General features: G+C 44.3%; 1 protein-coding gene across 2 annotated transcripts; it reads left to right on the top strand.

Moving 5' to 3' along the window:
• Positions 1–13,815: 13,815 nt before the first annotated feature.
• On the top strand, positions 13,816–61,240 carry VAPB (VAMP associated protein B and C). 2 transcript variants are annotated; one of them, XM_070472466.1, is made up of 6 exons: positions 13,840–14,154; positions 38,465–38,617; positions 51,171–51,274; positions 54,757–54,837; positions 56,684–56,860; positions 59,720–61,240. In XM_070472466.1, exons 1-6 carry the CDS (start codon positions 14,097–14,099, stop codon positions 59,876–59,878), a joined length of 732 nt encoding a protein of 243 aa, XP_070328567.1. In that variant the 5' UTR covers positions 13,840–14,096; the 3' UTR covers positions 59,879–61,240. The 2 variants fall into 2 exon arrangements, with proteins under 2 accessions (XP_070328568.1, XP_070328567.1); XM_070472467.1 differs by lacking the exons at positions 51,171–51,274; positions 54,757–54,837; positions 56,684–56,860 and having other exon boundaries at positions 13,816–14,154.
• The last annotated feature ends 10,254 nt before the right edge of the window (positions 61,241–71,494 follow it).

Genomic DNA, 71,494 nt, shown 5'->3' with positions numbered 1-71,494 from the left:
AACCCCACTTCCTCAAGTCCTTCAGGTGTTCTGCAAGCTCCCTCCTCCCTGCCACAGTGAGTAATAACCCCACCTCATTCCTCTTCAGGGGCTTCCCAGGTGCCTCTGCAGTAAAGAATCCACCTATAATGCAGGAAACACAGGAGACACAGGTTCAATCCCTGGGTCAGGAACATTCTCTGCAGGAGGAAATGGCAAGCCACTCCAGTATTCTTGCCTGGAAAATTCAATGGACAGAGGAGCCGTGGTGGGCTACAGTCTATGGAGTCACACGGGGTCAGGCATGACTGAGCATGCATGCATGCATTCCTCTACAGGTGTGTCCTCGGAGCATTAGCTGGAGGGCATTGCCCACAGCTTAGGAACCTGCCAGAGGTCACACACCTAGCACTTAGAGCTGCTCAATTGGGGTCTGGCCCAGGTAGCAGGCTCCACTGCCCCAGGTAGGATCACACCTTTCCCAGCGTGAAATGATGGTGTTTATGGCAACCAGTCAGATTTCCTGAGAACACTGCATTTGCTTTACATATTGCAGTTACTTGTTTTCTTTTTTTCCGCCAGATAAAAACTCAGAGTCGTGACAGTCACTTGAGAACCCATGGCCCTAAGCATTCCTGGGAGTGAGTGCAGGAACATGAAAATGGAGAAGCCAAACCTTAAACACCCGTGCACCTCTGCCTCACCCCTTCCTTCCCTTGACCCTCCCCTTGGGGCCCCTGCTCCTCTGGCTTTGTCACCACGTTCCAGGGTGGTCAGGCTGCAGGGACTCATTCTCCTCTCCTGAGCCTGGCGTCCAGGGCTGCAGCACAGTTTCTGTACTCAGAGGGCCCTGGGGGGTGTCCAGTGGCTCAGAAAGACAGGAGGGATGGGGGACTCGAAGCTGCATTCACAGAGCAAGCAGTTTTTAATCAGATCAATGAAAACTGTCACATTTTCTATTGATGCCTTCCTTCACTAGTTGCTTTTTTTTCTTAATGTACTAATGTTATTTATTTGGGGTGTCTTGGGGAGAGGGCCAGAAAGATGATGAGGAAGGTCTAACACCCCCAGCCCCCTGCCACCCCCTGGCAAGGCCTCCGGAGGGAAAGCTGCATACTCAATGAAAAATCACTAGGGCTTAGAGACTAACGAGCTTTGCACATTTTACGCGCGCGCACACACACGAACACACACACACAAATAGATGCACCCTCTTCCCCTCTGCCACAGAACCCCAGACACATTGGAAATTATCTGTGGGGCGGCTATCATCTCTCCCCATAAGGAGACCAGGCTTACTCCCGTCCTCATCAAACATTTATCAGGTAGCTCCGCTCCTCGCAGGGCCCCGGGGGAGCAGCGAGGTAAATATGCCTTCCTAACCCCTAAGGAGCTTGGAATCTAATTATCTGCTAGAGATCCTTTGGGGATCTGTTAATAAATCAATACGAATGATTTGTAATTAGAATATCAATTATTTGTATGCAAATGTGGCCTTCTGGGTGCTTGGGGACATGGCCTAAGGATGGAAAAGACTTTCTCCCCCACCTCCCTTCAGATTTTTAATTACATTATTTTATTCATTCATCAAACATGTAACGAGCACCTTTTATGTGCCAGGCACAGAGATGGGGACCACGAATCCATCTCCTCCCTGATCGCTCCCAGTTAGGAATGAGAAACCAAGGGAGATGGGGATGGCGGGGCGAGCTTGCTTATGGGGTCAAAGGGAGAAAAACATTGGTTTCCTTCTTCTGCACCTCCCAACAATCACCCCATTCCCTGAAAGCCTCAACTAAGCAGAAAGCCCCTCCTGAGTCTTCCTGCCTGAGCCTGGAGTGCCTACTTCTTTGGATAAGGGTTAGGCCACACAACTGCACCCCTGTTTGCAAAGATGTGGGGCAGCTCTGAGTATGACCCCCACCTCCATCCAGGCCAGTTTGGAGGTGCTCGGTCTACATGAGTTTTAACAAGTCCTATGTATGAGCTGGGCTTCCCTGGTGGCTCAGTGGTAAAGAACCCACCTGCCAATGCAGGAGACATGGGTTCAATCCCTGGGTCAGAAAGATCCCCTGGAGAAGGAAATGACAACTTACTCTAGTATTCTTGCATGGGAAATCCCATGGAGAGAGGAACCTGGTGGGCTACAGTTCATGGGGTTGCAAAAGATTTGGACATAACTTAGCAACTAAACAGCAGCGTTGTATGAGCTCATTCTGAAACTTCAATGCCGGGTGACCCCGGATCTTCCTCTCTCTCTCCCTTGCACCCTGCCTCCCTCCATTCCCTCCTTCTTTCCTCCACTCACCCCTCTAAGGACCACTTCAAGCCTTTGCTAGAAGCTCAAATCAGGGATGGATCATCCCTGAAACTCGTGTCTTTAGTTGGGGGACAGGCCACAGATAAATAAGTGATTGCATGTCGCCAAAGTGCTGGGAAGGAAAAGCCTGACTGACGAGCTGGCGTCCCGGAAGTCTCACGGAACAGCCTTCTAGGGCAGGTATCCACCTTTGCGCCTGCCATGGTTTCTTCATACCGCCCCCCGGAGGTTCCTTTCCTCCTGTATGCACCTGTCTCCACGTGTGCCCAGGACTTAGCAAGGTGCCTGACATACAGCAGATGGTCAGGAAGTGGTCGGATGATAGTGGTAATGTCAGGAGGCCCTGGGAAGACCACTGCAGGAGCAGGAACAGCCAGCGCAGAGGCCTGGGGAAGGGCCACTGGGATTCTGCGGCCACCGCCAACCCTCACCACGACCCCTGCTCTGAGACATGCACCCCTCCCCTACTCCGTGGTCCCCTTCATCCTCCATCTCCGATTTCTCACTCCTCCTGGGTGAGTGTCTGAACCTCCCTGTGCCTCGGTTTTCTCAGCCTCAAGCCGGAGGAAGTGTCCCCTATCATCGTTGTGAGAACATAGAGAAACACACATGCTTCTCAGGATGGTGCCAGGCACGTGGCACTTGGTTCTCAAAGGCTACAGTTGTTGTTGACATCAATCTGTCCCCCAGTCAGCTTCCAGGTCATCTCTGTGGAAAACAAACTGATTAAATGCAATGTGGTATCCTGGACTGGATCCGGGAAAAGAAAAAGGACATTTGTGGAAACATTGGTGACATTCAAAAACAGTCTGGAGTTTACAGTGATAATGTTCCAATGTTGCCACAGCAGTTGTGTAAAAGGATAACGTGGGGAAAACTGGGTAAGAAGTAGAAGAAACCCTCTAGATCACTTTTGTAACTCCTCTGTAAGTCTAAAATTGTTGCAAGATTAAGAGTTCATTTTAAAATAATACATTTTATTTTTTGTTTTACACATTTTATTTATTTTTAAGGCTTATTGAAAGCAGGAGAAGATGAAAGGTTTGGATGGCATCACCAACTCGATGGCCATGAGTTCGAGCAAGTTCCAGGAGTTGGTGATGGATAGGGAAGCCTGGCGTGCTGCAGTCCATGGGGTTGCAAAGAGTCGGACATGACTGAGGGAGTGAACTGACTGAACTGACTATTTGAATGGTTTTGTTTATTTATTTACTTTGTTTTTTATTGAACTATAGTAGACTTACAATGTTGTGTTACTTTCAGATGTACAGAAAAGGGATTCAGTTATATACATATATGTATACAGAGATATATGTGTATATATACATATATATATTCTTTTTCAGATTCTTTTTCCTCATAGGTTATTACTGAGTACAGTTCCCTGTGTTATATAGTAGGTCTTTATTAGTTATCTATTTTATGTATAGTAATCAATAACCTCAGATATGCAGATGACACCACCCTTATGGCAGAAAGCAAAGAAGAACTTAAGAGCCTCTTGATGAAAGTGAAAGAGGAGAGAGTGAAGAAGTTGACTTAAAGCTCAACATTCAGAAAACTAAGATCATGGCATCCAGTACCATCACTTCATGGCAAATAGATGGAGAAACAGTGGAAAGAGTGAGAGACTTTATTTTGGTGGCTCCAAAATCACTGCAGATGGTGACTGCAGCTATGAAATTAAAAGATGCTTACTCCTTGGAAGAAAAGTTATGACCAACCCAGACAGCATATTAAAAAGCAGAGACATTACTTTGCCAACAAAGGTCTGTCTAGTCAAGGCTATGGTTTTTCCAGTAGTCATGTATGGATGTGAGAGGTGGACTATAAAGAAAGCTGAGCGCCGAAGAATTGATGCTTTTGAACTGTGGTGTTGGAGAAGACTCTTGAGAGTCCCTTGGACTGCAAGGAGATCCAACCAATCCATCCTAAAGGAAATCAGTCCTGAATATTCATTGGAAGGACTGATGTTGAAGCTGAAACTCCAACACTTTGGCCACCTGATGTGAAGAGCTAACTCATTGGAAAAGACCCTGATGCTGGGAAAAATTGAAGGCGGGAGGAGAAGGGGATGACAGAGGATGAGATGCTTGGATGGCATCATTGACTAAATGGGCATGAGTTTGAGTAAACTCCGGGAGTTGGTGATGAACAGGGAGGCCTGGCGTGCTGCAGTCCATGGGGTGGCAAAGAGTCAGACACGACTGAGCGACTGAACTGAACTGAACTGAATGTCTATATGCTGGGGCTTCCCTGGTGACTCAGTGGTAAAGAATCTGCTTGCCAGTGCAGGAGATTGGGGTCTGATCCTTGAGTCGGGAAGGTCCCCTGGAGAAGGAAACAGCAACCCACTCCAGTATTCTTGCCTGGGAAATCCCATGGACAGAGGAGCCTGGCAGGCTACAGTCCATGGGGTCAGCAAAAATTGGACACAATTTAGCAACTAAACAACAACAATGTGTATATGTTAATCCCAAACTCCTAATTTATCCCTCCCCTCTTGCCCCTTTGGTAACCATAAATTTGTTTTCTATGTCTGTGGATCTTTTTCTGAAAAAGAATACATTTGATATGTATAGCTGAATCACTTTGCTGTACACCTGAAACATTGTCAATCAACTATCCTTCAATTTAAAAATAAGTAAACACAATACATTTTAAAAAACCAAAATTAAAAAATTTAACAAAGCAAACTAATAGAACACACACACACACACACACCACAAAGAACCACTGTGTTTGATGATGTTACTCATTTGAATAGGATGTCCTCTAGGACAACCAAGGGCATCCAACCATGACAGCTAGACTGTATAGCACAACAGAAGGCCCATCACCCCTGGGCCATCCTGGTACACTTCTCAGTGCCTTGGTCTCCTCATCTGTAAAGTGGGGCTAAATGATCCTCTTGACATGGGAGGATTAAACTAGATAACATTAACAAAGCCCTTGGTGCAGTATCTGGCCCACAGTTATACACTTGATATGATGGAATTAGAGGTCCAAGGGAGATTAAGATCCAAGATGCTATATTGCCGGCTTTGAAGATGAAGGAAGGGGCATGGAGCCAAAGTTTCTGGCCAAGCTCCAGGAGCTAGAAAAGGCAAGGAGCCTGCAGACCATGGAACACAGATGGATTTTAGCCTCGTAAGAGCCAATTTCGGACTTTCAACCTCCAGAAATTTTGTGGGTCATTCATTTGTTACAGCACCATAGGAAATGAAAATATATGCTAATCTACTGCCTGACAAAGAGCAAAAGCTAAACAAATGTGAGAAAATATTTTAAGTTTTAAAATTTTTACATACTTATTTTTTGGCTGTGCTGTGTGATGTTGGATCTTAGTTCCCCGACTGGGGATCGAACCCATGCTCCTTGCTTTGGAAGCTTAGCATCTTAACCACTGGATTTCCAGAGAGGTCCCCTGAGAAAGTATTATTCTTCCTTGCCTTTCCCCCAGATCAGCCCGAACAGGCATGTACCCTGGGGCCTTTGCATTTGCTTTCCCTCCACTTGGAGAACTGTTCCTTCTCTTTTCTGTCTGGCGAGATCTTTCTTACTATTTTTCCAAGATTATTCTCTAATACCATATGAGTTTTTAGGTTTTCTTCCAGCCCCCAGAGTAAAGTTCATTGTCTCTTAGTAGCTTTCTTTTTTAAATATTTATTTATTTGTTTGGCTGTGCCAGGTCTTATTTGGCAGCATGCAAGCTTTTAGTTGCTGCATGTAGGATCCTAGTTCCCTGATCCTAGATTGAACCAGGGCCCTCTGCATTGGGAGTGCAGAGTCTTGGCCATTAGACAATCAGGGAAGTCTCTCTTAGTAGCTTTCTTCTCATCTATTTTAGTGTTTGTCACAAATTGTAACAATTTTGGTGTGGTTTTTTTTGGTTGTTTTCTTTTAACTCCCCTCACCAGAGAGTAAGGTCCTTTGGAGCCAAGGTTAAATCCATCCACTGTGGGATGCTGATGCAGCAGGTCCTTAGGAAATGCCACTTGGATGAGTGAATGAATGAGAGAGAGAATGAATGAGTGAGTGAGTGATGCCAGGGAGAATGGGTGGGATTTGGACAACCAGGAACATTTCTGAAGCAAGAAAAGGGGTGAGATACCACTTTCACAAAGCCACTCATTTTTTATTTTCTCTTTTTTTAATTTTAATTTTTTAAAATTTATTTTAATTGGAGGCTAATTACTTTACAATATTGTAGTGGTTTTTGCCATACATTCACATGAATCAGCCATGGGTGTACATGTGTTCCCCATCCTGACCCTCCCTCCCACCTCCCTCCCCATCCCATCCCTCAGGGTCATCCCAGTGCACCAGCCCTGAGCACCCTGTCTCATGCATCCAACCTGGACTGGCGATCTATTTCACATATGATAATATACATGTTTCAATGCTAGTCTCTCAAATCATCCCACCCTCACCTTCTCCCACAGAGTCCAAAAATCTGTTCTTTACCTCTGTGTCTCTCTCTTTTTTTTTTTTTTCCATTTATTTTTATTAGTTGGAGGCTAATTACTTTACAATATTGTAGCGGTTTTTGTCATACATTGACATGAATCAGCCATGGATTTACATGTGTTCCCCATCCTGATCCCCCCTCCCACCTCCCTCTCTACCTGATCCCTCTGGGTCTTCCCAGTGCACAAGGCCTGAGCACTTGTCTCATGCATCCAACCTGGGCTGGTGATCTGTTTCACCTGTTTATAATAGCCAGGACATGGAAGCAACCTAGATGCCCATCAGCAGACAAATGGATAAGGAAGCTGTGGTACATATACACCATGGAATATTACTCAGCCATTAAAAGGAATTCATTTGAATTAGTTCTAATGAGATGGATAAAACTGGAGCCCATTATACAGAGTGAAGTAAGCCAGAAAGATAAAGAACATTACAGCATACTAACACATATATATCGAATTTAGAAAGATGGTAATGATAACCCTATATGCAAAACAGAAAAAGAGACACAGATGTACAGAACAGACTTTTGGACTCTGTGGGAGAAGGTGAGGGTGGGATGTTTTGAGAGAACAGCGTGCAAACATGTATATTACCTCTGTGTCTCTTTTGCTGTCTTGCGTATAGAGTCATTGTTACCATCTTTCTAAATTCCATATATATGCGTTAATATACTGTATTGGTGTTTTTCTTTCTGACTCACTTTGCTCTGTATAATAGGCTCCAGTTTCTTCCACCACATTAGAACTGATTCGAATGCATTCTTTTAATAGCTGAATAATATTCCATTGTGTATATGTACCACAGCTCTCTTATCCATTCATTGTGGTTCAGCATCCTGCATCCTGGTTATCACAGAATTTGAATGCCAGAGAGTAACAATAACTGGTTGCACTGCAGAGAATGCCAGTTTAGAAGGTTGAAAATCCAATAAAAACATTTGAAACAGACTTTTAAATTTAAAATAGATTTGGAGTTACAAAAATGTTGAAGGAGGAGGGTGGTGCTCCTCTGCGAACACTCACACACTGACCTTGAAGAGTGACACATCCCAACTCCACAGGGAGAGGATGATGGGAGCTCCTTGTTTAGAATCGTCTTCCCCGTGTGCTTCTTCCCTTGTCTGGTGTGAATCTGCGTCCTTTGCCTATAGTAAACCATAACCATGAGTATAGCGATTCCACGAGTTCTGTGAGTCCTCTTATTGAATTGTCACAGTGGAAGGTGGTTATAGGAGCGTCTCTTCTTCTGATCTGGAGGGTGGTTATAGGAGCGCCTTTTCTTCTTAATGAGTTCCCTGATCAGAGGTTGAACCAGGGCCCTCTGCACTGGAGAGCAGAGTCCTAGCTGTTGATGTTGGAAATGAGGGCGCCCTCAGGGGCTGGGGGCACCTAAACTCCCTGCCTAGCTCTGGCTGCTCTCCTTCTGTTGCGCCGCAGGAGCCCAGGCAACTGCAATGCCCTCGAGGGAGACCGACGATGGGAACTGTCAGCGTCCGACGCACCGGACTTTGGAGTGACCAGCTAGTGGTGATAGGTGATGGCAACACCAGGCCTCAAAGAATTCCCCCAAATAAGTTGAAAGATCATAAAACACACAAGGAAACAGGACACCCTGAGCCAGCAGGAACTGTAATTCGAAAAGGCACACCCTTCAGCAACTGAGCAGGCTGGAAACAGAAGTGTGTCTTCAGTGTTTAGAGAAGTCAGAGAGGGTGTGGGCGTCAGGAGTCCGTTTCCCCTGGTCTGTAAATCAACCCTCTGCTGTCTGCTCTGAGGTGCGGGGGCTGCGTCTCCCTCTACTTCTTTCTCCTCAGGTACTTTCCTCAGTTGAGGCAACTGAGGGAGACCCGAGGACTAAGAAGGCTTCTGGCTCCTCCTGTCTGCTCTCAGTGTCACCTGAGAAGTGAAGCCACCCTTCACCTTGGCAGCAGTCCGCAGCTTTCTGGAGGGTTAGCCCAGAGGCAGCCTCGTTGCCTCAGGGGCCTGGCAGCCTCAGGGGCCTGGGCACTGGCCAGTCTGCCCTCCTTCCTCAGAAATCTGCTCCTGTCTGGGACATCTGTGGTGGTCCAGTGGCTGAGACTCTGAACTCCCAATGCAGGGGGGCCTGGCTTCGATCCCTCAGTCAGGCAACTAGATCCCACATGCAGCATTTAAGATCTCACGTGCTACAAGTAAGACCCAGCACGGCCAAATAAGTAAATATTTTTTTAAAAAGGAAGAAGAATTCTGCTCCTACCTGAATGAAGTCCTTTTCTGAGCTCCTGGGTCCTAATGACCCGATATCTGGCCTGTGTCCCCTGCTCCCCTACCCACAAGACACCTTGGTGTCTTCATCTTCTTGCTTTTACAGTTCCCCATTACCCCATTAACCATTTTTTTATGCGAAGTTATCTTTGTCAAAATAACTGGTGTAATTTCTGCTTTCCTGGCTGGACCTGGACTGGTAGAAGACTTAGTACCAAGAGTAATCCTAGGAGATGGACCCTCAAAGACAGGATGCAGAGTCTGAGTAGTCCATATCCTCATGCCTGACTGAGGTGTCTACGGGGCGTGGAACAGAGGCAGGGGCATGCTGGGCTCAGACTAGCTCGCAGGAACCAATGATGCACTTCTCTTTAAATTCCCTGTTCAGCAATGACCTCTGGGTTGCTTAAAATTAGTCATGGTGTGAGTGTTTGCACCACAGAAATCTGCAAAAACTATAGCTCAGAGTTACTTTTACCCCAGAGAGTCAGTTTAGCATTGAGCACGGGTTATAAGTAATCTACAAGTGTATGCAGTGGCACTGCTACTACTTGCTTTTACATCTGCCTCCAAGGGTGACGTAGCACCCACAACCACAAGGAGAGTCCCGTGGCCACTGCCCTGATGTCACAGTGATGACCCCGGGACTGTGGGGTAGTAGTTGTGTCTGAGTTCCCTGGAGCTCTTATGGAAAGAAAATGACAAGCTCTCTAAACATTCAGTTAAGTCCCAGTGGGAAAGCCAGAGGGATTCCATGGAGTCCTAAAATAATCCTTTCTTTCTTGCAGCTATAGGTTTTTGATCTTGCTGAAAACCATACCCCAAATTGGTTCTTCCCAGGTGGCACAAGTGGTAAAGAATCTGCCTGCCAGTGCACGAGATATAAGAGACTTGTGTTTGATCCATGAGTTGGGAAGATCCCCTGGAGGAAGGCAGGGCAATGCACTCCAGTATTCTTGCCTGGAGAATCCCATGGACAGAAGAGCCTGGCAGGTTACAGTCCACGGGGTCACAAAGAGTTGGACACAATTGAAGTGACTTAGCATGCAGGCTTACCCCAAACTTAACTGGTTAGGTTGCAGAATTACAACATAAAGAGAATCCATTGATTTTCCAGAATCTCAAGAAGTCCATTCAGATGTTTATCTGGCTGAGAGATGACCAGAAGCACAGATGTACACTGACCTGTCGGTAGTGGGCGGCTAGGAACAGATAGAGCAGAATCAAATTTCATGGGAAGGAGGTGTGGGAAGGGGCTAGGGGATGCCACCTGGGATGGGCACAATGTGAAGGCGTTCACAGTGTCCCTTGTGAATGCCCACCAAGGGCATCCGTGACTCAGTAATAATCCAGTGGACAGGGTGACTCATTCTGGGCCCCTCTACCATTGCTTACATGCTGAGTTTATTTTAAAGTGCATGTGGAGGCAGGTGTAGAAGCTCTGCATGGGCCCAAGAACATGGACTTACCCCCATCAGGATGACCTGGCCACTGCCACTGCCTAAAGTGACAACAATGGAGACCAACATCAAAATCCCTCAATGGGGTTGGGTGTGGCTGGAACCAATGTTAGAGACCTGCCCGTGTGATCCTTAGTTATGTAAACTCAGCGACCAGGGAAGCCCAAATAGAATGGAGAGGCTTAAAAAAATAACTGAAATGAAAAACTCCTGGAATAGGTTTATCTGCAGCCTCAGGGACAATTACGGACTGAAAGATCTGAAGACATATCCACAATATGGGATACAGAGATGAGAGATGAAGCCCTGACAGAGAGGCAAGGAGACAGGGAGAATGGTGTGAGAAGGTCTAATGAATGGGTTTTATTTGTAACTCACTACACAGTTTTATGTATCGGTATGTTGTTAATAAACACAACGAAACAAAATTTTCATGAAAATATACAATGCACTCTGATATTTTCTGTTCCTTTTCTCTCTCAGTGCTGGTAACAACCTACTAAATTGATTTTATAAGTCACCTTTGGGAAACAACCTACAGCTTGAAAAATCTAGGTTGAATAAACTACTAGTCAGATATCTAGGAGAAAAAGAGTGGGAGGATGGAGCTAAGGTAACATTTAAAAGAGATAACTATTAGGACTTCTCTGGCGATCCACTGGCTAAAACTCCATAGGAGCAGGGGACCTGGGTTTGATCCCTGGTCAGGGAACTAGATCCCACATGTGTGCTATAACTAAGCCCCAATGCAGCCAAATAAATAAATATTTTTTTTTTTTTTTAAAGAGAGGGTGTTGTTTATTGGGTATGGAGCTGCAATATGAAAGAGTTCTGGAGATGGATAGTGGTCATGGTTGCATAACAGTGTAAGTATATTCAATATTATTGAACTGTACACTTACAATGATTAAGATGGTAAATCATATGTGTATTTTACAACAAATTTTTAAAAATTTCAAAATGCTGAGAATTTTCCAGAATGATGAAAGATTCCAGTCAACAATTTGAGAAACTCTTGAGTATTCAAACAGGATAAATGTTACAGACTGAAGGACTGATGCTGAAGCTAAAACTCCAATACTTTGGCCACCTGATGCGAAGAGCTGACTCATTGGAAAAGACCCTGATGCTGGGAAAGATTGAGGGCAGGAGGAGAAGGGGACAACAGAAGATGAGATGGTTGGATGGCATCACTGACTCAATGGATATGGGTTTGTGTGGACTCTGGGAGTTGGTGATGGACAGGGAGGCCGGGCGTGCTGTAGTCCATGGGGTCGCAAAGACTCAGACACAACTGAGCAACTGAACTGAACTGAACTGAGCATTTGTATCCTCCGCAAAATCCATACGCCAAAATCCAATTCCTGAATGATAGTATTAGGAGATGGGGTCTTTGGGGGTGATAAGCTCACGTGTGGGGAAACCTCATGAATAGGATTAGTGCCCTTATAAAAATGACTCCAGAGAGCAGGAAAACAGCTGACTATGAACCAGAAAGTGGGCTCTTGCCTGGCACAGAATGTACTGGTGCTTCGATCTTGAATTTTCCAGGTCCCAGGACTGTGAGAAATAAATGCTGTTATCTAAGCCATCCAGTCTATATGGTATTTTGCTAAAGCAGCTTGAATGAGCTAAGACAAATAAATTAGAAGATACATTGTGATAAAACTGCAGAACCCCATGACAATGGGAAGAAACAGAACATTTCTGAAGGAATAATGAAGAGATTGTCATCTGAAACCTCAGCAGTAACAATGGGAGCTGGAAGTCAGTGGTGGCATCCTACAGCTCTGAGAGAAAACCATTGTCCCTCTAGTAAACCAGGCAAAATATCTTGCAAGACCAGGAGAAAAATAAAGTCAATTTTAGAAGAACAAAATCCAATAGTATTTGCGGCAACAAACTTCCTGAAATAGAATGTAAAGATTTAGGAATGAGGAAAGTGATACTGATTGTAAATTGTGAGAGGCAGGAAGAAAAGATGAGCAAAGAAATTGGTAACTGTGTGGTTGAGTCCAAATTAATATTGACTGTATAAAATAACTTAGTAATGGTTCACAGGGTGAAAAAGGAAAAGATTAAACTTAAAATATACTATAATTAAGGCATATAATTTAGAGGATGGGCTATTAAAGTACACTTAAGTCCTTTTATTTTCAGGGAGCAAAGTAATCACTGAAACAGCATAGAGTATATAAGAGGAAGAAAAGTGGAATGAGAAAAAAATTAGCTCTAAAGATGCAAAAAGGAAAGGAAAAAGAAAAAACAAATGTGACCAACAGAAGGCACAAAATAAGATGGTAGAAATATATTCATATATATAAAAAATATAAATGGACCAAATGCTGTAGTTAAAAGACAAAGATTATCTTTAAAAAACCCCTTTTTTTTAAATTATGAAAAATTTCAAATTGGAAAGTGCAAAGAATAGTACAAAGAATCCCTACATGTCTGTCATGTAGAGTCAATGTTAGCTATTTGCTGTTTTCATTTATATATGAAAAGGGGACTATTAATAACACATATTTCAGGTAGTACACACTACATAATGAAGTAAAATTTAAATGTCAATAATGAGATAATGAGGTAGAGTGTTCGCTTTAAAAGCAAACAGATATAGGTTCTCAGTAATTTTTAAAAGTGTATTTGTTTGTGTAGGTGGTTATTTATTCAAAGGCTGTCTCATCTATGGCCTCTAGTGAGAAGGAGGAATCAGGTCAATTTTTCTGATCATTGTATTTCTAAATATTTGTTGCATTTAGCAGTACAGGATTCAGCACAGTGCTTGTTACATAGTAAACATTTAAAGTAGAGTAGCTTTTATTTATTATAATCGATGCTGTTCTTATATGAAGCGTTCAGCAGAGTGGCACAAAATAAGCAAGCAATAATTGGTAGCTTACTAAATTTATATTTATTGCTTACCACACGTCACCGTGCCTAACACACATCATTCACTCACAAACATCATGTTTATAATAAGAATAAATCGTACTTTCATTATTATTCAGAATCTCTAAGTGCCTGGAACATTAGCAACGAGAAGTGGAAGTTGATTTTTATTAATTATTGACTAAAGCACTTAACACAAAGTCTGCCTCCCATGGGCCCTGCCTAAATAAATAATCTTCAGGATGATAGTCTTCAATTCTGGGTGTCCCGGACCCGCCCCTCCCCCGGACCTGCGCTACGCCCCGCCCCTGCCGCCCGGCAGCCCCGCCCCCTGCCGCCCGGCAGCCCCGCCCCCGCGGCCACCGCCGCGCCTGCGCACTGCTCGGCAGGGGCTCGCGCGCTCTGCTCCCCGCCGCCCCCGAGCGCGCGCCGGGTTAAGGCGGCCGGCCTGCTGCGTGTGTGCGTGCGTGCGTCGGCGCGTCGGTGCGTGCGTGCGTGCCGTACGCTCGCTGGGCACCGCGGCCTCACCCTCGCCCTCCGCCCCTGCGCCTGCACCGCGTAGGCCGTCCCCCGCCCCCCCCCGCGCGCAACCCATAGGCGACCCCCGCCCGCGTCCCGGCAGGCCCCCCCCCTTTCCAAATTTAAAGGGGGCGCAGCATTCACGCGTTCCGCCCCAGGTGACCTCTCAGGGGTCTCCCCGCCCGAGCTGCCCCGCCGCCGAGGAACATGGCGAAGGTGGAGCAGGTCCTGAGCCTCGAGCCGCAGCACGAGCTCAAATTCCGAGGTAAGCCCGGAGGCCCGCCATCTTCGGCCGCGGGCCGGGCCCGCCGCCCCGCGCTCCCTCCCGCGCTCCGGAGGGCCCGGCGGCGCGGCGGTGACGTCGGCCCCCCGGCCGCGGCCCCCGCCCCGCCCCCGTCCGACGGCGAGCCCGCCCGCGCCCCCTCCCCGGCCCCGAGGGTCCGGTGCTGGAGTCCAGGGCCTGCTCCTCCACAGCCTCCCGCGCCTCGCCCACCAGACACTCGCACAGTTGCCGTTGTGACCCTTCCTGTCCTGTCTGCGGCCTCCGCCCAGAGTGTGGGCCCCGGTGACCGCCTGTCCCCGGAAGGCTCAGGACCTAGGTCAGAGGTCGCCTCCCCGGGAGGCCCGCTCCGACCCGCCACCCCGCCCGGGACATCTGCGGCCGCCCCCTGTCGCATCACTCCTCCTGGCAGCTCGGCAACTTAGGCAACTTAGCCCTGAGTGCGAGGACCACTTTACGCACTTGTGTACTGTGTCTCCTCCACATTGGGAGGGAAGCTCCATGAGGACATGACCTGGTCACGTCTCTGCTTTATCCCCCACACACCTTAGGCCCTGATAAGTACCTGTTGAGTAAGTGAATGAAAGGAACCTCCTCAGACATTCCAACGGGACGGGACGGAACTTTCCTTCTGCCTTTCTTGTGCCCGTGGCTCACGCCTGTGCAGCCGTGGTTGGCAGGGGGAGCGGGGAGGGCTGTCAGATCTTCCTCCTCCCCATCCAGAAGAGCCTGGAAGTGGAGTCCTAGGAAGCCCAGGGAGCCGCCTATATGTTTGTGGCGAGCCCAAGCCCCTTGTAATGTGTGCCTTCATCTTTAGTTATTATTCCCTACTTTCTCCACCAGAATACACTGCTAAGGGACAAGAAGGTCTGTATCTGATTTGAGCATTCCTTGTTTCCAAATGTACTGAGTGACTGTGTAGCAGACATTTGATTGGCACTTGAGAGAGGTGAATGGACAAGACAGACAAGACCCTTGCTTTCTTAAAGATTACGTTCTAGTGAAGGGTGGCAAGCCAGTACACCAGAGTATTTCAGGAGGGACTAACACAGGCTGGCATGATGCAAGCATGGTTTCCATTGAACAGCCAGGTCACTGCAGTGTCACCAACACTTGGCCCACAGTAGCTCCTCAGTAGATGTTTGTGGCATTGAGATGCCTGCTGGCTACACACACCCCACTTTAAATGTAAGGCAGGAGGTTGTGTGGGTAATTTACCCAGAGTCACCCAGCTGGCAAATGGCACATTGGAACCCAGACTACAGAGCTCACGCTCTTTTAACAGTTAGGCTTTCTTGATCCCTGGGCAGTCTTCCACTGTGGTGGCTTGTCACTTTGCCTCCCAGGTTAACAATCTCAGGTTGTCACATTTGGAAGTGACTCCAGATGTATAAACAGTGGAAGATTTTCCAGTTCAAACAAACACAGACCACAAAACCGTGACGTGGATTATAATTCCATGGCAGTAGTTTAAGCTCAGGCCTTCTGGAGGAGCCAGGCTGAGAAAGGAATCTGGTAACTCAAGTGAATGTGGAAGGTGATGGTTTCCACTTCAGTTGTCTGAATTCTCTACCCTGGAAGCCTGGCTTAACTCCTCCCGGAAGTTGGCACGTCCATTCTTTGAGTTCACAGGCATTTACCCAGTGCCTGCTCCATGTGACAGGTAACAGGAGAAGACGAGTCACATCACATAGATGCCCCCATTCTCCCTCAACCCCCCACCCCAGAACTTAGATCTTGGGAAGAGAGCTGACAACAGAATCAGCCAGCACAGTGCCGTGATACAAGGCAATCCAGATTGCTCCAAGATGAACACCCGAAGAAGGTGTCATTTGACCTGAGTTCAAAGGTCAGATGGAAGTGGGTGAAAGGGAAAGGAGTGGGGAGTGTGTCAGTTGGAGGAAATTGCAGGTACAGAGGCACAAAGGCTGAGACTATTGGGTTCCTTTGGGATGCCATTAGTATATCTGAATGACTAGGGCACAGAGTCTTTGTTGGGGTCATGAGGCAACAGAGTCTATGAGGCAGGCTGGTTGACAGGAGTCCTATCTTCCAAGGCCTCTGTGAACAGACACAGCCTGTGTCCAAGTTCACGTTGTGTTGTGTCTCCTCAGCTAGTTCTCCCTGATTAACCCCACCTCTCCCTGCAACCTTAATCACACACTTGTACATACACTCTCCTCAGTTCTTGTCCCAGTTCTTTTACTTAGTGATGTTTGAGCTTAGGCTGGCCACTTTGCTCGCCAAAACCTGGGATTACTCTTTTCTCCATGGGAGTGGTGCTCCTATCTACTGTGCTTCCTGTATAAAGTTTGGTTGAGACTATGGCTGGTCAGCTGCTTCGTAAATGTGCAGTATTGTACAGAGATTGGTTGTATTTTACACAGCTGGTTTCATCATTTCAATTTCTTTACCTGAATGGTGTGGCAAAGAGGAGTGATCTCTCAGCCTAGGGTTGGCCAGAGTAATGATGGCCAAAGTCGCTGGGTATGTGATACCAGGAAAGTCCTGGTATCAGATTGTTGAGGGCTGTTGGCTTGTGGCTTCAGAAAAGGCGTATGCAGTCTTCAATAAACCACTTTCATGATTTGTTTGTGGGTTTGTTTTAAACCGAGCGCTAAAATCATGAAATGAGGTTCAATACCCAGTTTTGCTGTATAGAGAGCATTCATTTCAGGATGAGAACTGGCTCATTTAACTGGTATCTTCCAGATTACTTGGAATGATGATTCTGACTTCAGACAGTTCACTTAGATGAATCAAACTTGTAAGCTAACTTTACATAAGATATAATTAACATGTCTGTCATCTAGAGGATAAAAACCAGTCATCTTTTAAGTGTAGCCTAAGATGGTATAGGGTTGTACATGTTGGATTGTTTTTCATCTTGGACATTTTGTGTGATTACGTTGAAGTTAAGGATGTTACAGAAGAGAAGAGGACACTGCCTTGCAGGACCTTGTTCAGTCTTACAGAAAGCGCTGAGCTGCATTGTGGCTAAGTGTCAGAAGGAGAAGGCCTCCCGGCCTCCCAGAAGAAGCACGATGCCGTGATGCTTGCCATGGTGGAATAGTAGGATCTCTTTGGATTAGAGTCACCCTTCTGAAAGAGTTAAAGGCTTTTAAAACCTGTGAAAAGTGTGCTTTACATTGTTACTCTTTCTGTTGCTCTTCCTTCAAGGCCAAATCCTTGACTTTCTCTCTGAGGTTCCAGTTGTGCCAAATCCTTGACTTTCTCTCTCTGAGGTTCCAGTTGTTGCCCAGCTCAGTGAGGGTTTTCTGAAAGAGTCAACTTTTAGGGTGTTTCGTATCTCTCTTCTTTCTCCTCTCCCTTCCCTTCTATTGATTCCGTCCATAGTTAAGTAGTATGTTGTATATTTTCTTGGTCGTTGCCCAGGACTCTTCCTCTTTCTTCACACCCTAGAGTCCTCCTCCATCTCATGATACTGTCACATGAGAAGGGTCTGTTGACTGTCCTCAGGAGCTGGTTAGTTAAGGTTTAAATCCACTGTGGATCCATTTACCTTTGCTTGGTTCTGTGACTGAACCAGTGACCTTCAGGAAACCTCAGGCAGTCCTCTTGTTGATCAGTATGGATAACAGGTGGGTAGCACCCCTGGATTGTTGTGGTTGGTTACCACTTTGGGGAGGACAGAGGAGCTTGGGTCAATGGGTTGGGGACCTCTCTTTGTCTGAGGAAAGTGCTTAGAATCTACAGTTCACCCTCTTTAGTTAACTTGTAGCTGAAGATTGTTTAGGAAGCTAAAAAATAGAAAACCTTGTAGATATAGTCTGTTCTATGCAGTAATTATCTTTCAGATGCTAATTACAGCATTAATTCTTTAGTTTTAGCTTAGCCCTGATTTCCTTAACATTTCATGATCACATAGAGCAGACTGTGTTTTACAGCACAACAAAATGTCAGCAGTGTGCTTAAGATTCTTTATGGTTGTGGTTTAAATCCATCCTGAATAGATTATGTTCGTTTATTTAATTATTAACCAGCTTGCTCATTAGAAGCAAGTGGCATTAAACTTACCAACCTTTAGTCAAACTGAAGTCTTCATAGATTGTGTTATTAACTCCTAAATTTTTGTTCCTGGGAGAAAAATGTGAACTAGAAGTTAACTTACTTTTACTCACTTATTCTTTTCTTTACAGTTAACTCTTTGAGGAAAAAATGGATAGTTCTTGGCTGTGTGCTTATATTTGGAAAATGGTGATAGTTCCTTGTTGTGTGTGGTTGTAATGTGAACACCGTTATCTTTATAATTACCTGGTAGGCCTGCATCCAAGTGTGGACTTATTAATAAAATAATTAGTCTGAATTGATGCTTATTAAAGAAATGAACTCTTAAACATTATTAACACTATCTTTTATTTATTAAAATTATATAGCATCTTTCCTTCCAGTGCTGAAGGCAAAATATGAGAACTTTGACCCAGCAATATTACCACTAAGTAGCTGAAAATTAGGGGAGGAATCAGGGGAATAAACTATATTGGTTATGCTCACACATGACCCTTAGGCTTGATTTTTAGAACCCGAAACTTGAGTTTTTACATAAGGAATTATTTATGAGATTGCTTCATAGATCTCCCATTTGTATTTGAAAAATTTGCCGTCTGAAGGATGACCATGATTTGAAACAAATGAGTACAGCTTTCAGCACAAGAGGAACAAAAAGAGTGCTGAGTTCCGTTAGTCAAGACAAGGTTGCCATTGAATGTCTTTAGTAAAATAAAAGCCTTCTGCAGTTATTTTGCACTAGGAATGTGTTAAAAACAAAGTTGCTTTATGGTTTGTGGGCTTGTGCCCTCATTTTCTGTCATTTTAGGCCCCTCTCAGGCTGTCATCAGCATAGCATATCCAGGATTGCTTTGGCCCTTGCCTGCTGGATGGGCTCATTCTTTGAAGTTTTTACCTGACAGACTTAGGCTGTTGGCTTTCCAAAAACATGAGTTGTTTAAAGAGCTTCATTATGCAAGCAAAATTACTGAACTCAACAGTGATTTTAAGATTATTTTTTAAAATGCCAGTGTGTCAAAATAGTTTCGCTAGAATATCTGTTTTTCAAAATGTTAAACTGTTGTTTTAACAAAAGCTGTTGATATCTAGAAACAATGCCTTAATGTGCTTTTGGATCCCCCCTCTCCCCCCTCCCCCAGCCCCCTGCCCCTGGCGTGGGGAAAAAAAAAAATCCTTGAGAAAATGGCATCATCCCATGGGAAAAATCTTGTAGTGCTTTCTTTTAATATTTTAACATTGATGGCACAAAATTCTAATAAAGGTATAGAAATACTTTCCTAGAGTTTTCCTTCATCCTTTCAGAAGGGTTATTATTACTTTTTGACTAGTAGGTTAGCATTTCTTTTCATCTGTCAAGTAATGTCTTCAATCAGGCTTCTTCTGGTTGTGTGTGTATGTGTGTGTGCCTGCACATGTGTGCGCAGGCCTGTGTGGGCACACCTTCCAACAGATAACTGATGTGCTTGAATTAGTATACAGTTGCCATTTCAATGAGCTCCTTCAGCCTTAACCTGTCTGGGAGGGGGTTGGGAAAATACATGTTTTGGAGGAGAGTGAGGTTGAGGCTGTTGCGTGTTTTGGATTGTGCCTTTTGTGTGTGTGTCAGTCACTGAGTCGTTTCTGACTCTTTGTCTGACCCCGTGGACTGTAGCCCACCAGGCTTCTCCTTTCCATGGAGTTCCGCAGGCAAGAATACTGGAATGGGTAGCAGTTCCCTTCTTCAGGGTAGCTTCCCCACTCAGAGATCGAACCCAGGTCTCCTGCATTGCAGGCAGATTCTTTACTGTCTGAACCACTTTTAAGACAGTGTAATGGCCCCCTGGGCCATTTACCTAGGTTTAAATTGCTTATAACCTTTAGGAACCAAGTTCCTTGGGCTGTCTTTAAAGGATGCTCAGAGAGTGGAGAGGAGCAGAAAACTAAACTGGCTGAGCTTGGAGCAGAGGGCATGTTTGTAAGGGGCTAAGTGCTAGACTTACCACCACCAGTCCCCCGCAGTTACTTGGGTCCAGAATTTAAAGCAGTGGCTGTAGTGATGCTTCCATCCGTTATGCAATATGAAAGGAACGGGAAGGGAAGAATGAACATTTCTAGAAGAGAAATACTTGATTTCCAGAAGGTGGTCCACAAAGTCTGGGGACAATGGTAGAGGCTTTAGGTTCTTCATCTTGTTGTTTAATCTATAGCACAGTCCTGTGATATGAGTTACTCAGTGGTCAGGAGGTCTGCCCCTGGATGGGGCCACGGGGTAAAAAGTGCAGGGATTTAGCCCAGGTGTGTAGCGGCAAAGCCCATCTCTTTCACATCAACTCTGGAAAGAACTCGTGAACAGGGTTTCGTTTTGTGGGGAGGGAGGCAGAGAATTTTTAACCATTACAGGTGTCTTAGTAGCTGTCAGGATAATTTTTTAAGAATATTAGTTAATTAAGAGTTACTATTTGTGGAATTTTTAGGAGAGATTTCTTACAATATTTGTTTTATAAAGTTCATACAGATGACTCCAAAGCATTCTTTGATTTACCTTGTGAATTTGCTTTTTTTGGTGACAGAAACCGTTGGTGTTTAATGATTCTGTATGTTTAGAACACACTAACTTTCAAGTAATCTGCAAGTCTGCTGTGGAAGATAGGGTGAAACTTGTGTGAGGTAGAGATATCACAGGTTTTTGCAGATCTGTAAAGTGGGAATTTAGAGTTCAAAGGGGTGTTTATTAGGAATAGGAATGTCTCTGGAGGGGGAGGTGGCAACCCACTCCAGTATTCTTGCCTGGGAAATCCCATGGACAAAGGAGCCTGGCAGGCTGCAGTCCACGGAGTTGCAAAAGAGTCGGACACGACTTAGTGACTAAACAATACCATAACAGATTTATGTTTTACTATACTATAAAAGTATGTATGATATTATGCACATAATAAAAAAAGATAAGAATGTCTGAAATGTGACGTTCATTGGTACTACCGTAAAGCTTACAAGTGGGGCTAAGATGATTAGCGATTTCTCAAATGCTGCAAGAGACTGACTCACAGTGAATGTTAGAAGGTGTTCTTCCATTCTGTAGGGGGTGTACTTTGGGAAGTCTTCCTTCCCCGAATGATGACAGCCACTCATAGGAATCATGAGATGTGCAGGGGTGTGGTGATTGTGTGCATAGTAGACAGTTGTCCAGTTGGAAATATTTGGAGCTGCTTCTTTTTCCACAGCTCAGGCTTTGAGGTGTTCTTCACGGACAGATGAGCCCCTCTTGTCTGATGGAATATAACGTGGTTGTGATTCAGGGTTGGTCTGGTTGCCACATCCCGAAAAAGCTTCCTGTGGGCCAAACCCTGGGCTGGGGGCTGGAGAGGCGTCCTGGCCCTGAAGTGTCCCGTCTTCTATAAGTGCTCATTTATTATTAAAACAGGACTAGGAAGTAGATAGTTATGATTCTCAGGTTCGTAACCTGAATTAGATGTGCCTTTGAACCAAGATCTGTCTGACTGCAGAGCCCCTGTTCTTTATCATCACATTGACTGTGCTGCTCCTCTTAAAAAGTTAGTGGGAGTGTCGCTCAGGAGGAAGGTCCAGGACTTTCTTATTTATTACATTGTTAGGAAGATGAAAGGAGGACTGGAAATAGGACAGGGGGAACTGAGAAAGAGCTCTGAAAGACAAATGAAATATAAAAATGAAGGAAAAGTGCTTAATTGTCATTGTAATCTAGTAATGGCTTCCTTGTCACTGCTTCCGTGAAGTGCAGTGTTGTTCTGGACTGTTAGAGTGACTGATTAGAAAATAAATAATTGTACTAATTCTGTTTCCCCTAAGAAGTTTTCATCCTAACTCAGTGACGTCTGATTGTGTCATTTCTTTATTAATGTTGAAAATTACGTGCTAATACGATCACCGTACCTTCCCTTCCACCATCACTCCTCCCATGTCCTCTGTTGCCTCAGTACTTGTCATCACAAACAGTGCAGGCTAATTGGGTACTGTTTTGCCTTTTAGTTACATCACTCAACATTTATAGTATAGTGGGGAAAAGGGAAGGAAAGGACCGGTACCTAGGTCAGTTTTCTGTGCTTCTCCACTGTCTCAGCACTCTCCAGCCTTTAGAGTCCTAAATGTTCCAGGCCCCATCACCAGCACTTCACATCTAGGAAGACAGCCAGGATTATCATCCTCTGCGTTTCAGAGATGAGAGAAGCTGGACTGGCACTTGGCGGAATGCAGAACTTGCACCTCCGGCTTTCAGCCCCTGAAGCTTGTGTGCTTTATATTACAAAGGGTGGCTTGTGTTCCTGCCCTCGCTGTCACTCCCCACCCAGCTTTGATCCCCTTTCCTGTTGGATGTGGAAGCTTGACCCCGAGGCCACTTGGAGTTCCTTCCAGCTCCAGTCTTGAGAACATGCTATTAAAATTTATTTTAGTTGAAGAAGAAAGATGGAAAGCCCCCTGAGGGCAGAAGCTGGGATTTGTATTTCTCTTAGTACCGACCAGTACTTTGCACTAGTGGGCTGTCAAATCTTTAATTAATGAGCCTTCTTGTTTCTGTTGAAAAGGTCACTGTATTCTAGTAACTTTTCTTGAGTATTCTTGGATATTCTTACCCAGCTCCAGTGTTTTCTGCATCACCTTAAACTGTACAAACCAGGTACCATGTGCATATTTATGTCATCTGCTCCTTGTGCTTTATTTATGATGGCTTTGTCTTTCATGCTGTAGACTGCAGGCCCCTATAGGTTTTGTTTCTGTAGTTTTCCCCAGTGGTAACTATAGGATATGTTCTTGTCTTCTGCTATTTAATAGTAACCCCAAAGAAGGGATACAGCCCTGGACTGGGTCATCTTTTCACTGTTTGGCTTGACCATTTGAAATAGACGCATACATAAGAATAAAAAGAAGGATTTGCTGAAAAACCAAAGGTTTGTCCTTGTGGAGGCTTATTTGATTTCTCATTCTCTTGGTTGAATTGATTTGTTGGCATATTAATGTATCTTGATGGACTGCTCTGAAAATCCAAATTCGTGCTTTTTGACCTTTTAAAAGTCAGACACTGCTTTACTAATTGAACGAAGCAAAGTCCTGAATCACTCCTTGGAGAATCCAGTCATTCAGAACGTCTCATGTAGTTTGGGCACAGGAGGGTGACAGTTTACGGTGCCTGCCTGGTTAACCTCTCATCTTGTCCAGAGAATAACAGAGGTGAAAAAGACATGAGAGGTCATCTGGAGCAGTCCAGAGAAAACTCAGTCAGTTTTCCTGGGTCTCTTTATTTTATTCCTTAAAAAAAAAAAAATTTTTTTTTTTTTTTTAACGAATTATGCCTTCGGTGCCCTTCATAATAATATTTCTTTTTTTTTTTTCTTTTACATGCCCAACTCTAGGCATACATGCCCAAGTTTGGCAATTAGTCCTCTTCAGTAAACATCTCAATATTTCCCTGTCCACTTTCAGACAGGAGTTAACTGCGTTCTCAGGTGGGCTTGCTCTCCTCGCTCTTTCCTTCCAGAAGGAGTGTATATGCTACCTAGCTTCACTCCTGAGTCATCGCCTGGGAACTTCACTGCCTCGTTACTACATCTGTCATTTTATTTTATTATTTACCTCACATGTACAGTACCCTCTGGAGCATTTGACATCTGTGGCATTGTGGGACTGGACGCTCTTCCCTTCACCTCCTCACGCAGCACCTTTCGGCTTCCCTCTCGGCTTTGGCCGTTCTCATCTGCTCCTTAGGGAGTCCTGTGGATGATGCTGAGGGGCACAGGCTTTCCTTCCCCCGCTCTTCTTGTTCCTCTTCTCCCTTTCTCTCAGCGTCCCCACCCAGTCTCCTTTCTCCCTGTCTCTCTGCCAGTTCCCTTGGCTTCTTCCAGCATTTAGAATGATCCCAGGACTGACCCAAGCCCAGATGGGGGCTGCAGCTACTTTACATGCCACACGCCCCAAAATGTCTTCTTCCCTACTCCCTTTTCCTTTTTTCTTTGGACCTCCTTTTCTCACGTTCTGGAATGGTATCCACATGCACACAGTTGAGCAGCTCACACTCCGAAAGCCCGTTACTCAGGTCTGTCCTTACTTTCTCATCCCCTCCGTGACTGCCTCCTTTTCCCGTGGATGACTGTAATTGCTTATTACCTGGTCTTCCTGTCCGAGTCCTTATGCTTGTCTCTGTACTGATGGCACTTTCAGATGGGCCAATCTCAGTTTCTCTCTTAATTTCATAAAAATCTTAAATTTTTGTTCACCCATTGCCAAAAGAATAAAGTTTGCATTCTCTAACAACACCTGGGAAGTGGTTTGTGCCCTTGATCTCCCCAGCATCACCTGCCTCATACCTGTGCTCTGGCCTTTGGTTCCCCCAGCCCCAGAGCTCTTGCGTTCACCTCTCCCTTTGTCCCACCGCTCCCTCCTCCGCGTCTTTGAGGTCGTTTTCCTGACGCTGTCCACACACGCCATGCCTGTGCCCTGTGCCCCTGCACTTGGCACAGTCAGCTGCGTTTGGTTCCTTGCTTTCCTTCCCCATTAACCAGCAAGACTTTTGCCCGTTTAGATGGTTTTCTTTACCCCTGATCCCAGTGCTCAGCATGATGCACGGCGCTTGGCACGTTCCAGGGAGTTAATGTCCAGGTCTGAGAGTGTTGAGAAAGGTGAAGAGGGGGAAAAGAAAAGACCGCCTTCTGTGGAAAGGAACGGTGGAACTTGTCAACAAGGCCTGCTGTGTGCAGCTGACTTTCAGTATTAAGATATTCTACCAAGGGTTGGTCACTTCTTTCTCTTCTACAAACGTGTGCTTCCACCATCCTCCCCTCTGTTTCAGAGACTCGGCACCACCTCTCACGCAGCATGCTTCACTGCATTCCTTTTCCATCCCTGTGGTGTCTTGCTCCGTTAGTCAGCCTCCTCCTGGTGCCTCAGATTTCCGTTCTACTTGATGCTTTCCCAGTGCCTACAAACATGCTTAAGTTTCCCCTTCCTGAAAAGAAACTACCTTCCTCCAGATCATCCCCCGCTTAAGCAAATACCCAGTCTTATGTCACAACTAAATTTTTGGAAGCAGTGAATCCCAGTGACTGGTTTACATCTAGTTTCCTTTCAGTTCTCATACCTTACCTTCCACTGAAACCCTTCTCAATTCACCCATTTTCTCTTTGTGACTTTCGCCTTTGACTTTTCTGGTGAACTCCCTAGCCCTTGATCATGGTTACTGGATGTTGACGTTTCCCAAGCTTCTGTCCTGTCTTCTCCATTTAAACACTCTTTGTATGTTATCTCATTCACAGTCCTTTCAACTCTCACTGCTACACAGAAAACTGCCAACTCTGTATCTCCAAGCATATCTTGGTCTCCAGGCTTTCTGCCTACTGGACATTCCTGCCTATCAGTTGTCATGAAAATACATCAGAACTCACTGTATTCCACACTGCGTTCCTGACTTAGGCTCTCAAATGTGCCTTCCCTGTCTTGGGAATGGCCCCTGAACCCACGTGGGTAAGCCAGGACTCCTAAACCAGTCTTTCACTGCCCTCTCTTCCCATGCCACTCGCCTCTCAATCACTGTCCTCAGAAGTGTCTCCTGTACCCCTTTGCTTCCACTTCTCCCCACTGCCATATCCTGAGTGTAGGATTATTGCCCCATGTCCCCCCTCTGGCTCTAATATACTCTCTCCTTCCCTGACCCTTCAGGCCACTCTGCGTACACTTGTCGGAGTTATTTTTCTAAACTTGAAAATGTTTGTTGGCTCCCTCAACCCTGTAGGTTAGTGTTCAGAATTCTTAGGCCAGCATCACAGGCTTTCAGATTGGGCCATACTTTTTTAATTTTTAAAGCCGTCTCAGCTTTTATTCTCCGTTTTAAACACCTGGAATGTTCAAACACTCAGACACACACAGGCTTGTGTGAGTACATCTCCTCTTACATCTGGGTCCCCCGGGATGCTGGCAGAGGCAGTGGGTGCTGTTTAGAGCCCATGAAGAGAAGAGGGAAGCCTGTTTTCCTTCATCATACCTACATTCCTAGAATCACTTTAATTTTCTTCCTTTCATTTTCTCCTGTAGAGCTTATTGCCAGGACTGTATAGGTATGAGGTTTTACAGCTTATTTTTAAACTATAAGGTTTTAAAAAGCATAAGCAGACGTGATCACCCCTCCCCCCATCTCTCCTTTCATTCCCTTCCCTGAGACCCTTCTGCTGTAGCTACGTGGTCTCCTTTTGTAAGACCCCCGTGTGCTTTGATCACACCACAGCGTGCTTACACCAGCACTTTTCCTTCAACTCGGAAAGTGTGTTCCTTCATCTTTTCAAACCCTGGGGTTTCCCCTCAGTGTTCAGCTCCCCGCCCTCCACACCCTCCTGTGTTTACACAACACTTGATATATTAACTTCCACATGGTGTTCTGCGCAGTGAGAGGTCGTGTACAACACAGCAGTTGAGAGTGTGAATTCTGGGGCCAGATTGCCTGGATGTGACTCCTGGATCTACCACCTGAAAATCTAGGATAATGTCTCCATGCCTCGAATTCTTCTGGGTATGTTAGAAGGATTAAGTGAATTGATGCATATAAAGTGCTTAGAATAGACCTGTTAAGTGTTAACTAACGTCACTATAGTTTGATAATTTTTTTTTCCAAGATACATCATTCCAGAGCCTCGGTCCCAGATGCTTGCTCTTTAGTTCTGGTTGGGTCCTGGGACAGCTCTCCAAGTGTATTGACTCTGTTTCTTCAGGGTTCTGTGCAGGAGAGTAGTGTCGTCTCTGAACTTGAGGGCCTAGCACAGTACCTGGACTGTGCAGTCATCAGTTACTTACTGAATGCCTGCACTGTGCTGAATTTTGTTCTGGATGCTTGAGAGACAGATGAAAGAACTGACAAGACCTTTGCCTTATGGAGCTCATCTTCTAGTGGGGGAGATGGGCACTAAATAAGAGAATGGGAAATATGTAGAATATGCTTTGAGATAATGGTAGGTGCTAAATGGGGTTGAGAGGATGGTGGATGAAGTTTAAAGGGGTTTGGAAGTGGGTTCTGTTATAGAGGGCAATTGGAGAAGGCCAAGTTTTTGAGAAGACAATACAGTATTGGAACTGAGACCTGTGTAAAGTGAGTGTGCAAGCTGTGCACACATTTTGGGGGGAGAACATTCAAGAGAGAGGAAAGGACAAGTGCAAGGCCCTAGGGTGGCGATAAGCTTGGTATGTTCAAGGAGCAGCAGAGACATTGTGCCTGCAGAGGAGCGGTGGGCTCAGAGGGGAGGGAGGCGCCTTCCCGGTAGACAGGCCATGGGAGGGACTTGGGATTTTGTTCTGAGCTGGAAAGCCATGGAGGATTCTGAGCAGGAGTCTTTTTAAAAGACCATGGCTGATGTGGGGAAAGTAGGCTGTTTAGATGTGTGGTTGGTGGTGTATGTGGAAGCCATGAGGCTGCTACACTTACCCATTATCCTTCCACCCTCCACACAGTTATTTGATAATCTCTCCACCCATACATCATCCATCAGTTGTGCTTGACCCAGGCCAGCAGATGGTGGCTTGGACCAGCGTGGTGGCAGTGAAGAGAATGGAGTGAAAAGTGCTCAGATCCCAAATGTCTTTTGAAGGTGGAGCTGGCTGAAGGATTAAATGTGGAACAGGAGGGGAAGAGAGAAAAGTAAGGTAACTGCTTTTGGCCCAAGCTTTTTGGTGAATGGCAGTGTGTTTGGGTGAGGGGAAGGGGTCTCTGCTGTTTGGCCATGATAAACTTAAGATGCTTATTACAGCCACAAGTGGACAACGGGGGAGAGGGTCAGGATATAAATTTGGTCATCATTGGCGTATTGTTAGAACACAGTATAGGAAGGAATAATTTTTTCCAACTGAGAGATTAGGTAAGCCTTTTCAAAAGAGAACGCATTTGAGCAAAACTTTGAAGAATGAATATGATTTCCAAAGGCAGAGAAGGAGGAAAATAGAAGATATTTTTCATCCAAGTCTCATAGCCTTTTTCCCTGGCCTCTTGTTGAATTTGTTTAAGAAGCTGCTGACCTGGTTGATAATCTGTTTTCACTGGTATAGCCACTTAGATTCTCTGTTGAAAAGGAAACCAAAGTAGATTACATACTAACTGATAAACCGCATTCTGCTATTTCTCATTGTTCACAAATTGAAAATTCATGTTGGACCATGGAGGTGCAGAATGCTAAGTGTGTGTTTGCTCTGAATTGGGATGTGTTGATTTTGGTGTGGCGGCTGTTTGTATGCTGTCTGTCATCTCCATTAAAGGTTGAACATTTTGGGGAAGTTTTTACTTCTGCTGATACTGATTCTCAGCACTCGACTTGAACTGTTAATTTATAACTCCGTCAAGTTACAGCCACAACCATGACCGTGAGAAATTGGGACCCCCTTGCTCTCTAATCACGCATGTCTCTCTCATTTGGGCATAATTCTGTCCTGATTCTTCCTGCTTTGTGTGAAAAAAATGTCATGTTTTTCCCCTATTATTTAAGTAGAATTTTAATTCAGTAGAGTATTGCTTACCTTTTTGTTTATTTTCATGATCTCTCTAAATTACAAATTTTGATCTTCTAAATAGAGAAAAATTACTAGATGTTTTGTTAGTGGGACAGAAGATTCTGTATTGAAAAAAATTGAGTCTAAGATCTTTTTGGAACTGATACAAAATTCACACTAGACAGGTGTGCCATCACCTTAAAATAATCTTCACTGGTGTACCATAATCTGTCTTAGTACTGTGTATTGATGGAATGTACAAAACTTCAGCTTTTATATAAACAGTCTGCCATTTTTCTGTTTAGAAAAGAGGTGTTGCATTAATGAAAGTAGTCATAGAATTTATCTCTAGGTGTGTAAAGGCTTCTAGTATTATTTCTAGGTGCATAAAGGCTTTATTGTAGTTTTCAAGGTTTTTACAATAGATTTTGTAAGAATTTGGGGTTTGGGTTTTTGTCTTGAATTAATGAGACCACTGCTACTCTAAACATGTTTTAAATAATTACCTTGATTTTTATAAAAATAGCATAAGAATGGCTATTGCTGTGTGTGTGTGTGTGTGTGTGTGTGTGTGTGTGTGTGTGTGTAGGTTTTCAAGAAACTCCACAGTTCAGGATTCTAATATTTTTATATATACAGAGCATTCTAGGCAAGAAGAAAATTCTCTCAGAACATTGTCTGGATCTTACATAAGCTATAGCTCTTTTCATGTGGAAAAAATACAATTACAGAAAAATACAGATCATGTAATAAACACCTAAATACAAAATAACTAAATGTTAATAATTTTTAGACTTGTTTTGAAGTTTTTCTTTAAAGAATAAGCTTCACCAAGAATTTGAAGACATGTCTGCCCTCCACATCTGCCCATTCATGCTCCTTTCTTCTTTACTTTTCAGAGGAATTTTGTGAACTATTTCCTTTTTTTTTTTCCCCCGTTTTACCTAATGTGGTATTATGGTGTTTGTATCACTTAACATGTTTTTAAGACCATCTGTTGTTAAAATACAGATCTTCATTCTTTTCACTTGTTGTGTAGAATTCCTTCATAAGAATTTGACACATTTGTTCTTAATAAGAGTTCTTTATATGTCCTGAATAATTGCTTGTCTGTTAACATAAGCTCCAAGTATCCTTCCACTTCTTAGGCGGTTGTTCCTTGCTGTCCAGCTTTTTATCTTTCGCAGGGAGCTTTCCTGAGTTTGTTCTTAGGCTTCCATAGTACTTTCATCCACTGAGTTCTTACACTACAGTAGGGTGCCTTATGGTGTAGTTTCCCACCCATGGAGTTGATGGGAGACTGAATTTTATTTCTTTTTGCTCCAGAGGAGCTAGGAAACTAGTGAGTTGAATAAGCAGCCTTAAAGGTTGGTGTAGTCTTTTTCAATCAAACCAACGTCTAGTGTGCCTTTGATGGCATCATTAGTGAATATTCTTGGGTTTTGATTTCTCTTGCTGTAATAATGGGCGTGATGCTTCTCAACAGCTGGCTCTTTCCCAGGGATATCAGGTGGGTTGGTTGCTCTATTAATTTAGAACACTTTGCATTCTAAGATTTCTTTAGAAAAGTTACATGTGTGTGTAGGGTTCTTTTTATTTGTAGTGCTTTCAGAATCAGAGATACATAATAAGGCTTTCTGCTGAAATATTGGAATCCAGTGTCTGCCAGTAAAGGCACATTAATTGCAAAGCTTTATTTTTGTTTGTAAAACATTGAATTAATGTGTGAGTTAAGAATTAAATCAAGAAAATAGATTTAAAAAAAAAATCTCCCAGTGTTGTTACTTTTGAATTCATGGTTATTTAGGAGTTTACCCTCTTTGAATATCTGTTACTATGAAATCTATTTTTCATTTTTTAGAGGGACAACTTTAAACAAAATTATCATAGAATAATAGTGACAGAAGCCTTATTGACACAAGTGAACATTTTTATTAATAGTACCTTCAACCTGTGTATGGTCAGCACAAATATATCATGGTTTCAGAGCGAAGTTATGGGTGAGGCATTCTTTTACAGGAAACATGTCAGAATCAGGGTTGGGTTGCCTCTGAGGAAAGCTGGTATTCAGTCGTGCTGAATACCTTACACTTAGTAAGCCCTTCACTATGTGTGCTGTATGCACTGTTCTAGGCTTAGGACACCCAGTGCTGAATTTTGTGGAGGTTCTCTCCAGGTGGGAAGCAGTCAGGAAGGGAACACGTGAACTGTCAGTTGATTCTGAGTCCTGTGCAGAGGATGAAAAGGGTACCAGTCATGCAGAGGGAGCAGTAGCTAGCTCTGCGTTGGCTCACCCAGAGCTTGGTGGTGCGTCCAGGAGGGAGCATGCAGGAAGAGTGAAAGCCTTGTTTAAAACAGATGCAAGTGTGGCATGGTCATTCACTCATCTTTCAGCATATTTATTGAGCATCCATGCTACTTCTGGAAATGCTCTGGAAACCTGTGGTCAGGAGTGAACAAGAAAAGTCTCTCTGTTCAGGCAGTTTACATTCTGAAAGCAGAAGCCTAACATAAACAAGAAGAATAATGAGAATGCTGGTGCACTGCAGGTAGGTTGGGAAGGCAGGAAGCAGTAGGACACCTTTAATGAAAACAGACTGTCAAAGGATCAATTTTGAAGACATCTGTAAGATATCCAACTAGTTTTTACTTTAGACTGTCCACTTCCCCCATTTTAATATATTTCCCCATACACAGAGTCTGTTGTATTGAAACCTCAAGCATAATTTCATTGTCTTAACAAAATCCATCATGAGTCCTAGGCTTCTGGAGACAGATTATTACCTTCCCAGAAGGTAATCTTTTCAGAGTTGAAGTGAAATATGGTAACATGTTTTTTGGAAGGGTTGAAGAAAGGAGAGATGATGTACCTAAATTGTGTTTGCAAGAGTATAAAATAAAAAAGCTCTTTTTATGCAGTGTGAAAAAAACTGGTGTGGAACTAATAACTCTTAAGTTTATATCTGGAAAGCTGAGACCTGATAGATAATATATCAAATTGGTATATAACTTCCTTGGTAACACACAGTTTGAGTTTCAAAGTATTGTAACTACATCAGGAGACATATTACATAGGAAGAATATTTATTTGCAACACCAGAATTTTCATGAACTCCAGAAAAGGAAAAGCAAAACACAGCATCTTTGTTCATTTATCTTTATCCAATTATATCTACATAATGTCTATTAAAATCAGTGATACTTAATATCTGAGATGTTGAGGGTGCTTCTTTGTTTTTTTTGGCAGGGTGGAAAGCTTTATTTTTTAAGATCAATTTTAGGTTCACAGCAAACTGGAGCACAGAGTTGCGCCTGGCCCCACACACGCACAGCCTTCTCCGCTGTCAGCATCCAGCACCAGAGTGGTACATTTGTTACAACTGATAGACCTGCACTGACATGTCCTTGTCGCCCAGAGTCCACGGTCTTAAGTCCGGGTTCAGCCTTGGTGTTGTCCATCCCGTGGGCTTTGACAAATGTGTAATAACACTTATCCACCATTGTAGTATCATACAGAACAGTTTCACTGCTCTGACAACCTTCTGTACTCAGTCTACTTATCCCTCCATTCCTTCATAAGCCCTGGAAACTGCTATCTCCATAGTTTTGCCTTTTCCAGAATGTTATATAATTGAAATTATGTAGGGTATAGTTTTCAGATTGGCTTCTTTAACTGAGTAATGTGCATTTAAGACTCATCTGTGTCTGAATTTTTATGGTGTGATAGCTCATCTTAGTGTGAAATGATACTCCATGGTCTGTATGTCCCACAGCTTATTTACCTACTAAAGGACATCTTGGTGCTCTCAGGTTTTGGCAGTATAAATAAAGTTGCTGTCAACATCTGTGTGCACGTTTTTGTGTGCATGTGGGTTTTCAGTTCCCATGGGTGAATACCAAGGAGTGTGATTGCTGGTTTGTGTAGTAAGAGAGTATATTGAGTTTGTGTGTGTGTGTTTTAAATACAGCCAGACTGTCTTCCAGAGGTTTGAATTTGCAGCAGTGAGGAATGAGAACTGTTGCTCTACATCCTTCCCAGCCTTTGATGCTGTCAGTGTTTTAAATTTTGGCCACTGATAACTTTGTATTGGTATCTCATTTGTTGTTTTAATTGGCAATTTCCTAATGACATGTTGAGCATCTTTTCATTTGTATATTTTTTCTATCTGTAGATTTTATTTTCCTTCTGTTTATCATCTTTGCTGAGGTGTCCAGATCTTTTGCCCATTTTTTAAAAAGTTTGGTTGTTCATTTTCTTATTGTTGAATTTTAAGAGTTCTTTATATATATATATATATTTTTTTTTTTTCTTTCTTTATATATTTTGGGTGACAATTCTTTATTAAATATATTTTTTGCAGATATTTCCTCCTAGTATTTGGCTTGTCTTCTCATTCTCCTCAACAGTATCCATTGCAGAGCAGATCTTTTTAATTTTAATGAGGTCCAGCTTATTAATTATTTCTTTCATGGATTGTGCCTTCCATGTTGTATCTTTTGAAAAGTCATGTCAAACCCAAGGTATCTAGATTTTATTATGTTATCTTCTAGGGGTTTTATAGTTTTTGTGTGTGTGTGTATCTTTATTTTCTAGTTGAATTGTTAAATAAAAGTAATACCCCTTAAGTTATGTCCTGTGCTTTACATGTGGGGTGTTATGATCTGCTTAAAGTTACAAAGTTAAGTAAGGTCAAGGTTGAGTTTTGAGTTCACTTGGCGTTTCCACTGTTACCTTTTAAAAAGTCATTGGGACCTGAATGCTTAGGTCATTCTTTTATGAAAATGGTTGTTTCCTCTTTCTGAAAGGAAGAGTTTTGTTATAGTCTTTTCTTCCATGGATCTTGGAGTGAATGGTCACAGAAAGGAAATACTTAAACCATGCATATATTGGTAAAATCTTTCAAGATTTGATGGAATGCTTTTTCCACAAAATGCTCTTGTGTTTCTTGATTGATAAGTTTATCTAGCCATTTTTGATGAAATTGCCACTACCTGAAATCTTATGTCATGCTGTTGAGAAGTTTGCTGGCTTGTGACTTTGTTTCCTTGACCTTTAAAACCAGAGCTTTATAATTATGAGACTCCATTTCTGTAAGTAAGACTGAAAGATCCATGGTTTCTGCTTTTACTTTTGATGCTATGCATACTTCTGTTGATATTCTATTATTTACTTTCTAAGACAGGACAATTCTAGATCTTCTTCGTGTCTTAAAATATACACTTTCAAATGACAATAAGCTGACCTTGAGTGAGGAAATGGTTTATACTGTGCTTAGTTTTATCTTAATACATTTTAAAGCATGTTACGGAATTCGAATTCAAGTTAGTTAATGCTATTCATGAGCATCTATCAAACTCACAAGCATTTTCACAGATGAATATGCATAATATAGGGCATAAAGAACATTATTCAAATGGCTGAAAAGAAAAAAAATTAGGACTTTAAAGAATATTCCTAATTTCTCTCAAACTCATGTTGGTTCATTTAGGGGGACCTCCTGTTTCACATTTTAGATGTTCTTAAAATATCTGCATAACTGTCTGAAAGACTAGAAGATTAGAAAGAAAAATGATTAAATGAATGCACTGCAGCTCTGGAGATGCCAAATCATTTTTTCATCTCTTAAAAGTAGAAAGTTTAGTTTTTGAATATTTCATTTGTAAAATTGACTCTACTATGTAAGCAGTGTTTTAAGTTCATTGGAGATAAACACCCATGTTGGTATAGTAAAATCCCATTTTTACATGATGCTTTAATGGAAATGGCAGTTTTATGAAAGGAAAGTGACTAGTAAAAATCTGAATGATGCTCACAAGCTCTTACATCATTTTTATTGGGATTTTTTTGTATTCTAATTCATTAATACAGGAGAAAAGGAGAACAATAACATAGTTTATTTCCTGTAATTACTCAAATCAAGTAGAATTTGTTTTCAATAAAATTCTTGGATTGTCCAGAGTGTGGATTGAAGGGTTGGCCTGTTTTTACAGAATGTCTTGATTTTTTCACATTAGACTTTGCTGTTTTATCAGTGAAGTTGTTCACTTGCATATATTTTTGGCATTGTTTCCTCTAGATTAAAAAAAAAAAAAGGCCTGCGTAAGCCCAAGAAGTCTCTAATACTTAAAGGTTTAGACTGAGTGTTGAGGGAGAAATCTGGGATATTTATTTATTTTACTTATTTATTACAAATAATGTTTGTTTTTTTAATAGTTTAGACTACTTTTTACATGAATCATATAGGTTAAAATATTATTTAGATTGCTGTGTAGCAGGTTAACCAGTGGAGTTTCCAGAAGCAGATTAGTGTCCGCAGTTAAGTTTGCTTTATTTTTGTGGACTACCTAGAAGAAAAGGTCATTGCAGAGGAAAGACGCACTTAAACTCATCCCTGACTCTGATTTATGCGGCAGCAGGAGGAGGAAGGGACAGGGGAAGCTGAGTTGGAAACGCGTTTGCTTAATTTCATCATAGTGAAATCTCGCCAAATCCCTGTTTTCTGCTTAGTATGCTTCAAACCACCTTGGAAAATGCTGTTTTTTGGCCGGGTGGGGTGGTGGATGTGCATCTGCGGGCTCTTATGAATTCTTGGCATTCTAATCTGAAGATGCTTCCATGTTCTTGAGGCAGAATTTTGTTGAAACGAACAGATTTCAGCTGGTATCTAGAAAGCTTTAAGGCCTGGTGGTTTATGAATCACATTCAGATTATCAGTGAGAGTATTGTTCCCCCGTAGGCTTTGTATTTGAAAGCTCACCTTTTTTCAGATGGCTACATTTTTTTTTTAATCTGTTTTCTTCTCCTTTCCCCCCAGCAATGTGGGGCCATTAGAGCTGGAGCTAGGCTTATGTGGAGTTCTTGTAGTGGGCCCTTTTTATGTGAGGGCCAAAGAATGTATGTACATGGTGATCGTGCCGGTGTAAGTCTGAGCTGTGTTTGTGTGCTTATTTAATTGCTTTCTTTGACTCCAGGAAACCAGAGTTGTGTTTTTCGTTTTTTGTTTTTTGTTTTTTTCTTTTTTACCCTTGCTGAAGTGATACCATTTCAAGCAAAGAGACTTACTGGGAGAAAACTTCCTCCATCTTCATTCTGAGCCAGACTGCGTGTGTTGGGGAGTAGAAAAGGGTGTAGCCCTGGATAATCCCGCATAAAGGTGCTGCCTTCAGCACCAAGTGTCCTGTTTCTCCCTGGAGGCCAATAGCTTGATACAAGGATGCAGCGTGGGCAGCACCTGGCTTTCCCTCACTGTAGCTGCAAATCCCCTGGAGCCACAGGGTGCCCACCCTCAGTAAGGGGGTGACGTAGCTTGTAGGGAGAGGCTTTGTGTGGTGGTCAGTAGGGGAGACAGAACACCCCACCTCTGGCCACAGTTGGACCTAGAGAATGCCCCCCTCTCGTGGCTTCCAGTTTGGCTGCCAGAGGGTTAAAGGCAGGGCTTATGGGAAAGATAAGCAAATGGAGAAATTGTTTTTAGGTGTTTCACTTTTTTTTTTTTAACTCACCACGTGGCTTGTAGGGTCTTAGTTCCCCAACCAGGGATTGAACTATCACCCTCGGCGGTGGAAGTCTGGAGTCTTAACCACTGAACCACTGGGAAATTCCCTAGCCATTTCATTCTTGAAGGTGTCACTGCTCAAAGAATGGAAGTAGCTTTTAGTATAAGTAACTACAAAGCTATAGATAATCCAGTAGTATGGTAGTTCCTGCTATAATATGATATATGCATTCCTAAAAGCCGCCATCCTATACAAAATAGCACAGAAGACCGTAAGACTTAAGAGGAACGAACAAGGTTAGAAGCGTAACACTCAAAAGCTTTGTTGGTCACAGAAACACATAAAGATGGGAAACTAATATAAGCAGAAGCACAGTTTAGCACACAGTAAATGGCTCAGAAATAGATAAATACTGCAATAAATATGATGCTTTACCAGGAAAAACGGACATTTGCCTGTGGAAGTGGTCGTTGGAAGAGTTACAGTTTGTGAGGGCCGCACGGTGAGCCCGCGTAGGTGGTAGTTGTGGAGATGTGTGTATTTGTGTGTTTTCTGTATCTCTGTGCCATTCAGTTCAGCTGGATGTTGTTTTCTGTGATCACTTAGCGTTTCTTGCAGACAAAATCACACATAAGCAAATGTGAAATTCATTTTATGCTCAGATTGTCTCCCTAATATGCACATCAATCACATTGAAACAGATTCACATTTTCAAAATAAGCTTTCTAGCAGAACTGGCTGTAGTTTATTTTATTTTGGAATTGAGTCTCTTTTCCTTTCTTTCTTTTCACCGTTATTGATTTCTTAATTTATATTTGTTAAGCCCATATCAGATTGATTTTTCATACTCAGAGGTACCTCCAGAGGCGAGAAAGCAGCCTGAGATTTTAATTCTGCTGGTGGTAATCCACGAGGCAGTTTCCTCCTTGGTGAAGGACTCTCAGTCAGTCTCCGTCTCTCAGCCCCTGCCCCCATCCCTTTACTGGATGCCAGGTGCTGTGTCGGAGATGTGAAAACTGGTAAGGTATCATTCTTGTCCTCAGAAGCTCAGAGTCTCATTGAAAAATGTTTGAGGCACAGATGTAAGTGTCTTTGTTGCAGATCTTCTTACGGAGCAGATGAACCAACTGTGTGTATTTCTTAGTTTGTGAGCACAGGGGCACATATACCTCCCACCCCATCTCTGAATTCCCTGTGAACGTAAAGATAGGAGTAAAGAGCTTGCCTGGGAGACGCACAAAGACACCATTGGTGTACACCGTGAAAAGATGTAAATTTGAAAAGGGTGAAAAGGACCTAAGAGACAGTGTAGTCCAACCCTCCCACCTAACTCCTTTATAAACCTTACGGGTCAGGTTTCAGAGAAGTTTCAGAGTGTGAGTAGTATGATCCCATTTTTGTTACCACACACACACACACTTATGTATGTATGTACAGTTTGTGTAAGCATAGATGATGTGGATGGATCTCCCACAGTGTTAATATTAGTTACCTCAGGGGACAGGGGAAAGCTTATTAACTTCCTCTTTAAACATCTTTTATTGTTTGGCTTGTTTTAAGAAGCATGTTTTACTTTTTTAATTAAAAAATCTAATAAAGTAGAAAATGAATAAATAATAATAAAAAAATACCCTCAGGGCACTGAGCTTCGTTTCAGTCTTCTAGTGCCCCGGATAGTTAAAAGTGAACGTGCTGTTTTAGGTGTGGGCTGCCCCGCAGGACTCTGACCTCACTGTAGCATCACTGCAGTGTGTGTGTGTGGGGGCGGGGGGGTATGTTTACAGACCACTAACACCTCGAAGTCTTTCTTGCATCTGCTGCCTTTAGCACCCTGCCTTTGACCATCATTTTTGGACCCAAGTCTAGTCCTTTACCTTCTCTCTGTTAGATTTCATCTGGTTACTGTGGAAATCTGTGTTCAGCATAGGTTAAGAGCTGGCCTTGGACTCAGGCTGCCTGGTTGCAGACCCTCGCTACCACTACCTACCGTGAAAGTTTTAGACAAGTGGTACGTTCTCCCAAGCCTCAGTGTTCTTGTCTGTCAGTAAAGTTGTGAGGTATCAGGGAGACCCTGTCTGCTGGAACACTCACTAGGCCAGGTGCCTGGTGGTGTGATGAGACCATGGTGGGTTTTAGCTGTCACTGTTAGTGCATCAGCCTCAGCCCATCTCTCCTGTGTGTCATGATGAAATGATCCTGGGACACCCACGTTCCACATCCACCCTGACCCCGTACCATAAATCAGTCTTTCCTCCGCATGGCCCTCATGAGATCCCCAACCAGTCCCTGTCTCATTCTGCAGGTCCCTTCACCGATGTTGTCACCACCAACCTGAAGCTTGGCAACCCGACAGATCGAAATGTGTGTTTTAAAGTGAAGACCACGGCACCGCGTAGGTACTGCGTGAGGCCCAACAGTGGGATCATTGATGCAGGGGCCTCGATTAACGTATCTGGTAAGTTCTGAGAATGAAGGCCTGAAGGGTGGGCTAAAAAGGCTCCCTAGAGGCAGTGGGATCTCTTCAAGCTTGTGTTTGCAGTATTGCAAAGGTAGATGGTAGGCATCCCCATCCCCCTACCAGCTCCCTACCCTCTGACTAAAAAGCTTGGTGGGTCCCACTCACCTATTGTTTTTCCATAATTAATGGCTCTTTAGTTTAATGCTTACAGCCTTTGTGCCTCAATAGTTAGAGCAAAATTAAAGTGGTAACATCAGACTTTACTTGAGAAAGAGTTGGGTTTTCACTCCCTTGAAATTAAATCTGCCCTTTGGCAATAAATAAAAAAAGGGCTAAACAAACTTAATTTTACTTTGTGGGAGAAAGCTAAATGGAGTTATTTTCTTATTTAAGCTAAATGATTTCTGACATTAAGCTCATGTCATTTCCAATGATTGGTAACTGCACTTTACTGATTGTGAAAAGCTAAGGGAGATGAAGGCTGAGGAAATTGGAGTGTATTCAAGGGTGTAAGTTTTGTGCATGTCTGATGGGTTTTTTCCCCCCTTCTGTCTGAGAGTGCATTTATTTTCCAGAGTCCAACTTTTGAAAAGATGCTGGTAGAGTGCCCAAACTGAGAATTGGATTTCAGAATTAAGGAGATGTAAGCGATGGGTTTCAGTTTAAATGTATTTTAGAAATGGAATAAACTTTGAGCTCATTAGGACTTCTGGATACAGCAGTGCCTTTTGTATTTGTGGAGGAGCTCTGGGGGAGTGTGTGTTAATCCTTCAAGTATCAGGAGACTGTCACCAAGGGCTCTGAGGCATCATTAGAAGCTACTCCTCATTTGAAATGGGTATCTGGCTGACTTTTTTCCTGACGGATTTTGATTGTGATACATTTGGCTATTCATTTGACACCTGAAAGAAAATGACTCACCTCTTTGGAAAGATATAAGGTGTTTCATTATCTCATGATTTCTGCAGACTCTTGTTCCCTGCATCCTCTGTGTTCTCTCATTAGGGTGCGCCCACACCGGCTGTCCCCCTGTGTATTTCTCTCTGAGCCTACAAGACCTGACTCTCGAATCAGGTTATTATCCAGGAGGAATCAGGAGGGTGGGAGCCAACATTTGTTGAGGATCTCCTTTGTGCTGGGTCTGCACACGTATTATCTCATGTAATTTCTGTTATCTGCCCAGTGTGGAATGCATTGTTGTTACCCCATTGTACCAGAATGACTCCGGTGGCCACAGGCTCACGAAGCTGGCCGGTGACAAAACCAAGACATAGATCCTGCTTGTCTGGCTCTTGTCCCCAAACCTTCTGCACTGCAGCACACTGGTCAGGGAGGGGGACCCAGGATGTTGACAGTTCAGCATTCCTTGGATTCATGTGGTTTGAGTTTTTTTGTTGAAATCAAGGGCAAATGATGTTTTTTATTCCCTTTTTAAAGTTGACTTCTTTTTTACCTCTTGATTTCCTTGCCCGTGACACATTTAAGCACAGTTGTCAGTAGATGAGACTTTTACCCAGTTTTCACAGTAAATTTGGGGCAGCAACATCGTTTTCTGAATAAAATAGTCTCAACAGTCAGATGTACAGTGTAGGTGTGCCTTCTGATATTAAATATGAATGGGTGAGCATAAGTGTATCTCTTCCAGAAGGATTCGCCCCTCCCCCATCAGAGGAGTGGTTTTTAAAGTAATAACTAACCCTGGGCCTTTGTTTTGATTTGTGATTGTCTGCTAAGGAAGACCAGGATTTTGTGGCCGTGGCTTTCCTTTTGCAGATAAGAAGGAAAGGTCCAGGGGGTGGGGGTGGGGTAATAATTCAGGGGCACGTGGTGATGGTGGCAGAGCTGGCAGTGGAGGCCAGGGGTCTGTCTTGATCCAGTGGCTCTTTGGTGACACCAGCTGCCCCAGCAGGGAGGTCAAACCAGTCAGTCTTAAAGGAAATCAACCCTGAATATTCATTGGAAGGACTGTTGCTGAAACTCCAATACTTTGGCCACCTGATGTGAAGAGCTGACTCATTGGAAAAGACCCTGATTCTGGGAAAGATTGAGGGCAGGTAGGAGGAGAAGGGGACGACAGAGGACGAGATGTTCGGATGGCATCTGTGAACATGAATTTGAGCAAATTCTGGGAGATGGGGAAGGACAGGGAAGCCTAGCGTGCTGCAGTTCATGGGGTTGCAGAGTCGGGTACGACTTAGTGACTGGACAGCAACAACTGCCTCAGCAGTGTCGGGACGCCCCGCTTACAAATAAATGTGAAACAAAATACCTTGGCTCTTGGAGTATCATGTACTTGGGGAAAAAAGCAGTTGAATAACAAAATGTCCTTGTGTTTGCAGGCCTTCCTTCTAATGAGACAAGATTATGCTTACACATGAGAAAGGGCTCCTTTGTTTTTATTTGGTGTGCGTTGGCCTCAGTACTTGAGGTGCACCTGGGTGAAGCCTGATTTCATTGCCTTTCCAGGCCAGCTTCACCTGTCGGCAAAGGAGGCCAGCCTCCACTTGCTGGGGTTTTCTGTGCTGAGGTGCCACTGTATTGTTTTTTAGACAGTCGTGTCTTGGGGCAGAAAGCATTGTACTTTTTCAGGGGTCCTCTTACAATACAGCCATGTGATGGCATCTAGGTGAGAACGTGGAGTTTCGGGTTCCTTCAGCTGGGAGCCTCTCCTCAGAAGGAGGAGGAGGACGCCAGCAGTGGGCAGTGCAGAGGGTTCAAGGCCAGCTTCCCTTCTGTGGGCGCGCGTGGCTGGGCTGGATTGCACCCACTCTACTCAGAGATGAGTAGACCTGGGTGCGGAAACCCAAGAGGAAACCCAAGCCCTGCTGTTGAGTCTGTTGGCCTGTCTTTGGCCAAAACTCTAACCTCTGAATGTTCTAGTTTTCTCGTTTGTAAGATGGAGGGAATGGTATTCACATCACAGAGTGTTCTACCAGTGCTGCAGAATTTTAACTGGAAGTGTGGTGCAAGAGTGGGGTTGCATTTTCTTCCACTAACTTTGACAAAGACTGGCTGGTTTCTGTTGAAGGTGGGTTGTACATATCTGAATTGCATTTTTAGAAATACGTCAGTTTTATGAGTTTTACTAATTTATGGAATTTTTCTAATTCTAATTTAAGAAATTTTTGTTTTTCTTCTTTATGTAATATGCATTTGTTTATAGCGAAAAGTCACTAGTAGATTTTCAAATATGAAAAGGAGGTAATCAGGTCAACTGAAAATAACTATCAATGTTGCCCTGTCTACACAGAATGTTGCAACATACTGTACAGGAATTTGTTCTTTCCCCCATTTCTGAAAACCCTAATATCTACTAGGAAGGGTTATAAATCATTCTTAGAGAAGGGGGGCAACCCGGGAGAGAAAGAGGAGGAAGAAGATGGTATCTGGAGCTGGCCAGAGAGACTGTGGTTTTGAAGGCTTGCAGGTCAAGGTTTTTATGGGGGAATGAGACGTTCTAGCTGTCTGATGTCTTTCAAGACATACCCTGTGAACCTTTTCTCTGCCGTCAGCTTAATCTGATACTTGGGACCTCACATTCTGTGTCAAAAGTCTCAGCTCTGACCTGTTTTATTTTCTTCAGAAAATGGCCCATCGCATACTGGGGTCCTTAAACAGAACAAATCCCCGTGTTATAAACTCGGGTGGTGAAGTTACAATTGGAAACCGGTATGAACTGAGCTTTAAGTGCCATAGCTAGAAACTTATGGACTTCCCAGCGGGCTGTTGTGGGGTCTAGTCACCCGAATCTCTGAGTGAGTCATTCTCTTTGCCCTTTAGATGAAGGTAGGTCCTCCTTTCATCTCTTTCTGATTGCCCTGTGAGGGTCTTGTCTGCTGGATGAGGCAGTGCAGTGGGTGGGAGGGTGCTGGGTGCTTTGTGTTTGCATTAATTAGCCCAGAATGCCATGGTTTTGGCCCCTTGCTCCTTGATACACACCATCTACTAGAGATGGTTTTGAATTATTCAAACCTGGACCTCAGCAAAATAGGCACACTTAAATGGAGATTGGAGAAGAGGAGATTGGATTTTTTCCCCCAGAGATTTTAAATGCAAGGAAAATAGAACTTTTTGAATTAATGAATTGTTTGAAGCAGTGGGGGGTCTCTCCATTTGTTCTAGCTTTACAAAATTAAATCTGTTTTCTGAACTGTCTGGTGGGGAAATATTTTTAAGGTAGATAATTTCTGAAAATGTCTTTGTGGTAAGCTGTTAGTGGTTGTAGGTTTTTTTTTTTTTTTAATACTGCAGCTTAATAACGAAGGAGTTTTCCATTAATATTCCAAACCATGTTTGCCAGCAGATACAGCAGGTGAAGTGGTAAAATTATGGGCCCATCAAAAATACTTACGCTTCCTGTAAAATGATATTAAGTTTAATATTTTTATAACCTTCACTGAATTCTAATTTCACTAAAGTAGCAAGCGTGCTTCCATTTGCAGTTCAATTATGCACATTGGTTGCCTATGTACCAAGCAAATTAGAAATGCGAAATATCTGGTTGGGGGGGTAGGCCTTGGAAAGAGTTGTTAAAGATACCAGTATTTAGGTATAGATACATTTTACTAAGTGTACCCTGGGAATCGAAAGTGGATTGAAGACAAACAGACACAAATCTTCTGGTGTCTGAATCTGTATTTTAAATTCAAAGAATTCAGGAACAATGTTCATTCCTGACATATAGCCCTTTTCAGCACTTACTTCAATCACATTTAAAGCACAGAGTTCTTCCAGTAAAATCCTGAGGACAGAGAATGAATATCAGCAGCTCTTCTTGGATGGAATCACTGGTCAATTAATGTAATTGGGTAGGATCGCAATTGATAATTAATCCTTCTAAGATTTTGCTGACTCAGTTTAGTGGAGCCGCCCGCTTGCCCTGAACAAGCCAACCTTGGGCAGCAGCTTTTAGGTGATTAGCACCAGAGTCTAAGCCCACTGCCCTTACAGAAGGAAGTCAGGCATCCGTCTGTCACGTGCTGATAGCGGGAGCTGTATTTGGGGGATTCGGGCATCTTAACAGCATCATTCTTTGTCTGATCGTCTGCTTTGGAAGTCTCTGATAAGCGAAACCTTGTTATAGATGGTTTTCATGAATCAGGCTTATTACTCTCAGATAAGAACAGCTCAGAGTTATACTTACAAGATGTCTTTAATCTTTTTCCCCAGTTGAAATTCTGGTTTTTTTTAAAAAGAGGGGAGTAGATTACCAATAAAAATTTAGCTTAATCGTGCTTTTCATGGTTTCTTTAAAAGTTTAATTTTCAAGTTTTTAAAGAAGAATCCCATGTTTCACTTTTTATGAGTTTAACACAGTTTCCTTATTCTTTCCGTTTTAAAAGATCATGGTCAAGAGGGTTTATCCGAGTACATTCAGTCCACCTCACTTAGAAGTAATTTCAGCTCTTACAGCGCGGCCAAGGAGCAGAAACCAAGCACAGCTTGGGAGCAGCCAAAAGCCATGTTCCTGTCACTGATGGCAGCTCCTGCAGGTTGATACACCTGGGCTTCTAACCTTAACCCTCCTGTTTATACTCGTACTTCAGACTCTTTATTAACTTGTTCTGATGTCCAGCCCATCACAAGCCAGGATGAAAGGGAAGAGCTGTGAGAGGTGGCCACAGTGAAGGCCTGGACAGGAACACCCCAGAGGACAAGTATGGGAGAGATAACAGGGGTCTGAAATTTACCCCAGCCTCAGGACAGACCCTTCTCCCTGCACAGTGGCCCTTGCGTGTGGTTCAGATTAAGACAGATGTAATGTGAGTTGATAATCAGAACATGAGTGCTCAGGAAAGGCTATGTGGGATTCCATTATAAAGCATTAATGGAGATAGGAGAGTGTGTTGGAATTTTGAAAACAGATGTGCATTTTAAAAGATATTTATGAAAGAGAATGAGTGAGCCATGTTCTTAGGCGTGTATATGATGCACCTCATTTCCAGCAGTATTGGGGTACATTTGTACTGTAAACAGGGCACAAATAGGTTAATATCTAAGATGAGCTGTGCTAAACTGGAAGATCCTTTAGAGAATGCAGAGACAATTCACGTCAACTAATTTATAAGTAGATGAGATTAATTACCCACTAGACTCATAGTTCCATCCATGGGTCCCTGAATAGGCAGAAGTCCAGGAAATTAGTCTTGTTTTCAACATTTTGAGCATGCTGAAGGAAACGATAAGTTTATTCCTGATAAGGGCACCTCGTCTAACTAAAATGTCTGATTCCTTTGCTTTAGGCTAGAATTCTGACACCTCATTGTGGTAACACTGGTTATTGTAAGCTGTTGGCAGAGTTCTGGTTTGTCTCTGATCAGTTTCCAAAAAAGTGGAGCAGTGACTTCATTATGACGTTGTAAATGCAGATTGGTAGAGGACAGTTTGACAGAGGCATAAAAGCGAAGAGATAGTGAGAGGACAGTGGTGATAAGAAGTTTAGAAACCACTGTCTTAAAGCAGGAGATAAAGAATGAGTGTGGGAAAGGTGAGCCTGTGGGAGAGCTCTGTATGGGTGGTGTCCACTGACAGAGCAAATCCCCAGTAAGGACCAGAGGATAAGACGGCCTTGGGGGGGGCGGGTGCTTTCAGCCTGCCTTCTCCACGCGTGGTTCCTGGACCAGCAGCAGCTGGGAACAGGTCTGAAAGACGTGTTCTTAACCCCACCCCAGACCTTTGCAATCAGAAACTGGAGGTGGGACCCTGCCACCTGTGTTTTAACATGCACTCCAGGTGGGTCTACTGCAAGCTGAAGTTGGAGACCCCCTTGTTACAGAGTCAGACTAGTAGAAGGTTCAGAGTCAGAAGAAGCCCGAGAAGGTGTGGCATACTGAGAAGCGAGTAGGGCAGGTGGACCACGAGGGATGTGCTCGCCACCTGAGGCCAACGTGGTAAGAGGAGCCGTGGAGAACAGCTGGGGGCGTGGGCGTGGCCAGCACCCTGTGCCTGCCTGCTGGGCCAGCAGCGTGACCAATTGTTGGATCGTATCAGGAAACTGAGAGAACGAGACTGTGGACGTGACTTGACTGTCTTTTACTTGGGAAATAGGTTTTTTTGGTTTGAGGAATATCAAGCTGGTGAACCGGGTACTTGGGGGAGATGGGATATGTGGGTTATAGGGGCTCTGCAGAGAACTTGTCTGAGAGAAATTGGGAGGAGGTGGGAGATCTAGTCAGAGAAACTTGGATGTTGGAGGAGGCCTGCACTGAGATGGTAGTCATGTGAACAAGGAGACAGGCACGTTGAAGATAAAATTCTGAGATTAAAAAATAATAATAAAGCAGGTGCCAAGGTGCCTGTTAAGCTTTTGTTCATTTGCTCTGTTGCCATTATAATGCAGATGAAAGTGATCTGTGACTTGCCCGGGTTCTCATAAGCTTTTATGCAGCATTTAATCAAATCATTTCTCCGAGGTGTGTGCACTTGTGTGTGTTAAGTAGTGTATATTCTGCATATCTTCTAAAGAAAGTCCGATCTTATTGATCTAGTGTTTTATGACTGTGAAAGCCCTTTCCTAACAGGATCCCACTTTTGCAACCTGCATTCAGCTGACATTGTATCACAAAGCATTAATGCTGGTGAGTGGTGACCTGGTCTCCAGGCCGTCTCCTGGTAACGGACTTCTTTTTAATGTAGTATCAGCGATACATTTTAAAAGTAGGATAGATGGTTCATTTAAGAGGGTTTTATCATCAGTGTCTCTGGAATTCAAGTGAAATAAATTAAGTTAATGGGAAGCTCTTTTATAGCCTGTCATGGAAAAAAGTACATAATTTCTGTCACAATTTGCATGTATGGAGCTGAGAGAACAAACGATTAACAACATTTATTCTGTCATGTTCTCGTAAAGTTCCAGCTAATAGGGTATAGCAAATTGAACTTGACATGAGATGATAGTGGCTGAGAAATACAGACTTTTGGGCATGAGTTGGGGGCAGCACCATGCAGATGCTGAGGCCCAGGAGCCTTCCTGAAGTTTCAGGAAGGCTGGGTGCCACCTGACCTCCTCACTCTTGCTCGCTGATCGGGGAGCCCACAGGAAAGGAGAGCTAGTAGGTGGCAAACACCTTGTTTTCCACCTGCTGCTGTAGGCAGAAGGAGAGTTGCTGCAGAGAGGGAGGGGCCGAGCACCCGTCTCACACCCTGCGCTTCCTGAAGGTTACCAGTGGCCACCGTCTTCGCTCACAGTTGGAAGTTTTCTCCTTGCCAGCCTTAAGGGTGCACTGGGCTTCTGTGCTTCTATGTTATGAGTCCCTGCCCTTTACAAGAGGGTATTTGACCGCCCACTCTGCTGTCTCCAGTGCTCCTGTAAGGTGGGTTAGTTGCCACCAGGACCCACTTTGTGTGCTCGGAGGTCTCCGTGTAAGTTCTGTCTTCTTGAGGTCCTTCTAACTCTGCTCATGGCGACTTGGCAGGCTGTGCGCTTTAGGCCTGGAGTTGGGCTGATGACATCTGTGAGTTCTGAGGGTGGCAGGGCTATCAGACGGTGACACCTGTAGAGGGGAGCACGCTGTGGCAAGGTGGTTTGGTTAGCCGAGCACAGGGTGCCCCAGTCTCCTCCTCCCAGGGACAGGTGTGTGTGCAGGTGTGCACACGGGGCTCGAAACTTGGTGTGTGTGAACTGCTTTCTCTTTTGAATGGCACATTCTCCCAAGAGGGGACTGTAGGAAGCCACCAGTGCCTTCCCTTGAATTAGCAACCAGATAATTTTCCTCCTGGAGGGGCCTGAGAGGCACCCTGATGTAGAATAATGGTACTCAGACCTTCTGGTCTCAGGGCCCCTTTTGTATGTGCTTAGAAATTAAAGACTAAAAAAGTTTTTTTTTTGTTTGTTTGTGGGTTGAATCAATATTTGTCGTATTGCAAATTAAACTGAGAAATTTAAAAAGTATTAATTCTTTCATAACAACTTTAATAAATACAATTCACACATTTTTAGTGAAAGATAACTTTTCAAAAAATTATGGCATCATTTGATACGTTTTGCAAATTTCCTCAATTTCTGACTTGATAGAAGACAGGCTGGATTCTCTCAGTTGCTTTTGCATTTCGGTCTGTCACAGTATGTTGTTTCAGTGAATGTATATAAAGTAAAACCACCTTTACCACTGATATGTATTGTAATTGTAGGTATTCTTCTTTGATACTATGCCGGAACTTGCCGAGCAACACTTTTCTTCAAGTTCATCAGTACAGTGTAGACTGACACCATGCCAATAAACCATTTGAACTTTGTTTCACCAAGATGCATTGGTTTCACTCGCACTTGATAGCTTTGATAGTATTATGCCAGCTGAGTTACACAGACCTTCCAGCTGTCGCCACATTGCATTATCCAGTATCAAAAAACGTACATTTGTTAACTCTCCTTACTGATCTCACTGGGGAAACTGTGAAGCTCATGGTAGCAGAGAGAGGTTTCCCAAGATTCTAAGTTTTTTTGAAAGCCTGGATTTTGTCACCGACAACAGCTACAAGTTGTTTTCCTTACGGTGACCGGGTCACTTCATTCATTTTTAGGAAAATATCTGCCATATACCCAGGTGTGAATGACCATGGTTTTTCTGTCAGTGGTTCCATGAGAAAGTATCCAGTTTAGCTCACAGCCCGGAATGGTTACACAAGTGCTTTTCCCAGGGCAGCAGAGATGCCACACTGCACGTGAGTGGCAGTGCTTGCCATCCGCTCGGGCACCAGCAGGTTCACCCACTGTTGCTTTTGTGCCCACCGTTACTGGGGGTAGCAGTGCAGTGGAAAAGACCTGTGATGTCTTGGTATCATCAGGACCAGCTTTGACTTTGTGGACCACATGACGTGGGGATGGAGGTGTCTCAGGGTCTGCGAGTAATGCTTGGAGGACTTGTGCTGTGGACACAGAACCAGTCTGGAGTACTGGTCCATCAGTTAATACTGGCCATGCGGCCCAAGCAAGACTGCTTAGCCCTTCTAAGCCCTGTCTTCTCATCTAGAAAAGGAAGACGTGGCCATCTTTATGATCGTTGTGAAGACTGGTGGAAGAACTAAGGAAAATATGCCTTCTTTGGTGCCTGGTCCATACTACATGCCAGTAAAAGTGGATTTCCTTTTTCTCTTGGGACATTGTGAAGGCACTGGAGACAGGAGCATGGTGCGAGATGGAGAGATGAAAAGGAAGGGTCAGTTTACTGTAGGATGGGCCCGCAACCCACACGCCCTTCTTCCTGGCTTGCAGCTCCTGGAGGAAAGGGGAAAAGAGTGGGAGGAAACAACTCTTTATGTGGGGTTGTCTTAGGGTCTCTGGATGCAACCGTTCTTTGTGTGTGACCCAGTGTCATTAAGCTAAAGAGCCAACTTCTCTGAGAATTAGCAGTGTCTTCTGATGGCTCTCATCTCCTGGGCATCTTTACAGATAATCCTGGCTCAGCCTTAGAGGCCTCCACAGTGGAGGACTGGAAGTCATTCACAGCTGGGAAAGCAGAGCCTCAGGGACGAGGCAGTGTTTCTGCTAGACCTGTGCCCTACTGAAATCTAAGTGCAGTCTAAGACTAAGTTCTTTCACATTCTGAAAAAATACTAGAGTGTGATTTTGTCACAGCCAGGTGAGATATGAAATTCTCAAAACCTAATTCACTTTAATTTTTTTAAATGAACATTAATCTGATAGTAGTTGGAAGACTCTGACCCAGCTCCAGTAAAGCTAACATTCCCTGTCCAGGCAGGATCACAGTGCATGTGAAGACAGTGGCTTCTTTATCACATACATCTTCCTTACTGCAGTCTTAGAGGTGGAAAAAATGCAATGGAAATTCAGCTTTCAGAATAAAAGTCTGTGGTGTTGACCTGCCACTCAGGCCATTTGTCCCTGGGGTTAAATATCAAGCCCCAGTATGTAGCAGTGCTCCAAGAGAGCTCCTGCTAGCTCAGCGATGCCAGCAGCAGACTTGTCTCCATTTCAGGTCCCAGGCCACCAGCAAGGACTACTTTTCCAGGATAGAGCCATGCCTTTACACCTGCAAGAATAAAATTTCAAGTGGAGTGATCCTGTCCCTGTTTTAAATGACTTTGTGTTCTCTCTGCTGATGATTTCACTTTGAATATCAGATCCTCAGATTGAACATGTTTATTTTATTGATAGACTTTCTCTGTCCCCAAGAGAGAAAGGACCCGTGCACCTCCATGACAGAAAGGGATGTTTGTGTTCCTCCTCCTTGTCACGCGTAATATCCGTGATGGGGGATCTGGGGTTGTGACCCCACCTCGTGTCAGTATCCAGTGTGGATCCAGGAGGGGTGCTGAACTGCATGTTTTGCTGCTTACCAGCGTGGTGACCTTGAGCAGGTCCCTCACCTTGTCGGGTCCTGGATTCCTTTATAAACCAGGCTTAGGGCAGGGCCAGTTGTCTGCTGCAGGGGTGGATGACTGTGAGGCTTTAAGGACCCAGGAAGTTCTCAGTGGGCTCAAAGGCAGGAGAACACTGGTGAGTGGCCAGCACAGGAGGTGCTGGTGGGGACGGACAGAGATCCAGCCCTCTTGTGGCCCTGAACTTTTGGCCCTCCAATCAGACCACTCCGTCATGGTATTGGGCAAGTTAGCTATGACTTTTCTGTGCTTCAGTTTTTCCATCTGGAGGTAAGCATCAGAATACCTTCTGCAGCACTCCCTGCCTCTGAAGGATTAACTGAAGTGATGGTAAAGCTGAAGGGCAGAGCCCAGCTTCTGGCCCCGGAGGACTCTCAGTCCCAGGGAGCTCTTCTCTCATCAGGCTACAGCAGGCTTTCCCTGTGTGTGAACAAGTTAGGTGTCAGGGAGCTCAACTAGATGTGTGGTTTCTCAAAGCCTTGTAGGAAGCCTCGTGTTTTAAAGCAGCCGTCATTCAGCGGGGTGGGGTGGTAGGTCCTGGGGAGGCTGGCCAGAATAGGACAGCCCCTCCTTCAGTGGGTGTGCTTGGTCCGGGGAGCCTACAAGGGAGAGTCCTCTGGGTTCTTGAGAGAAAGGTTGTGAAAGCTGGTGGGGTCTTCTCCATGATGTGAGGGTGCGGGTTGTGAGAATTCTCTAACATCTTGGCAAAATTGTGTTTGAAGTGTGACCATGACAGTCTTGACATGGAGAATAGCACAGAGAGAAGCCTGAACCGCTCCTCAGATGTCGTGGGCTGTCCTCAGTTCCTGAGGAGATCATTGGCGGGTGCCTTCCTGAGCAGAACAGGCACAGCTGTCTGTGTCTGGTTGACCTGGATAGAAGGCCTGTGGCAGGAGTTTGGTCAGGTGTGCCGTGGTGGCAGATCAGGGGCTGCGAGTCTGAAGACCTGGGTCCTAAGCCCTGGTCCTGGCTCTGCCACTGCCTGCTGTTTGACCTCAGGCAAGTCCCTTCATGTCCCTGACCTCAGGTCTGAGACCCACAGGGTGGGGAAGAGGCTGTTCATCTCAGACTGCTCACTTCACCAGGGGCTTCACGAGGCTCAGAGAAGAGCATCCTGGTGAACTGCTTTACCACCAAAGTGCAAGTATTAACGTAACAAATGGCTGTTGGTAACCAAGCTCTGACCCTCCTAATGAAATATTTTCTTTCTCAGTGATGTTACAGCCTTTCGATTATGATCCCAATGAGAAAAGTAAACACAAGTTTATGGTTCAGTCTATGTTTGCTCCAACTGACACTTCTGATATGGAAGCAGTAGTAAGTACTGAATGCTTTTTTTTTCCCCCCAGTAATTAAAAAAAAAAAAATGAATAGGTGCAGAATTGTGGGTGCATGCATTTCAAAATATGTCCGAATTGTTTTTAAGGGGAATGGTGCTTTTCAGGAGGTTTGTACTTTGACTGCCTTTATGGGTTTCTAGAACTTTGATTTTAACATTTTACGTAACTTTTAGAACACTCTTCTGACTTTTCTACTTGGTTTCCTTCAGCAGTCCCTTGTTTTGGTGGGTTGTGTCTTGAATGGTCAGAGGGTTCTCTCCCTTCACCCCTTTCCCTCCTGCTACAGAAAAGGGCAGTTTTTACTCTGCCTCTTCTTGCCCATCCCCCAGAATCTTGAGGGATGGGGGAGAGTTGAATGCTAAATATCCTTCAACCCTTTAATTTTTTTACCCCTGCTTGGTTCTAGTAAGTGCGATTCTTTGTTTTTTTGTTGTTGTATCCCTGCCCCCCCCCCCCCCGATTCCTTCAGTTTTTCTACCCCCCTCCCCTTAAATACATGTTCAATTCCATCTTTTAATTTTGGTAAAAATAAGTTGACTTCATTTTCATAAAATAAATAATTGATACATTATAGTTGGCCCCCGTTTCTCTGGGTTCTGCTCTGTGGATGTGAAGTGCCAGCAGCAGCTGCATCTTATATGAAGGACTTGAGTGCCCACGGATTTTGGTAGCCATGGGGACAGAGCCCCACATCCAGTCCCCTGTATTGATTTCTCTGGAAGATGATTATAATGACAGCTCTACCCCCAGCTTTTTGCACGCGTGAATGAATCAGCACGCATCCTGGTGCTGTGAGTGAGAGTGACAGAACACTGATAGACCCCTAATATCCACTACAGCAGGGAGGACAGACTGTCTAGTCCTCACAGTTTGGAAAAGAAGGGCAAGACTGCCTCAACATTTTCACAGCTTTCCAGATCACCAGCTGAAACTTAGAGACTGGAGTCGTCCAAGGAATGCCTTCAAATTCGAGTTAGCTAGGATTCACACTATGTTATTTTTTTCTCTTTCGAAGTTTTATTTGAAGTACTGTTTCACGCACATCCTACCTTTAGGCCCCCGTGTGACCACACGGCCATTTCTCTCAGTCTTAGAAAAGCACAGCTGACCACCTTCATGCTTATGTAACTCCTGGGCAGGAAGTGAAGGGTAAACTAGACATTTGAGGTTTCAGAGAGACCAGCGACGTTAGGCTTTGTGTTAACATTCCTTCTCACGGAAATAATTACTGATACGTTCACTACTTTCACTTCCTGGAACATGGTGTGTCTCTTCATGTTACTTTGTATGATCAAAAAAATGTATGGCAAAGGCACAACGTGGACTCTCCAAGAATCTGTTCTGTTTGGCTTTGCTGCATGGCTTGGTGAAAGAGCATGGCCTTGGGTGTCTTGGGTGTGAGGCTGACTCTGCCTTTTACTAACATTGTGGCCTTGGGCAGTTTTCATTAACTCTCTTGAGGGTTTGGTCATGTGTAAAATGGGGAAAAAAACCTAGTCCCCAGGGCTGCTGTGGGATTAAATGTGCTGTGTGTAGAGCATGTAGCAGAGTATCTGGCAGCTGTCTTATCTGAGTGCTGCTATAGGCCAGGCCTCAGGGTACAATAAAAGTGAGTTTTACTTTCTTTCCTGATAATGTTCATAACAATTAAAAAATTAAATGTACTTTGTTGGAAATCTGGGATATATACAAACAAGCAAAAATAAAACTATGTGACCTATAGTTTGTTTATACTAGACCCAACCACTGTTAGTGAGAGCCTATTATTTCTTTACTTTAAAATATTATTATACATATTTTTGATGTACTGAAAGTTGAAAAAACAGTAGTGCCTACTCTTCTAACCTTTACTAAGATTCACCTTTTAACAGTTTGCCATGTTTGCTTCTTTTCTGTCATAAACTTTCTTTTTTGCTGAGTTCCCTGACTGTAAGATGCACTGTTCATGAAACTTCACCATCCCTGAATGCATTGTAACAAGGGCAGGCTCTTTCATAGGCTCAGTCCTGTTAAGTAGCTTGTCACTCATGGCTAAGAGGCTTAACATTAATTCAGTAATGTGTTTAAGAGAGAAACCCATATTAGCCTTTCCCAGTTGTTCAAGAAATGGCCTTTTGTTGTTCTTTTACTAGTGCATATTCATCCTGTTTACAGTCCAGAACAGGTGCCTTGTAGAATGTCCCACATTCTGGATTTATCTAATTATTCCCTCATGACTAAATTCAGGTTTGGTATTTTTGGTTTTTTGCAAGGCAGTGTCCTGTGTGCATTATACCCCTCTTCGGTGACACCAGTTCTGATTACTTGGTTAGGGTGGTGACTGCCAGCTCTGTCCAGTGCAGAGCACGTTTGCCCCTGTGGTTAGGGGATGGGTGATCTGTGATACTCAGAGCAGTCAGATCCTCGAAGACCACTGAACTTCCTGCCTGCCAGCAGTCTTTCACTCTGTGATTTTTAGCACGCTGAGATGATCTTTGCCTGAAGTTCTTATGATACACGCACACAGGCACATATATCTGTGCGTGCACGTGTGTGTGTATACAGAGGAGCAGACTTAAAATACTGCTTGCTGTTTCTTCATTTATATTCTGTGAATTTTCCCCATGTAGTTAAATACTCTTCGGTATCCCTTGAATGGTGTGCTGTTCCATGACTGTGCCCACCACGGCTTACTTGGTGTTCCTGTTTTGCTTGACACAGAGATTATTTCCCGTTTTTGACTTATGGTACCTGTTGCTCTCTCTGCCTCCTGCATGGTTCTGGGGTCAGGGTGGGGGAATTTGTTCCTTCTGCTGTATCACCTTCTTGCTGTGCAGGTTTACTCTATAATTCTCTGAACACCTGGGATTCCTGTTCTTCTCTGCCAAAACGAGGAGCAGTAAGCCAGGAGTGCCTCCTCCCAGAACATGGGTTTAGTCAGGAACATGTTCCTACCAGCAGGCTGAGGGAGTGGAGGTCAGCCCAGACAGTAGGGGTCACAGAGAGTGGCCTTCCTGTTCCCGTGCCCTGCTGGTAGTTAGCAGTGTTCTAAAACCACCGCCAAGTAGTATGGGCTTCCACTTAGAAAGACATGCCCTGCGAAGTAAGCTGTGTTTTCTTAAGGAGAGCCCAGATGTCCTTAGGCCGCCCAGATGCAGGCTGGAGGCTCCTCTGGGCCCAGTGGCCGTCCACTCTGTCCTGTGTGCTTTTCACAGCCTGGTGATAGGGCGCGCTAGTGGACGTGGAGGAGTCGGGCAGCACGGCTGGGGCTGGTGAAGAAGAATCAATATTCAGGGGAGCTGGTGTGTTTAATCTTGTCACGTTAAAAATATTGAAATCTCAGCAGACTTAAGTTCTTTATTTGATGTACATCAGGGCTTTCTCATTAAGCGTATTTTTCTGAAATTGTCAGTTATAGGAAGAAAATCATTCTTCTAGCAGCTTTATAATATTCTGATTATTGAATTTAAATTGTTTTAGTGGAAGGAGGCAAAACCGGAAGACCTTATGGATTCAAAACTTAGATGTGTGTTTGAATTGCCAGCAGAAAATGATAAACCAGTAAGTATGTTTATAGTTAACAATAATTGAATGTTGCAAGCTGATACTTATTTGCATACCATCTCCTGCAAAACCAAGATTTAAGTTGGCAAATTATTTTCCTTCTTCTGATGTATGAAGAGAAAAATGAGCTGAAGTCAACAAATAAGTGGGCCTTTGTGAAATCTGCCTTTGAAAGATTCACAGAAAGAACTCATTGAAACTTTTTTTTTTTTTTGCCTTTGAAAAGCACAACCTGTTGACTGTTGAAATGTCATAAATTCCGAAGAGCTTCTTTGACTTGGGCAAAGTTCTAGGTTGCTGTTATATTTAACAGTGGGAAAGACAAAAACAGAATAATTTGCCATTTATCCTGGTGCTTGATGGACAGGCGGTGATGAGCGTTCAGCTCCCCTTGTACAGAGTACTGTCTGCAGGCTTCCCTCACTGCATTTCTCCTGAGCACCAACTCTCTACCTCTTGAACCCCAGATTCTCTTCAGTCAAAATGTGCTTTTAGATGAGAATTTCTCACCCTCAGCACTGCTAACTTTGGGGCCAGGAGTGCTTCACTGTGTGGCTGTCCTGTGCTTTGCAGGGTGTGCTGCGGCACCCTTGATCTCACCCCAGTAGCTTCCCATGTCGTGATGACTAGAAGCGTCTCCGGATATTGCCCCGTATGCCCTTTCCAAGGCAGAGTCAGTTCCCGTTGAGAATCACCCCCTTCGCTGCCTGAGCACTGAGGATAAGGAGTGACTCCCTCCCAGCTGCCGGCTCACTTTTCTCTATGTGAAACCAAAGCGTGAGCCTGGTTGGCATGGACCTCCCTTCACCCTAGTCAAAAAACTTAAACTGTGTTAACACAGTTTAAAATCCATGAAGAATATTATACCACCCTGGTTGTTAATAGCTGGTGGTGGGAATAGAAATGTTCAAGCTCTCAACATTACCCATAACGATCTCCAGGAATGCTGAAGCTTTGTGACAAAACTACTTAGCATTTTTTTTGGCTCGCTAATTGACCACCGTCACTATCCCATTTCTTTGAATGAGTGGTGGTCGTCTTTCCTTTTTTCCCTTCCCTCTTCCCACGGCACATTCTGTCAGTTGTGGATAGTTGACTGTATTCTGGCTCCAGCTGTGTGCTCAGAGGTTAGCTCTGTGTGTTGAGGTCTTGCCTTCCAGGGCCTCACTCCTCTGCCCTGGGAGACTAAGGGTAGAGCTCGCTGTTCTCCGTTTGCTGCGTGGCACCCCCGAGGGCTTCCATGCCTCCCCTGTCCCCACTTACACACTCATCCCCAGTGGGTCTCCAGAGGGGGTCACAGCGCAGTTGTGGCTGGGGAAGTGAGGAACACATTGCCTCCCCAGGCTGAAATAAGCACAAACGCTGAGTTTGTTGCACCTTCATCCCATCTCTGCAGTTGTCTAAGTTCAGGAGACAAACCATCCTCTGGGTCACGTCCCCTCTGGCCTTCTCCCCCCCACCCAGCCAGTCTGGGGGATGTTCAGATCTTTGTAGTGACAGTAATTTGTGGCTCATAATTCCTGAGCTTGCACAGTTACGCTCTGCTAATTTTTCATGGCAGGAATTTGATAGTGCAGTGCACACAGTCCCTTTTCTCTTTCTTTGAAGTGTTAGTCTCAGCCAGGCTTCATTATTTGCCCTCATCCATAATTTCTGGAGCCCAGTTTTAGATTATGAAGATACTGGAGGATAAAGTGATCTGTTTTAAAAGTAAACGTGACATTGTACAGTGTGGATGAAACGCTACCCTGGGTGGTGTCTGCTGAGAACTACTTTACTTTGCATGAAGAAGTCCTTTAATACGTGGTTGGTGACACTTGGGCTTTCATTTATTTCTGAACAGCATGATGTAGAAATAAATAAAATTATACCCACAACTGCATCAAAGACAGAAACACCAACGGTGTCTAAAGCTCTGAGTTCCTCCTTGGATGACACTGAAGTTAAGAAGGTGATGGAAGAGTGTAAGAGGCTGCAGAGTGAAGTCCAGAGGCTGCGGGAGGAGAACAAGCAGTTCAAGGTAATGGCATTTTGTTTCCTGATTGTGTCCAGGGAATGGGAGCTTTGCTACTATGGTCTTGGGTGAGGAGGTTGATGAAACACCGAATTTGTGGAGTTGTCTTGTATTTGTACGTTTTTCCTCTAGGCTGAAGTTTCTATACCTTTCCTAAGGTTCTCAAAGCAATCCTTGGACACACGCCCACGTGCATCCCAAATTAAGAACCAGTGTCCCTTGAGCAGTAGTTTTTCAACTATTTAAATTCTTGTCCCCTCATAAAAAGACAGCAGACAAATAAACAAAAAATCCATTAGTGTAAATTGAAATAAAAAAAAAAAACAGTGGTTATCTTGAATTCACATTTTCAAGCCCCTGTTCCATCCCCATTGGATGAGAATCTTTTTGAAGAGAGTAAAGACTGACCTGTATTCTGTTTTAAGGCAATCATCATTCTGATTTTTGAGTATCCTAAATAGATCCAGCAGTAGGGTCTCATCCTCTATCAGTATGGTCAGGAGACTGGAGCTGAGGTGCTGTCACATCCATGGGGGAGATTACAGGGAACCAGGGGCAGTAGGGTCTCTTGTTGCAGTCAGCTTGGTCAGGAGACTGGAGCTGGGATGCTGTCACATCCATGGGGGAGATTACAGGGAACCAGGGGCAGTAGGGTCTCATCCTCTATCAGTATGGTTAGGAGACTGGAGCTGGGATGCTGTCACATCCATGGGGGAGATTACAGGGAACCAGGGGCAGTAGGGTCTCTTGTTGCAGTCAGCTTGGTCAGGAGACTGGAGCTGAGGTGCTGTCACATCCATGGGGGAGATTACAGGGAACCAGGGGCAGTAGGGTCTCTTGTTGCAGTCAGCTTGGTCAGGAGACTGGAGCTGGGATGCTGTCACATCCATGGGGGAGATTACAGGGAACCAGGGGCAGTAGGGTCTCTTGGTGCAGTCAGTTTGGTCAGGAGACAGGAGCTGGGATGCTGTCACATCCATGGGAGAGATTACAGGGAACCAGGGGCAGTAGGATCTCTTGCTGCAGTCAGCTTGGTCAGGAGACTGGAGCTGGGATGCTATCACATCCATGGGAGAGATTACAGGGAACCGGGGGCTCCAGCAAGTGGCCCTGGCTTCAGAGGGTGGCCCTGGAATTGGGGGGTGAGGTTGCACTGGTGCTGGAGCGAGGCAGGTGTGCTACTCTTGGCTTTGGGGACCTGCGGTAGTGTGGAAATGACCAGCGAAATTTGGACTCGCTGTGTATCTTTGTCCATCACAGTGGCTTCTGGCCTCTGTTTGCAATACCCTGTTAAGGCCCCTTCCAGTGTTGAAAGTATGTCTTTCATACACAGTATTAAAGAGAGTGTTTCTGAACATCTAATTGTAGGATCTTTTGTTGCAGCTTGAGTCTTGAGGCCGATCTGTTCTTTTCATCGTGATCATGTCCCCAACCACCATAGACTGTCACTCTGACTGCATAGCGCCAGGTACACACCATAAGTTCTCTGCAGGTGATCTTCCTTCTCTTACTTTGATGAGGTGGGAGACACGGGGGCCAGCGGAGTTTAGGAAATGGCATCCTCGTCTTTCTCTGCAGTAATCGTGATTTGCCTCTTTCAGTGACTGCTGTTAGTATGGAGTAAATTATGAAGTTGACACTCTACTTGTGGCTAAAAGTCTAAGATACGCCTAAAGCTTCTTCTTGAATGTATTTCTCTTCTGTGCCATTTAAAGTGATAAATAGGTAGAAATAGCTTCTATATAAACCCAATAAAATAAATGCTGTGTTTTGCTGTGCCCATTTTTTTCTAAGTTAATCGAATACCACCAGTCATTTATCAGCATGCAGCAATATTGGCCATGCCCCATGAGCAAAGTGTCTTTAAAGTATTATCAGACCAGTCTTGACATTAGAAGATTCTTTATCTTGCCAGACAATGATTTCGTGTTTTGTGTTGTTTCATACTTTCATTTGGCCACACATTTCCTAAGACCCTCCCATGTTCCCAGCACTGTGGGATACAGACATGGGTGGTCCCTGCCCTTAAGATAAGCCCTAGAGTAGCCAGGGAGACACAGCCACAAATACTGATAACCAGTCCCACAGAGGTAGCTGTGAGTGTTGTGGGGTGTGGGTTCAAGGGGCTGGCTGCCTGTTGTCAGATCTGTCAGATACTTGATGAGTGTGAACGAACTGAAGGAGAGGAAAAGAAGGTGCAGCTGTTGTAGAGGGTGTCAGGGATGGATTGAGGGTAATTAGAATAGTTAGGCCTTGATGTGTTCCCTGTTTGGGATTGTGAAGAAAGGAAAAGTGTCAATTCTCACAAGTCTGTGTAGGTGGGGAAAATGTAGCCAAGTTATCTTCATGTGTATGAAAAAGATTGTTTCTTCTTTGGTAGAAATTCCATGCATTAAGTAGAAAATATTTGAGACGTGTATATCAAGTTCAGTTATACTTTGATATTACAGACATCCCATTTTTGGTCCAGCAGTCTCCATGTAACTCACCAAGTATCAACCATGGACAGAGCTCTACATTTAAAAGCATCCAGGTCCCCTGCTTGGTCATTTCTTGGGATTCTTTTTTCTGAAGAACTTTTTTCTATAAATCCCAGAGAACCACATTAGTGCCCTGCTTAGACAAAGGGGCCGGCAGCACTGTGGTGGATGCATGGAAGAAGAGGGACCTCAAGCCAGTCTCTTCTTTGTAGGCCATTTCTCCCATTTGCAAAATGAGGAGGTTGGGACCATATCGTGTGATGGAGTCTGGGCATAACACCCTGCCCACCCCCACCCCCTGCCAAACCTCTGCTAAGCTGTACAGCTGCCTTCCGCTGGCGCTGGTGGCTTGGACTATCTTTGAAACGTGTGTTTGTTCCCCTAGGAGGAAGACGGACTTCGGATGAGGAAGACAGTGCAGAGCAACAGCCCCACTCCCGCGTCAGCCGCGGCTGGGAAGGAGGAGGGCCTGAGCACCCGGCTGCTGGCGCTCGTCGTCCTCTTCTTCATCGTTGGCGTGATCATAGGGAAGATCGCCTTGTAGAGGCAGCATGCGAGACGGGGATTGGATTGATGGGTCCGCCATAGTGTGGGATTTAAATTTATCATAACCATGTGTAAAGAGAAATTAATGTATGATGACATCTCACAGGTCTTGCCTTTAAATTACCCCTCCCTGCGTGTGTGCACCCATGTGCACACGTGCACACACACACACAAATAGAACATAATATAACAATCTTTTAGAAAGTTTAAAACGCATAGTAAACGATTGGGGCGAAGAGTGAACCTTATTAATGACAAGGGAAACCATGATTAAATGGTAATGGCATGTTGTGAATGTCATTTTAAGCATCCATAGCCTTGGTCCACGTTGCTGGAATTCCTCTCTGCAAACATGACACTCTTCCCTGTCTGTTGGTGCTGGCCTCTGGGAAGCTGGAGCCCACCCTGTCGATGTCCTTGCCCGTGCCGCTCACTCGCTGCGGGCAGCCTCTCCATGCCCAGCCCGGCCATCAGTTCCTGGGGACTGATGCACAGGGCCTAAAGGCACCAGGAGCGGAGCTGTGGCCGCGTCGGCTGTGCTCATCAGCGGTGGGGAGTGTGTGTTGCTGATTGACCCGACGCTCTGGAAGTCAAAGTCATTGAATGCTGTTCTCTTCAAGGGACCAAGCTAGATAACCATTGGTTCATGTAGTGAGATTGAATTATTATTCAGAGATGTTTAATGCATATTTAACTTATATAATGTATTTCATCTCATGTCTTCTGTCACAAGATTATAATTAATTCTGTGGCCTAAAACCCACCTGTGCTACCTAACACCGTGAAGCTGGCGTTGCTGCCGAAGGTTCAGGGCTCTGTGCTCACTTGCGCGCGCATGCGCGCACGCACACACACACACACACACACACACACACACACACACACGGAGGTGTGCTCGTGGGAACGTTGGAGAAGAACTGCCAGGAAATGTCTTCTGTGTAGATAAGTGATAGCCACCATGGGGAGAGGACTCTCAGTAGCGGCAGTCAGCTCGAGGTCACTGTCTAGGGGAAAGAGTAGCTGGTCCCTGTGCTGTCTGTCTTTCTCTGCTCCTCACCACCACCCACACTTCAGCACCCATGCCCCAGTGTGGTCCTGACCTTCCCAGGCAGCCCTGACTTGGAGTCAGGGCGAGAGAGGCAGGCAGCAGAGGGGCCAGGGAGAGGGAGCCAGCTCGGTGGGGCCGGGGTGTGCTGGATGGTGCTGGAGGGGCTTCAAGAGGGACTGTGGATGAGCCGTCAAGTAGTGATGGAGAGCTTGACTGTGAATTAATTTTATGCCGTAAAAGACCAATCCAATTCTGTTTGACTATGTAGCATCTTAAAAAGAAAAAAAAAAATAAAGCCCCCAAATTAAGAGATCTTTTGTCATTTTGTCACTTTTGCCAAGTGGGTGGGGGGTACTTACTATTTTTATCATTATTATTTTGTCATTGGAAGGTTGATTTAAAAATGACCCCTATCAAAAAAGAAAAAAGACCCTATGGATGAGAAATACATATGTTTACATGTGGAACACTCTTGGTAAACATTGAACAGGCCTAGTTCCCAACCACAGACCCATCACATGAAGCTGTGGAAGCCCGGCCAGCGGTTATAAGTTGGTCTCCAGTGTCTGTTCCGTGTGGACCCAGGTACTTAAGAAAAGGGGTGAGAAGAATGAGCAGGGAAGTGTATGCATTCTGCCATTTCTGCTCAGTGTAGCAGAAATGGTTAATCTTTAATGGTTAATCTTGCAGCAGGTTAATCTTTATGTGATTAATCTCCTACAACTCCTGGCCTTGAAAGGGCAGTGATTAGGAGCACTTCCCAGGTGTCTCAGTGGTAAAGAACCTGCCTGCCAATGCAGGAGCTCCCAGAGACGCGGGTTCAATCCTTGGGTCAGGGAGATTCCCCGGAGGAGCAAATGGCTTCCCACTCCAGTTTCTTGCCTGGGGAATCTCATGGACAGAGGAGCCTGGCGGGCTGCAGTCCATGGGGTCGCAGAGAGCTCGATGTGACTGAGCACGCATAGATAGTGCCTGTGGGTGTAGTGCAGCCCCATTTCCTTAGAGCAGGAGTCGGAAGACTTCCTTCAAGGAGGTTGCTGTGTGTGCCAATAAAACTTTATTCACAAGAACAGCTGCTGGGATGTGGCCCGTGAGACAAATTTGCTGGTGCCTGTATCAAGTGACTTACGTTCTCAAAAAGAGTGCATGGGGAACCTGTGTTTCAGGTGTTTAAAAATGACTCAGTGTTTTGTGTACATCTCGAAAAAGGAAATCCACATCTCAGAGGATGTGGGCTATTTGTGTGTAGCTAAAAATCAAAATTTAAAATCCAAGGTTGTCTCTTCTAACTAATCATCTGATTAAACCTATTTTCATTTTAGGGGTTAGGACTTGGTGAACACCTGTTTGTTGAACTTTCTGATTGAGTGGAAGAAGGGAAGGGAACCCCCACCAGGGAGAGAAGGGTAGTGATGGGAAGACCGGACCTCACGTCAGTGACCCTGGTCAGGGAAGAGCATGTCAGGAGAGGAGGACGTATGTGGAGCAGGTACTGCTCTGGTTCATTATTTTAAGAGCCAGGGACACTCACGATCTTGAACCTGGAAGAGTGTGCAGATTTGGGGTGTCTTTTCTGGAAATTGAGAGTGAGGCAGGTAGATGGATGTGTGGTCCTGCCCGTAGACTGTTCTGTTCTGAGCTGGTGAGAGTCAAGTCATTGGAATAAACTGGCTTGGAACTAGCTAGGTTAGAGTGTCAGCTGGGAAGGGTGGCTGGGCAGGCACGGTCGGGCTGCTCCGGTGCCTGCAGCCCTAGTTAGTGCTCATAGCACCTGTGAGGGCAGTGCCCTCCCTGGTTTAGAAATATCTGCCCCCGAACTCACAGATACAAAAGCGATTGCAAGCAGTAAGAGGGTCCCATAGATTTTTATTGATTGATAATTGATCATTTAGGCTCCCTTGGCACCATACGGAATACCTCTTAAGGACCAGCAGGCTGTGTTATTTGTAGGCATGAGGACCTGGCTTTAATTTGTTTTTTTCTTCTCCTAGTTTGCATGTTTTCCTTCTCTCTAGTCTTCTAAACTGCCAGCACCAGCGGTAATAAATACTGATAAAATCAAAATTGATTTTTACCAGTGGACAGTTTATGCCTAGAGAGACGGCTTATACCTACATAACACAGAAGGGGGAAAAAATGAAGAACCTCCAGTGATCCGTGAAAACCTAAACGCTTTCAAACAAAATCCCAGGAAAAGAATTGCTATTGGAAAGTATCGCTACTGGACTTGCAGGCTGTGTTGAGTCAGATATAACTGAATGCAGTGATAGCTCACAGCTAAATAGCCTTTCAAATTAATTTGCAAACAAGCTATGTGTGTGTAGCATATATACCATATGTAAGTAGCTTAACATTTTTCAAATGGTGTCTATTTTTTTTGCGCACAAAAATATATTTGCAAACTCAGAATTCATGCCAATATAGAATGCTGTTTATCATTTTCAGTTCCTTTTCTATAAAGAACTGGCTCATTTACAAGTTCTTGTTTATGGTTTGTGAAATAGTTGATAAAAAAAAATGCCAAGAGAGGTGGATGTGGACTTGAAAGTCACCTTGAACACTTGAGTAACATCAACATTGGCAGGTGGAGAGGCCACTGCACCCCGTTGGTGATGGCAGTTCACTGACAAGCGTCTTGCTGGGGCCCTGGGGCAGGAACGGCTTGTCTCATGGCCCCTTCCTGTTGAGGTTGTGGGGCTGGAGCAGGAGGAGCCCGAAGTCTTATATGAACTCACCAGAGTTCCCTCTCTGTGGAGACCTGGCGCAGTGAACCTTGAGTGGCAATCACTGGTGCTGAGATGTGAGCAGGAATGGGGTTGTGTTCAGGAGGTCCACCACACTGTTAGATGGACGACTCCAGCTCGGCGAGCAGGTCCCACAAGACCAGAAAAGGCACTCAGGACCCCCTGTGCCCCATGAGAAGTGGGGTCCCTCAGAGTTCCCGGCCTGGTTGGATTTGGAGAAAACTCTCTCGTTTGTTTTTTAAAAGCCTTCTTCAGACCTTCTCTGATAGCCTTGCAGGGAAAGTCGCTGTTGTTAGGACACCCTCCCCACCCCGTGCAGAGCATTTCCTCTATGCCCCCTCATTGACTCAATCCTCATGACAACTGTGATACATCAGAGAGCGAGGGTTCTGTTTTGCACAAGAGGAAGTGAAGCTTCCAGGAGGTTAAACGGGGCAACTTCCTAGAACCTCTAGTTTGGAACGAAGTCAGTCTCTGGGAAGCCTCCTGCGAGGGCCTAAATCTCTAAGACGCTGTTTCAGCTGCAAAAACCCCTTAGAGGGGCAGTGAGAAAGGCCTCAGTGAATTAGCGGGGGCCCACCTCGGCACCACGGGCCCTTCATGCACCTTGTCTGTGTTTGCCTTCATCCCTTCTGTGGTTGGTTTTACATGTAAAGTAGACGGAGTCAGGACTGTCATTCCGATACTTCTTTATTTTTCTTTTGGAAACTAAACACACTTCAGACAGTAAAGAAAGGTGCATTTTCCATTTTCTTATTGCCTGAAGATCGCTGCGTGATGCTCCTGGGGAATGAATTTGGGGGCTTGAGAAAGAAAATGACTAGTCTGTCTCACAAGGTGATGATGAGGCTTTCCGTGGAGGCTTTACATAACTTGTAAGTGAAACGTGAAGCAAAAACCGGCATCACAGAAGAGGCCTGCTGGGGATTACAGCAGCGTTGCTGCTGGTCCCAGACCCCTCCGGGAAATCAATGAAGGGGGCCGCCACAGCAGACCCCACTAAAGCACATCAGCTGACAGGCAGGCTGGGGAGGCTGTGGAAATGCATCCCCAGCAAGATAAATTCACTAACCCACTTCCTCCTGAGTCTGATCTCATCAGCCGCATACCTGGCGCACACAAGACTCGGCCTCCAGGAACGTCAGTTAGGGTGCACAAGTTCCCCCACCCCCGAGTCGACAGACCCAACCTCCCTCTGTCCACTGTAACCCCACCGTGAAAAGCAAAGATTTCACTTTTATTGTCATTACAGAGGTATTTTGAAAAACTTAGAAGACATGAACACACACAAACAGTTGTAATAGTTAAAAGTGAAGCTGGCAGAGGTGGGTGAGCAGTTGTCTCAATGAATATAATTATTTTAGGTGTTCTTCTTAATGGAAGTAACTCATTAGAAAACGTCTGCACCCAATCAGTAGGGAAGAAAGAAAGAACTCGCAACAGAAATAAAGCTATTATCATCTAACCTGCCATAAATACTTGCAATTATGATACCTGGGAATGTTGCCATGATATGGATTGCTTTGATTAAAAGACGTCAGTTGACTAAAACAGTATGGTGGGGTAATATGAATAGTCTGCTGCTGCTGAATAAATACTGATGTTTATTTTTAAACCAGAAAACATTGATCCTGTGACAATGCCCTATTATAGTTACTCTATTATACCGCAGGGTGGATGTGTGTTTAATCCTCGGGCTCAGGGGTGTGGGGGCAGGACAGGTGCTGGCTTCCTGTCCTGCCCACCTCTGCGTCCTGAGCCTAGGGAGCTTGGCTTCTGCAGATGTGGCTGCAGCCCCAGAGGGTTTTATTTCACTGATGTCTAACAAGTCTGGCCAGAACAGAAAAGGTTACATTATTTGTTAATTTCCCTTCAGCAACTGCGGACTAAGGGAGACAAATCAGATATCTTAACAAGATTTCATTAAGGCTTAGTGCTAACAAGAATGCATAGTTTTTGTGATTTAAGATAATAAATTAGCGTTCGTGTTTCCCACATTGACTCAACATTTTTCAACCTAATACAGAAAGGTCTGGTTCTTTTTATGAACTGGGTGCCTGCATTGCCATCTTTCCTTTGTATTTTAGAAGTAAACTAAATTCATCTGTGAGCCTCTAGTGCATCATTCATTTAAAAATATCTTTTTTTCCATTGATAATTTTCTTTGGATTCAAAGGTCAGAGTTTATTGTCTGTCCTACTGATACCATGTGCACAAGAACTGCTGCTTGCTTTTCACCACCCCCTCATTCAGCAAACATTGGTCAGTTTACCTTCTCAGTGTCAGATCCTGAATGAGATGCTGAGAAATTACTCAACAGGAATGATTGTGTTTTTGTGTTTTTCATTCGTAAGCAGCCTCAGTGAACTGACTCACTCTTCTACGTAGAGAGAAAAACGCAAAATGCATTTGGTTCTCATTTCTCTTACTAGCATTTCCTTTTTTAAAAAACACAATTTATAAGCTGCTGCCATTTGGAACTTCTTATAAGAAACTCAGAATGATCTATTTTTATTTAAATATTCCCTTCACCTCCTCTCTCCTTTTTGAGAGAAGAAGTAGTTTCAGTAACACACGCTGTTCTTTCCATGGTTTATATCTCACTCCCTGTCATGAAAAAAGATCTCTGCAGTTTGTGATGAGGGTTTTTATCCTGACTTCAATATATGTTAACATTTTGGGGATTGAGTATTCTAAGAGATGTCTTAGAATGCTTTCATTTCCATCGTTTTTCTTTTATGTTTTTTAAGTTGTATGACCTGTTTTGACATGGTAAGCATTTAAAAAGTTGGTGTAGGAGAGGACTCTTTACCATGGTACTTGTTGGTTATCTGATATGTAATAAATTCATGGTTTCATGGCTGATTTTCCACCTCCCAGAGGGAAGGGGGTGGGTTTCCGCAGTGTCCTGATCAAAGGAGCCGTTCCCAGCATGTTCTCACATGTTCCACGTCAGCCTGATGAAACCTGCCCTGCCGAGGCATGAACTTTCCATACTAGCCGTCTCCGTGTTATGTTCAATAAATTCTGTGCTCTGAATGTGTTTGAAGGATGCTTCAGTGTAAAATTATTTTGAATGGATGGCCTAAGAGCATTTAGCCATGCTTTAGACCAGATACTAGAGCCCATCACTAGCTCTCTTACTGTTCCTTGGGAGCACAAAATTGGTTTAAATGAACAATCAGATATTTTGTGCCCGAAAACAGCCTTATGAACGACTTAGGTCAACCTCCTCATTTTAGTGATGAGGAAACTTTTGCCCAGAGAGCTTCAGCATGGGGACCAGGCCTGCATCCCTGTGTTTTCCTGCCAGGGGAGGTGTTTGTTGTTGACTTACTGATTACTCAGTGGTGTAAACTACCTCCAAGCCCATACACTGGGGTGGCATTGGTCTTTTAAGCCATGGCTGATCGTCTCCATCTTCCAGTGTTTTCATGTCAAAACATGAATGAGAACATTTTAACCTCTTTGGAGGAAGTTACACATGCAAACGGGAAGGCTTCATGCAAGAGCGGAGGGTAGACAGCTCCTCTTCAGTGTCCTCCAGTCTGAAACCCGCTTCCCTTCTCCACAGGCTCCCCACACCCCATTTCCTATTCAGCTCTCCCTGTTCCCTGTTCTCCTGTGTGTGCAGGGCCCTCCCTGTCCTGAGCACGTTTGTTGACTTTATAGTGCATCTTAGAGATCATTTCGTGGCCACACACATCCGAATGGCTCCGTGGGTCTCTCCTGAATGAGTTTTCCCAACCAGCCCTCTGAGAGGTGCACCTAAGTCATTTCTAGTCTCACTGCTGCAAAGACAGATGCAGCAAATGCCCCTCTAAGTGAGCTGGAATATCAGGAGAGAGTTCCTGAAAGAGACTTGGGCAAGGGCGTGTGTGCATGCATAGTCACTTAGTCATATCCAGCTCTGTGACCCCATGGACTGTAGCCTGCCAGGCTCCTCTGTCCATGGGATTCTCCAGGTAAGAATACTCGAGTAGGTTGCCATTTCCTCCTCCAGGGAATCTTCCTGACCCAGGGATAGAACCTGCATCTCCAGCATCTCCTGCATTGGCAGGCAGATTCTTTTACCACTGTGCCATTTGGGAAGCCCCACAGGAAAGGGCGCCTGCATGTAAAATTTGACCCCGTGATTCCACATCTTACAGAGGACGTGGTAGCATGTGGCCCCAGAACTGCCTCCTTTCCTCCTGTTCCTTCACCAGCATCTTGCCTCGCCCACCTTTTTGATCTTTGCTCATCGGAAACATGCACTTGGTTTCCCAGTTTTAGTTTGGGATTTCTGTGTGTGAGGTTGAGCAGCTTTTCATGGGGTAAAGGATCAGCAGTGACATTGAAAGGCACCCCACACAAGGGGCTGCTGACAAAATGACAAAAATGAAGACTCTGCGGAAACATGTATGAATGTGCAAATAGGAATCCATGTGATTTCACTAACAGGAAAATTACTTGCCGCAAAGAGTACAGACGTGGACTGGGTGGGAGAGGAAATCACCCTGTGTGGCCAACAAACTGAGCCCGGACTGTTGACCTGAATCAGCAGCCTCACTGCCGCACTGGTCCGAACATCACACATCACATTCCTGCGGTCCTTTCAAAACTATGGCGTCCTAAGAGGATGTGTTTCAGCCTCCTAGTCCATGGGGAACCTTCCTCCTATAAAAGGTACTGAAAATGGTGGTAATCTGTACAGGGTTAAAATCCCAGCTGTGAAATAGAAGCCTTTTTTTTTTTTTTTTTAAGCTTTTTACTTTGTATTGGAGTGTAGCCAATTAACAATGTTGTGGTAGTTTCAGGTGCACAACAAAGCAACTCGGGCATACATATACGTCTATCCATTCTCCCCTAAACTCTGCTCCCATCCAGCCTGTCACATAACATGGAGCAGAATTTCCTGTGCTATACAGTAGGTCCTTGTTGGTTATCCATTTTAAATATAGCAGTGTATACATATACGTCCATCCCAAATTCCCTGACCATCCCTTCCCCTCTGGCAACTATAAGTTCCTTCTCTAAGTCTGTGAGTCTCTCTCTGTTTTGTAAATAAGTTCATTGGTATCATTTCTTTTGAGATTCCACATATAAGGGATGTCATATTTCTCTTCTGTCTGAGTTACTTCACCTCAGTAGGACAATCTCTAGGTGAGGCCTTTTTAAACAGGAAAAGCTGCTGTACTGAAGAAGTAACCACACCAATTTGCCATTATCTTTCGTCAGTGCATTAGAAGACACATCTGCTCCCTAAGAACCTGCCAGGTCCTAAATGGGGGTGACACACTGCATCAGACACAGAATGCCCTCGGAAATTGTACTCGGAGTCTTAAATTCCTTTTTTTTTTTAAGTAGAACTTCTGTTTTCTTAGCAATATTTGACCACTAAGGTCACGTCAAAGAAGCCAAGCAATAGCAAATCTTTGGAGAAACAAAAAATGAGTGTTATGGACTTCTGGAAAAATGTATCTTTATGCTACTTCAAAAATGTTAGGAAAATGTGTATGGAGGGCAGGACTCTAAAATCAAGCCAAGGCCCACCGTCGTATTTTAAGCCCCTCCTTAGTCAGGTTGCCAGTTCAAACGTGACTCCAAACTCCATTAGGAGTGATGGAGTCCTCAAAGGAGAGCCATCCAGTCCCTGTGGTCCCGTCATGTATGTGCTAAGTTGTTTGGTCATGTCTGATTCTTTGCAACCCTGTGGACTAGCCCACCAGGCTCCTCTGTCCACAGGATTCTCTAGGCAAAAATACTGGAGTCAGTTGCCATGCCCTCCTCCAGGGAATCTTCCTGACCCAGGGATCAAACTGCGTCTCTTATGTCTTCTGCATTGGCAGGTGGGTTCTTTACCACTAATGCCATCTGGGAAGCCTGTGGCCCCATCATACCCTCAGTATTTCCCCTAAGTCTCAGACGTTGAGGACAAGCGAGATTTACAGACACTGGCTGGAGACTGCCGGCGCTAAGGCACCTTCCCAACCCCACCATCCCTGCCCCCAGTTCTCTGCCCCTTTATTGGATTAAAATCAATTTGAAGGGACATTCTAGGTTCTGTCATTGGATTTGGCCTTGTGGTATTTTTAATTTTGTTTTTTAACCCAAGCATTTCATTTAATAGTATTAACAGCCAAATAGTTCTAACAGGCTCATAATGAAAACCAGCAGACCCTCATCACTCCTGGCTTCCATTGCCTAGAGGCAGCTGTTTTTAGCACTAATTTCTTCTGGTAATTAACCTCTATGTTTCTGAAGAGTGTGCGTGTGCTACTTTTTTCTTGATTTTTCACGTCTAGATGCTATTTCTTGATTTCCTTCTAAGGAAGAGAAGGGTTTAGCTCCAATAACTTTTCCCCCCACCTCTGTCTGCAGCAGTCTCCTCTCTTGTCCCTCTCTGCGGGTCATGTCATCATTTCTGGCTATGCAGGTATCTTTATGCATGGCTGTTGTTGTTCAGCTGCTAAGTTGTGTCCTACTCTTTGAGACCCCATGGACTGCACCACACCAGGCTTCCCCGTCCTTCACTATCCCCCAGAGTGTGCTCAAACTCATGTCCATTGTGTTAATGATGCCATCTAACCATCTTATCCTCTGTTGCCCGCTTCTCCTCTTGCCCTCAATCTTTCCCAGCATTAGGGTCTTTTCTAATGAGTCAGCTCTTCGCATCAGGTGGCCAAAGTATTGGAGCTTCAGCTTCAGCATCAGTCCTTCCAGTGAATTTTCAGGGTTGGTTTCCTTTAGGATTGACTAGTTTGATCTCCTTGCAGTCCAAGGGATTCTCAAGAGTTTCCTCCAGTAACACAATTCAAAAGCATCGATTTTTTGGTGCTCAGCCTTCTTTATGGTTCAACTCTCACATCTGCACATGACTACCGGTAAAACCATGGCTTTGATTAGACAGACCTTTGTCTCTCTAGGCCTGCTGCCCAGCTCTTATCCCAGGAGGGCCCTTTCCTCCCTTTTATATCGGGAGCTTCCTTTGTTCTCTCCTGGGTTGGATTTCTTGTTTTCTGGATCTCTTGCTTTCTCCTTCTTGTTTTACTACCTGCTGAAGAATGTGGTAGCATGTATCCTTTAGCAGATCTCTAATGGAGAAGTAAGGGTGAGATCATTTTTCTGAGAATTTCGCATTTCTGGAAATGTTCCATTCTGCCCTCCTACTTGGTCGATAGTTGGAGTGGGTATAGTAATCAAGGCTGGAAATCATTTAGAGGATTTTGAAGCACTGTTCACTGATTACCAGTTTCCAGTGTTGCCCATAAGAAGTCAGAGGCCATTTTAATGTGTGATCCTTTTTCTATTTCTGGAGAAATTCTTCAATCTCCAACTTTCTTTTGATTTTTTTTCTGTTAATGTATCTATCATTTTCAAGACTTCTTTCTTTTCCAGTTATTCTTATTTGTTTATGGCCAGCTGCTGTTGCTAGATATATATGCTGGTTTCTTTTCATTGAATATTATAGTTCTTTTGTTGTTGTTCTAGAAGCTTCTGTTTTGTTGTTCTATAAGAGAGATTAAAAAAATGCTGGTGGTCTTTAAAAGGTTAACATTCTTTTCACTGAGGAAAGTATAGTTTTTGTTGTGGGTCTATCCCCTGCATTATCTACTACCTACTACTTGCTTTGGACTAGGTTTGTGTCTACCATTTTGGAGCTTTTCTCAAATGCCTGGTGACCCTGACCATCCTCAGGTATCCATTTGTTGTTGTTTAGTTGCTAAGTCATGTCTGACTCTTTTGTGACCCCATGGACTGTAGCCCACAAGACTCCTCTGTCCGTGGGATTTCCAAGGCAAGAATACCAAAGTGGATTGTCGTTTCCTTCTTCAGTGGA

The sequence above is a fragment of the Odocoileus virginianus genome, chromosome 9 (genome assembly GCF_023699985.2).
Source record: "Odocoileus virginianus isolate 20LAN1187 ecotype Illinois chromosome 9, Ovbor_1.2, whole genome shotgun sequence".
NCBI lineage: Eukaryota > Metazoa > Chordata > Mammalia > Artiodactyla > Cervidae > Odocoileus > Odocoileus virginianus.
Note: the sequence above shows the minus strand (reverse complement) of the source record. Positions and strands in the feature narration are given on the sequence as shown.

What these genes read in the sequence shown, in the direction of transcription:
- VAPB (XM_070472466.1), top strand. Translation starts at nt 14,097, where the DNA reads ATGGCGAAGGTGGAGCAGGTCCTGAGCCTCGAGCCGCAGCACGAGCTC. An exon ending in CTTCTGATATGGAAGCAGTA is followed by an intron (nt 51,275 to 54,756) that starts GTAAGTACTGAA and finishes AAATTGTTTTAG; the next exon opens with TGGAAGGAGGCAAAACCGGA. An exon ending in CAGCAGAAAATGATAAACCA is followed by an intron (nt 54,838 to 56,683) that starts GTAAGTATGTTT and finishes ATTTCTGAACAG; the next exon opens with CATGATGTAGAAATAAATAA.